Source organism: Diabrotica undecimpunctata, chromosome 7, assembly GCF_040954645.1.
Source record: "Diabrotica undecimpunctata isolate CICGRU chromosome 7, icDiaUnde3, whole genome shotgun sequence".
In the NCBI taxonomy this organism is placed as follows: Eukaryota; Metazoa; Arthropoda; class Insecta; order Coleoptera; family Chrysomelidae; genus Diabrotica; species Diabrotica undecimpunctata.
This window is the reverse complement of record NC_092809.1, coordinates 110,452,637-110,524,725: the sequence shown is the minus strand read 5'-3', so window position 1 is coordinate 110,524,725 and position 72,089 is coordinate 110,452,637. Positions and strand designations below refer to the sequence as shown.

General features: G+C 31.8%; 2 protein-coding genes across 2 annotated transcripts in view; both read right to left on the bottom strand.

Annotated features, from left to right (window-relative positions):
- Positions 1-984, bottom strand: part of CAP (Cbl-associated protein) — a 573,660-nt gene extending 572,676 nt beyond the window's left edge. The window contains exon 1 of the mRNA XM_072537967.1: positions 879-984. The gene's annotated coding sequence lies outside the window, so the exon portion shown is untranslated. The remainder of the gene's footprint in view (positions 1-878) is intronic.
- Positions 985-47,967: 46,983 nt separating this feature from the next.
- LOC140445702 (perlucin-like) lies at positions 47,968-70,082 on the bottom strand. The gene is made up of 5 exons (XM_072537965.1): positions 69,933-70,082; positions 66,007-66,095; positions 62,294-62,402; positions 52,472-52,784; positions 47,968-48,133 (listed from the first exon to the last, which is right to left on the bottom strand). The coding sequence occupies exons 1-5, from the start codon at positions 70,021-70,023 to the stop codon at positions 48,082-48,084; spliced, it is 654 nt and encodes a 217-aa protein (XP_072394066.1). The 5' UTR covers positions 70,024-70,082; the 3' UTR covers positions 47,968-48,081.
- Between the last annotated feature and the right edge of the window lie 2,007 nt (positions 70,083-72,089).

Genomic DNA, 72,089 nt, shown 5'->3' with positions numbered 1-72,089 from the left:
TTGTTGTTGCTCTGGAAACCTCAGAGTCTTCTAATGTTATTGCCATAAATTGGTCGCATTGCTCCTGTAGTGATCCTTTCTTAAGTTAACATGCTCATTTTCAAACTTTGCTGCACCGTAATGAAGACGACCAATAGTCAGAAATACGTATATAAGGTTGCCTTCCATCTTATACACATATTTTATTATATTTTTTTCCTTTGTTGTGAGCTATGCCGATACCTACTAACTTTATTTTGCTATTAGCTATTGCTATGTCTTAGCTTCCTCCGTGGAGGTTGTTGTTGCTCTGGAAACCTCAGAGTCTTTCAATATTATTGCCATAAATTGGTTGCATTGCTCCAGTAGTGATCCTTTCTTAAGTTAACATGCTCATTTTCTAACTTGGCTGCACCGTAATGAAGACGACCAATAGTCAGAAATACGTATATACGGTTGCCTTCCATCTTATACAAATATTTTATTATTTTTTTTTTCTTTTGTTGCGAGCAATGCCTATACCTACTCACTTCATGTTGAAATTAACTCGAATTAACCTTTTCTTCCCGAGTACTTAGTAATTTTCATTTACCCGACCGCGGAAATTTATCCGAATATTTTTCGTAATAATAATTATTATTTAAGTATATTTTTAACAATTAAAAATGTGGACATTAATTGTTTTGAAACTGATTTTTTATTTATTTATTTGTTTTTAAATATGTGAATATTAATTTTATACTAGGTACCTAATACTAAAAAACAAAAATTTTGATCCTAATTATACAAATCTTTATAAGAATAATTAACCTATTTACAAATGATTTTAAATACTTCGGTATGTACTTAATAATTTATAACGTAAACGCTTTATTACGAAATTTAAATAAATAACTTACATATTTAAAAAATATCCATAATAAAATTCGTAGAATATTGTCAACACTTGAAAATGATTCACTGTTTTTTGTTTGAACTTACATTATAAATAATTTAATTTAAACGTTAAATAAATGTTTATTTCGATACGTTTTTCGTTGTATTTAATATTTACATTCAACACAACCGTACCCGTGCTCATATGGAATGCGCCATTTTCACTAGTATCCCAAAAAATCAATAAAATAACCTACATTCTTAAATAATATCTTGTTTTAAAAAAAATAAATATCCAGTTAAAACAAGCATGTTTGGGAAATTATATTAATCAGTATCATTCAGAATAAAAACGACATAAAAATAAAAAAATAAACAATAAAATCTTTCAATTGTGAAAACAGAATTCTCTTTGTACACTCAAGTAAACTTTCAAGTATTTAGTATAGATGGCGCCACCAAGGAAAAGTTTAATATTTTTATATTGTAGCTATGTACATGTACATGCTGAATTTAATTTGCTATATTATAGCACTTGCAAATCTTATTTTTCATAGTTTTTAATACTAAATTAACCTGAAGTGGTCATTTATATACAATACAACTTTATTCAATCTGTACCTAGTTTAATACTTATCGATTGTTATTTCTTATGATTTTATTACTTTTCTTATACGTATCTTAAATAAACTGAATGACAGACATCTATAGCAGCCAATAATTGCAGCTCTTTTTTATATACATATATAAAACACATAAGCGGTGCTTTCACAACAATTAGAATAAACATTTTTTTCTATTTAATCTTAATACTAATGTTTACTGTGTTTTTCTCAATGGTTTTCCTGAATTCTTTTTAACTGGCTTAACTTGGCACTTAGCACGCACATTACTCTTATGGGCACTCTGTTTTCATGCTTCTTTGTAAATACTTTAGCATAACAATATATAGCAATGTCATTTTTTAATATAATTGCGGTTTTATTTATTTTTTGTTGGCAAAGTCTACGTGCTACGTGTATTGATTTGGTATCATTAAATTTTGATACGCCATTTTTTTGTACATGTAATAATCTCGTTGGACATGCCTTGCAATTTTTCTTTTGCTTTAATTTCATTATAATTAACAGCTAATATACTTATGTCATCAACAAATGTAGCTGGAACGCATAATATCAAAGATAATTTTTTGTAAACTAAAAAGTTTACACAAACTTAACCAAAACCCGACTTAATTTTCAATATACATTCATTTAACAAGTTTTTGTACTGAAAATCCGCCAATTGCTCGCTGTAATTTTATTCAGAACCATCAGTATTCTTATATAATCTATTTTAGGTATGTAATAAGTGTTGCCTGCTACTTTGGCAACGTACGCGCCTGCCATCTATACGATAAAAGTGTAATTTCGGAGACGTCAAATAATTTCCTTCACTTTTATCCATATTGATTATAGTCTACGCTCAACAGAGGGCAAAACAACAATGTTTTATTAATTTATTCCAGGCTTACATTTTAGGCAAGTATAATTTACATGTATATAAAAAGATTTTTATGGCGAAAAATGTATAAAGTTTATACTTTTTCTTAATTTTATGATTGTATATATCGAGATAAAAATTTAATTAAGTTTTTATATAAAAAAAGACATCAAATATTTATTTTTAAAAACATAAATTAAAACAAAGCCATTAGCCCAGTCTGGTTAAAAAAAAGTTCGAAGAATGTTTCGCAGATATCTGAAGTTTTTAAGACACAGGTGGGGGTTACTAGATGACGAATATAAAAGGTACTCGTATTTTTACCTTGCATTTATTTTAAACAATAGTTTATGGGAAAATTGTCAAAAAACTGTCAAAGTGTTTAGACGCATTTCAAAGTTTCTCTTAAAAATTTAAATATTTAAACTATTATTTCTTTAGTTCTGAACGTGTAATTAGTGAATAATATTAAAATCAAAATCCTGTTCAAAGTTAAATGTGACAGTGTACTGAAAATCGTAGAATTCTGTGAGTACAAAACTGCATTATTAATAACCTTAAAATCAGAAGTTTAAAAGGCAAAATATTTTATCGATTTCAATTCAACTTATCGATTATTGACAACAACTTTTTGCTGGTTCTTGCTACTAACAAGTAATTAGGCTAGGCTGCTGTTTAATTTTATTAAGTGGCCAAGTCCGGCTTTAGATCCTCTGTGCCAATGTACGTAAATTCTCAGCGGGAAGATGGATGAACCGGAATCAGCTACTACCTCACGAAATATACCCACTACGTCACATATATCTTACTCCAATGCATTAAATAGTTTCAAATATCCTTCAAAAGACCAAGGTATTATACTTTCAACCATACAAGGAATAAAAGTTTTCGAATATATAAAAGCTGTTGGATCAATAGTACAGCCCAAAAATGTTGTTTGGGCATCCAAAATATCAAACAACCGCATCTGCATCTACCTCTCCTCTAAATATGTAGTTGATCAATTTCTTAGCTCCCACAAATATATAAATATTGATGGTAACCAGATTGAAGTAAGAAGACTTATAACCCCCGCCCAGAGACTCATCATATCTAATGTATGTCCACTATACCTAATAGCTTAATTGAAGAGCACTTAAAAACTATGGGTATAAAATCCGCCTCCAACATGACGTTTCTACGAGTAGGCATGCAAGACTCAGAATACAGCCACGTACTCAGCTTTAGGAGGCAAATGTTCATAAGTCCTTCAGAAAATGCATCAATTCCTGACTCATTTCTAATCTCATTCGACAATACATCATATCGACTATACATTTCCATAGATGGTTTAAACTGCTCCAGATGCAAGATTGTCGGACATCAAGACTCTGACTGTCCTTCTTTATCATCATCAAGCAACTTAATTAATCAAATGGAAACTGACCACCACGTGAATATACATAACTCTACCAATGAAAAATATAATCAGCTACAAGATCAACCACGAAACCAATACCAAGAAGATACCGAAACATTAATGGAACCAGAACCCAATACCATACAAAATCACGCATCAGCTACAAAAGACCAAACCACTTCCTCACAAACAAACAATGAATTACAAATCTTGAATCAACCAAAAATATTCCAAGATAATTCCTTAGTAATTGAAAGCGATAGAAAAAGCACTAAAATTACTCCTGCAACTAAAAGACAAATATCCTCTCCTGAAATTCTTGAAAATGACCTACCTCCTCCCGATACTCAAAAACCTAAGAAAAAGCCTAAAACCCAAGAAGATATATCAATTATTCTAAATCAAATTAAAGAAAAAATTGAAAATAGAAACCCTTCCTTTATTTACACTTACTTTTCATGAAATATGTGATTTTCTGGCAAATTCCCTTCACTCAAAACATCCTGAAGTCATTGTTAAAAATTATTCAAATGAAAGCCAAGAAATAAAAGAAATTTTAAACTTTATATATTCCCAAATACAAAATAAAACTTTAAAAAACAATATCACCAGATTGAAGAAGAAACTGCTTTTCAACAGTCCTTCTTCTACTGACGAAACTGACCAAGAATCAAGTTCTCAACAATAAATAGTTAACACATAAAGAGTTAATGGCTAGCACATTCATATTACAGTGGAACCCCAACGGTTATTTTACACATATAGAATCCATTAAGCTTCTTATACACGAATATCTTCCTTTAGTCATATGCCTAGAAGAGACCCATTTCAAGCACCAAAGTGTGACATTAAAAAATTATGTTCCTTTTCTAAGAAACAGAGTTGCAGATCACTCAAGCGGCGGAACAGCAATTTTTGTAAGGGATGACATAGACTCAACTGAAATACAACTACAAACAAATCTCGAAATAGTTGCAGTGTCAGTCACCCACAAAATGAAAATCAATATTTGCAATGTATACTTACCTCATCCTACTGATTTAGACATAACTGAACTAAGCAATGTTTTAAACCAAATTCCACACCCAAAAATAATATTAGGCGATTTTAACTGTCACAACAGTACTTGGGGAAGTAACAAAACCGACAAATGTGGCAATCTCCTAAATAATCTCATTGATAATTTAAATTTAGTCTTACTAAACACTGGCAAATCTACTAGGTTCAATTCATACAATGGTACATTTTCTGCCATAGATCTCTCTTTATGCAGTCCGTCGCTAGCTCCTTTATTATATTGGGACACATTGGGGTATTTATATGATAGTGATCACTTCCCTATCACGATAACCATAAACACTAATGATAAATCAACTTTTCCAATTCACCAGACATGGAAAATAAAGTCAGCTGACTGGAATTTATATCGAACACTGATAGAAGAACAAACAAACAAATATAATTCTTTGGGCCCCATCTTATGTGGGGATCAGTGGGAATGAGTCTGCAGATATCGCAGCAAGAAAAGCAAGTTGTTCTGACCTACGCCTAGAAAAAATTCAACTTCATCAAGACCTAGCAGCAACCATAAAACAAAACTCGTAAATCATGGCAAAATCATTGGAATGGACAAAACACAAAACTGCACATAATCAATCACACTATCACACTGTATACTCGCTTCACTCACGGATACCTGATGACTTCACCCACCTGCTTGTGAACATTATGATTTTCACCGCTTTACAGTAGAACACTTACTCGTTAAGTATGGTTATTATAGACTTTAGAGACTAGCGCATAATATAAACGGTAACCTGAAACGAAAAGCTACGTGCGAAAAAGTTTTATGAACTCCTAGAAAAAAAAAAGAGACCAGTGAAGTGGTTAAAGTTTGTTTTGATATGCAACAAAACCAACCTTTACCAAAACTAAGCATTTCTGATGTTTGTTATATGCGACGGTTGTGGTTATATAATCATTCCTGCTTTTGTAATAGTAGAAAGAAATCAGAACAAGGAAAATTGTTTTGCTTACACTTGGACTGAAAACGTAAGTGGCAACGAGTCAAATGAAGTAAGTTCCGCACTAATGCATTTTCTTCATTCATTAGAAGCGATGTACCTTTCTTTACACCCAGATGAAAGACCTCAAACCTTAAAACTGTATTTGGATTCTTGTCCTGGTCAAAATAAAAATTCTGCAGTTATATTTACGCTATTATGTTATGTACAAAATAGAATATTTAAAGAAATTCGGCACATATTTCCAATAAGAGGCTATAGTTTTATGCCGGCTGATCGTATTTTTGGACGAACTGAAAAAATAATAAGAAAACAAGACCAAATTTCGAGTCCTCAAGGCTATAACAATATTTTTGCTAAACATTGCAAAGTACTGCAACATGGTCAACAATGATTTATTATAGACTACAAAGCTTTAGCATGCAAAATGTTTACATGTCAAAATACAAAAAAGTTTGCGTTTAAGTTAACTAAGCAACGGATCTTTACTTATTACAAAGGAAAAAACAAGTTTTTGTGCAAAACACATTAGCAATGGATGTTCTCACAGTGTATTGAAAAGTAAGAGTCTTAATATTTCACATTCTTTAGATAGAGCTACATTTTTACCATCTGTTAACAAAATTAGTGCTTCAAAAAGGTAAACATCTTTTAACCGACGAAGAAAAGATGTTCTACGAACATGCACTGCAGAATGTTGGCAATGTCAATAAAGACGTTGCGGAAGAAGCCGTTCACCATGAGGAAGCATTTCTTTAGTTTATTTCATAATGTATTCGATTTTTTGTTGTTTTAGTTTATTGAATCTATAATATTTCAAATGTACCTTAAGTACATGGACTTAGTTTAACTTTGGAATTTTATATAATCTTTTTTATTTTATTGTAAAGACAAAACCAAAATAAAACCTAAATTTGATTAAAAGTGGTTAATTAAAATATTATGATTAATAAACCTGCAAAAAAGCTTTTCTCTACCAAATGCGGATCAATGGCAGCAGAAATTCAATCGTACTGAAAAATCACAACTTTGGACTTAGTAAGTTTTGGAATAAAGTTCTTCATATACAGTCTAAACGGGATTTTACCTACAGACCAAATGACGCGGACGGAGAAGTCCCGGAAGTATATAAATAAAGGTGCATAAATATGAGCAAAAATATTGACAAATAAAGACTAGCAAAAATGTCGATATAATTATTATAATTTGACGGGCTTTTGAAAACTGTCTCAAAGAATAGAATCATATAAAAATTATGTCAAATGTGAAAATATAAAAGCATATAAAAGTGGAGTTAAATGACTTATTTTTGCATATTTTGTTCATATTTAAAAACAATATTCCTGCTTTTATTATTTACCATAAGCATTATGCTTAGGGTAAAGCTTAAAAATTGGGACTCTCCATAGTAGTTATTAATGAATATCACTTCTATATAGATATCAGGAAACAGCTAGTCGCAAAACAGTGTGAAATGCAAAATGACAATTATAAAATATTGGTGTAAGGTTGATCTGCACCTCCCAAAAGACAAACACCAAATTCAAATAATTTGAAAAAATTTGAGAAGATATATATGATGATTAGAAATATTTTGACAACTTTTAAGCAAACTTCATATAAGTATAAGTATAAAGCGGGAAAACCAAACAGGATTTTGTTAATTTTTTTACAGCATCAAGATATAATTATAAGAAATACTTATGAATTATTTGAAAATTTTTGAATTTATGGTTTTGTCCCAATAGGCAAAAATAATATGTTTCGGCTTATAATAAAGCTGTCGGTAAGAAACCGAAAAATTTTTTAATAACAGCTTATAGAAAACTGTAAAAGTGGAAAATATTTGCAATAAAACGTTAAATATTTTTTCATAAACATATGAAAAATCTCGTTAAACAAGAATTATGTGTTGAACTGCCGCCTTCAAATTGTAATGTAGGGAGATGGCTCCATATGAAGCAATGGTAGTATTTATCATCGATAGATAGCATTACGTTCGGCTTCGAAACGCTTCAAACGAAACGTCATACTAACAGGGTTGCCATATCAATTACTTTGTACAACACTTTGGCAGATTCTAACAAAATTTAATAGGAATGTTATCTGTATTATTAAACTCTTTGTATATATCTTTTTACCATTTTATATGGTTTTCAATTACGGTTCTAATGATATGTAGGTTTTTAGTTTGTTTTTAAATAATATTAGGATAGGATTTAAATAGGAGATCGAATCTGGTCGATGTTTATATTGCCTTTTAAAATTCACATAAAAAGAGTGGTTTCTTCATTTAAAATTAATTTTAAAAATGGTAATTGATAACAAACGCATATTACAGTTAAAGGGTGAGTTCATCCTATGTATTTTTATTGTGATTTTTCAATTATTTACTACTTACTATATAAATAACTTTTTAAAAAAATCAATAATTATTGTGTGCGGTTAGCCGTACTTTTACCTGTAGCTTATAGAACCCGAATGTGAAAAGTCATTAGCAGCAATAAAATATTGGGTCAGTCAAATTTTAGCAACTCAATAACAGATGAACAAATGTCCAAATTGTAAGTTGTCGTTTGTTAACAATAAGAATACCCTTAATTGTATGTCGTGCAATTTACCGATTCATATTCAATGTCTAGATATAGCACAAGAAGAAGTTATAAGAATAACTAGGACAAAATCGAAGTCACTAAGAATCGTCTGTAATAGTTGCTGTACATTCGAAGATAAGTTCAATAAATTAACTGATTTAATTTCTAAGTTATCAGATAGATTCGCATCGATTAAGGATCGTCTCGAGGCCTTGAAACAACCTTTTCAAACTAACTTAATGAAGTTCGAGGATTGTATACAAAAAGCAAATATTCGTTATCAGTTTCCACAGTTTTCGTATTGGCAATGTTAACAACAGTAATAAACCTAGGCACGAAGATCCAATTGCACGATCTTTGTGGGGCAAAAACTCAGGAGGTATTTCTGATTTATTTTTTCGCAGAGTACCAATGGTTGTAATTTTTTGTTTCAAAAGTGAACATACCAAAGGATAGCTGGTGTACCAATTATCGGTGGTCAGATTTCTATTAGTATTTTTTATATGCGCAACTAGTCTGTTTACTATATCAGATGGAGAGTTAGATTTACAGTAGGGCCCCTCATCGCAAAGATTTTTAAACCGTATTTGGCCGGTTTATTGGGGATATATTGGATAAAGCTGCATCGTCCTCTAAAAGGCTCCAGTTTTTCATCTATGGTTACATAGTAACTGTGATTATAATATTTCTTACAGTTGTCTTGAAACTTGTCTAAAAATACTCTAATTGCCGTCAGTTTATCCAATTTTTTACGTTGTTCTCGCGTTTCTTCATCGTCAAACCTTATACATCGCAGCAATAATTGAAACTGCCTATAGCTCATGCAGGCCCTCAAAATTGGTAAACCTGTTTCGTCATTTGTCCACAGTTCCTGGACATTAGTCCGACTTCCTTTTTTAGTACCAATTAGAAACAATAATCCAAACAAAGCCATCATTTCAGATTTACTTGTAACTTTAACTGCTCTTTCTCTGCTATAATTAACCCCCTTTCTCTTTTTTTTCAATATACAGATTTGTAAAATGCACGATATCATTTATAATGATATTATCAATTAATTTCAAAAAAGCCTCAATCTCGGTGGGAACGTATTTTGCAGTCCCTTTCGGACCAGGATTCGTTTTTAAAAGATTTTTTGAACTGGTCTTGGAAGTTTGTGAATGGTAACTAGTTTTTCTCCATTTGGTTTTCTTGTTTCTACCGGTATAAAAATCAGAACCGGAGTCACTAGCATAAACAGCCTCATTTTCCTCAATGTCTTCCAACTCTATCTCTGAACCTGAATTGTGGTCTTCTTTGGTTACAATCTCTCCGTCTTCTTCGGTCCATTCTCCGTCATCTGAGTCATTAATTTCTTCTATATCAGACATATCTTCTAAAATTTTCTAAAAGTCCTGTTGACCTAAAATAGAGTAAAATGTAAGTTTTTGGCAACGCTGTAATACAAAGAAACTGATAAACGACATTTTTTAGCAATCTAAAATTAGTAGTAGCAGAAAAAATATTATTATAAAGAAAAAAATAAAAATTAATTCACTTAGATGACTGGACACGTGGTAGCAAAAATGATCCAATTAAATTTAAGTTGCCGTAGACAAAGACGTTAACGAAATTAAATCGCACAAATTCAACTAACACTTCCTTGTCAATTTCTAGGAAGATACTGAGAGGTATAAAAACAAATAACTGAAGTCACGCGCCACCCACTCATAAAGTAATATTGGTAGCAGTATTGCACCAGCGCCTCCACTCAGGGGTTAATATAAGTGGAAAATATTAGAATTTAATCTAATAAATAAGCAATGATTTACTTTTATATTCCAGTCGTCAGAGACGAAAATTTCACTGAACCTCTAAAAACCGTACGAACAAGCTGAATTTTGCTCAGAATGTCAATTTTGGCTGCAAAAAAATATGCAAAAAGTTTACCACTTCTACGATCTTCCCCTTAAACCCCCAACGTAGGGGGAAAACGAAAAAAATCGATTTACCAAGAATCTGTACGCCGTAGAAAAAATTGTTCAAATAAAAAATTAAGAGCCGGCGATTTTACTCGGTGGTAAAATATTCGATATCTTTTAATCAGAGTGTTCTATCGACAAAAATCAATATGCGTTGTAAAGGTGAAAAGAGCGGATTTCGTATGTAATTTTTGTGTTTTGCCGTAAATGAAGTCAGTTTTTGTAATTCTCATGAGAGCAATTGAATTAATCAATATAATTGACAAGTCACGATGGAATTTCCATTCTTAGAGTCTCTTAAAAGAGCTGTTTACCACAATAAAAATAGCTAAAATCGAATAACTCGGTCACGTCCTAATTTTACAGGAAAAAGTAGTAGGAAAACGTGGATCAGCAAGGTGAAGGATTATCTGGCTGGAAAATCTACGTACGTGGTTTAACACAAAAACCAAAAATCTTCTCAGAGTAGGAGTGGGCAAAATACAGATTGTAATGATAATCACCAACATCCGAAATGAAAAGGCACTACAAAAAGAAGACGAATCGAACCTTCAAAATCTATAGCATGAAATTTTGGTTTCGAGTTTTAGCAACAAATGTGATGTATTTGAAATTGAATTTAAACTTTCACATTTCAAATGCCTCATGTTTGTTGCCAAATCTCAAAATCGAAATTTCATGTTTTGAAGATTAGGCTCTAACAATGGAAATGACAAAATCGCGCAACGTTTGTTTATTTAACACTTTTATAAAAACCGGCTTTATTTGCGGCAAAATACAAAAATTGCATACGAAAGCTGAAATTCGAATAAAGCCCTCTTCAGCTTTAAAACGCATTTTGATTTTTGTCGATAGGATACTCTGACCAAAAGATATTTAATTTTTACCAGCGAGTTGATTCAATTTTTTTGCTTCAGGCGTTGTTTCTAAGAGAATATCATTCATTCATTGTACATAAAAAGTGCTAATAAACTATAATATTTTTGTTACAGTTAATTTTTTCTGGCGTAGAGATTCTTCTTGGTAAATCGATTTCCTCCCCACCCTGCCCATTCGAAGTGGTGCTTTAGAGGGAAGCCTTACTGATTTTTTTGCATTTACTTTTGCAATTTTTATGGCAAATACAATACAAGCTCTTATCAAATTTTTATTTCTGGTGATTTTCCGAACATTGAATAATGTTTTGAATAAGTATAGCTACATGAATTAGTATATGAATTATGTTCGAAATACCTCAGCTTGAAAGATCATTTAGAAGTAATATAAGATTTTGTGTGGAGATCTCAAATAATTATTAATTATAGTTTTTATTCATTTTGTGCATTTTTGAAATTTCCTTAAATTACACGAATGTTAAGAAATATTTTTTGACATTTGTAACCAGAATCCAAGAATCTTAGTTTGTCACGTTGCGGCTAAAAGTCTTTCATCAAAAATTTGTGAAATATTACCAGTAAATTAACAATTAATTCATAGTGGTTTACTCATGATTTTCTCATTGGTTACTTTTGCTCTAGGGAATGATGGGGTAGTTTTTGGGGATTGGTCAATGTACCAATCAACAGCAATTAATTAGTAATAAAATATGCAGCCAAAATGTTTCCTGTAGCCCTTTTTATTGCCGAGATATAGGAGATATAGCTATTGCTATGTATGGAATTTGCGGTTTAAGTCGAATACCATAAACAAATTATACTCTGCATGTTTTTATAAGTTCCCATATTATTTAATATTGCATTTCTATTAATATTTATTAAAAACATTGCCCTTATGGTTTTTTATTTATTTTCAACAATAAAAAAAATTTCACTAAACCCTGGCTATGCATTCACTTATGTCAACATACGTTGATCTTTTTATAATTACGTTTAATCCAGAGGTAGTTATGGAAAAATGACATCAAAACAATAATGTCAGTTAATGTCAATGTATTTTGTAGTATTGCAAAGCTTTTTGCCGTTTGTGGATTGTACAATGGGTCGAGGTAAAGTTATCGATGAGAACATTTATTCAATTATTATCAAATTTTTTTATTCTGAAAATTCCAATTCGGAAATCGCGAATATGTTGCAATTGTCACGCTATAGTGTAAGAAATATAATCAGAAAATACAAAACTACAGGTTCGGTCGTCACAAAACCTAAAAATGTACGAGTAAAATAACCGAAGCAGATCGAAGGGCATTAAGACGCATTATAGTGAAAAATCGATTAGAAAATTATATGGAGTTAAGCCTTTTATGGAGTGACTTTATTGGAAGACTCGTTTCTAGATCAACATGTCACCGAGAGGTCAACAAATTAGGATTTGGTACTTACAAAGTAAGTTTTATAATTGAAAAAATTTTAGTACAAATTGTTTTTAATATATTTTATTTTATTTTAGGCTAAGGAAAAGCCACTTTTAATATTAACAACAAAAATAAACTAAGATGGTCAAAAAAACATAAAGATTGGACTCAGTCGCAATGGGATTCAATACAATGGAGTGATGAGTTCTGATTTGAAGTGTGTGTTGAAAACAGTAGAAGTCGCGTCATTCGCAGGAAAAATGAATCTTTCCATGATGACTGTCTGAAGAGAAAAGTCAAATTTCCTGCATCTGTCATGATCTGGTGCAGCATATCGTCTAAAGGTGTGGGAAAGTTACACTTTATTGATGGGATTGTAAACACGGACAAATATTTTAATATACTGGAAGAATCTCTTTTACCGATTATGGAAGACCGTTTAACATGATCGAAAGATTTTGTATTCCAACAGGACGGCGCAGGTTGTCATACCTCAAAAAAGAGTTTAAAATGAATTGAAGACCATGGCAGCACCCTTCTGGAATGAGTTTCTAACAGTCCCGAATTGTCGCCGATAAAGACTTTGTGGCGCGAAATGAAAAAAGCTTTGAGAAAACATCGTGCCAGATCCGTCAATTGCAATAAATTGACAATGAAAATGAAAATTGCAATAAATGTGGGATCCGTTTACATTAGATTTTGGTTAGAACTTGGTAAACACTATGCTTCAAAGAATTGTGGATGTCATTAAAAATAAAGGGGATGTAACTCAGTGGTAAACATTCACATTTTTTTTTGTTAATACTACATATTTTATACGGTTTTTTAAATTTATTATTATTCTGTTTAATCAATAGTTTTCATTACGTTATAAAATATTTTCTATAATTAGGAAATTCAAAAATGTTGTTCGATGCATTAAAACTTCTAAAATTTACGCTGCGCTTTTATTTTTGTTCTCTAAAATTTAATTTTCTTATCAATCTAACATTGGGAAAACTGATATGGGAAGGGGCTCGTAATTGTACCATAAAGTTAGCATAAACATTGTTCCTCGGAAACGGTTGCAACAATAACTTGTTTCTTGACGTAAAACTGACAGCAATAAATTAGCAATTAATTTAGTAATTAATTTGTCCTTATATCTCGATTTTTCCGTGCGTTGAGTTTTGCGCTAGGGGATGATCGGTTAGCTTCTGGGGATGGGTGAATGTATCAATCAACAGCAATTAATTAGCAATAAAATATTTTGCCAAGATGGGCACTGTAGCCCTTTTCCTTGTCGAGATATGGCTATGCTAGCTTTACCGTAAAGTTAGCATTACCATTGTTTCCCGAAAACGGCTACAGCAATAAATGTTTTCTTCCCGTACTAAATTAGCAACAATTTAGCAATAAATTATAGTCTTGATCTAAATTCGGCCTCATAAAATGGATCTGCTAACTTTACTGACATGTATATTCTATATCGAGCTAGATATTTTTAATTAATATTTATTATGTAACGTTTTTATATGTCCCTTTATAAAAAGTTTTATATAATTACTATTTAAATGGGAATAAGCCACAATTAAAGGTTAAAGTAAGTTTATTGACGTTTAAATTTTATTCCCATTTAAATAGTACCTAACAACTTTTAGTAATGATGTTTTAGTGACACTCTTGAACCAAATTTATAGTTCGGGCGTATTACCCAAAGAGTGGTTAACGTCGATTTTTATTTGTCTCCCCAAAAAGAAAAACGCAAGAGAATGCAGCGAATACCGCACCATTAGCTTGATGTCTCATGTGCCAAAGCTACTACTAAAAGTCATCCATAACCGAATATATCACAAACTGGACATAGACGTTAATGATACACAATTTGGTTTTCCTAAAGGCCTAGGAACGCGTGTAGCTCTTTTTTCACTTAATGTACTGATACAAAGATGCCTGGACGTCAATCAAGATATATAAGTATGTTTTATTGACTATAATAAAGCATTCGATAAAGTACGACATAAACAATTAATGAATGTCCTGAAATCAAAGAAGATTGACTACAACGACCTCAGGATCAAATCAAATTTATACTATAAACAGCGAAAAAAAGTACGTGTTAACGAACAGCTGTCAGAAGAAATTGAAATAAGATGTGGTGTGAGACAGGGATGCGTATTGTCGCCAATTCTTTTTAATGCCTACTCCGAAGAGATCCTGAAAAACGCTCTTGAGGGTGAAACAGCTGGAATAAAGGTAAATGGAGTTCCCATTGACAACATTAGATATGTGGACGACACTGTGATCTTAGCAGAAAATATTGAAGATCTTTATAAACTGGTGACCAGAATAGCGGAGTATGGAAAAGAGTATGGTCTAACAATGAATGTCAAGAAGACGAAATTTATGAGAATATCGAAAACTCAAAGAAATAACGAGAATCTTCTAATAAACGGAACCAACGTCGAACAAGTGGACAAATATGCATATCTGGGAACAATGATTATCTCCACAAATGATTACATTCAGGAGATCAAAATCAGAATAGAAAAGGCTAGAGCAAATTTCAACAAAATGAGAAGAGTGCTATGTACAAGGGATTTAAAATTGGAACTAAGGTTTAGGTTGGCGAGGTGCTATGTTTTTTCGACTTTATTTTATGAAATGAAATATTGGACCTTGAATGCGACATCAATGAAAAAACTGGAATCATTCGAGCTGTGGGTGTATAGAAGAATTCTGAAAATATCGTTGACAGAACACGTCACAAACAAAGAGGTTCTGAGAAGGATTAATAAAGAAATAGAAATTTTAAACATAATTAAAACAAGAAAATTGGAATATCTCGGACATATTACACGTGGAGAGAAATACACCTTACTCCAACTGATTATGCAGGGAAAGATCCAAGGAAAGAGAAGCATAGGGAGGCGTAGAATGTCATGGCTGCGCAACCTAAGAGAGTGGTACGGATGTACATCAAATGAACTTTTCAGAGCAGCCGTCTCAAAAGTCCGAATAGCTATGATGATTGCCGACCTCCGCCGCGGAGATGGCACTTGAAGAAGAAGAATTACTTTAAAATGCCATAAGAAAATAGCTTCAGAACAATATTAAGTTTTATATATTCATCACTAATTCACATCATGGAAAAACTCAGAAAACGTTGCAAAAAAGTGTCGGTTGTTTTGTTACAAAAGAGTTAAATGTATTTTTCATTACAACCAATTGAAAACTTATTTACAAAAACAACAAATATCTGTATTTTTAATGTTTTACAGAAAGTCGAAAAAACCTAATTTCTTTGAAAGAATTGGAAATTTTAATGACAATATTTATAAATATTCTAGAATAATGTGCATTTGTTTGAATGTGTAGGTTAATTTCCATCGAAGGTCGTTTTTTAGACAAATTAACAGAAATTTTGCATTGACATTTATGCAGTTTTTGTAAAATTTTGTTACATTCGTAGTTTTTGTGCTAAACTAATAGGGTATGTAAGGGGATATAGTATGTTGTTTTGACGTGACAACGTCTTAAATTAGGTTGTGGCTCGGAGTCACTCATGAAAAAGTGTAACGCCCGCTCACGTCTGTTACGATGAGTCACCGAACGAGAGAGAGGCCCGCCGGACCGGCGAATGCCTTGCGTCTCTCTCCCACTCAAACATAATCGGTCCGCTGCGCGCGCAGCACTAGAGAATTAGGCGCGTTGAATCGGTGAAAATCACTCAAATAGAAATTAGTTAAGTTTAAGTATACATGTACAATGTTTTAGTAAACAAAATATATTTCTATAGTTAAAATTTGTGCAATTCTTATTTTCATTCAATTCCTTGTTCCTATTGTGCAATTTAATAATATTCATATCAATAAATATTCTACCGAGAAAAAGACGTTGTCACGTAAAATCTTCGCCCGTAAAACCGACTTTACAGGCAACCGATTTTTTTCTTCTTTTTGTGAAAAATCTCAAACAAAACGTTAATAATAAATATAAAATATATTAATTCATTAAATGTACAGTGAATTAAAGTAAATAAAGTAAAGTTGTTAAAGATTAATCTTCTGTGCCACCACTGTTGTCATTAACAACTATTATTTCTTGGACAGCTGAATTTGAATTCAAAGAATCGTAAAATTCCTGACTAACTGGATTTGATATACATACTTCTTTAACTTCTGCAAATTCTTAGCTTTAGAAGGATTTAATGCTAATGAGAACTCATATAGTTGTTTCAGTTCCAATTCTTTGGGCAACTTTCGTTTGTTTCGTATTTATTCTTTTAATTTTATTGCTGGCTTACTTCGGCGTTAAAAATACTTCTCAACGGCTTCCTTTATATTTAAGAAGTTTGTATGGAGATGGGTGTACCCAAACATTTTTCATTATATTGTTCCAATATTCTGGAATCTCTGCAAAACACTTTCTTTTCTTGGTACCAATTAGACTAAAATCTTGGTCATCGGGTAAATATGTATGACCCCCATTAGGAAACACATGTTAAAAATTTCTGGAATATATTTCATTGTGATTTATAAATCTGAGTAATAATGTTGTGGCATCATTTTGGCCTTTCTTGTCCTCTGCTTCTCAATAACTGTTTAAAACGACAATTTTTTTCCCAACATCATGAATAATTAATTGGACATTAGCTAATGGGTGATAGCTGACAAAAGCTGATAAAAAAAAGCGTTTGAGCTCAAATTGCTTAGGCAAAATGTTGCTAGTTTTCGTTCTACAGGGTGATTCATTAATATTTTTTTATATTATTTTTAGGGATATATTGAAAACTATTCAACCGATTTAAGTGAAATTTGGTATATTATTTAGTATACTTAATATGAAAATGATATAAGTTTTACCATTGACAATATGTGGCGCTACCTACTATAACATTGGTCATTAATGTCGCCATAATTTTTTTGTCCGCCCTGTATAAACATTCTAGGAAAAAAACATGAAATAACATTAAACTCTACACAAAAAAGGTATTCTTGTTTAAAATCAAAAAAATCCTCAAACAAGCAGGTACCTAGGTATGCTGTGAACTTAATGGCAAAGTCAAGGCGTAAGTACGAATTTGTTTACTATTTGTTGTCAAAGTGCAGTGCGAATCTATTATTATAAAAAAAACGGGTGTGGCAGTCCAGTGGGACTGCCGATAGAAGTTATACTTCTATACACGCGTTCGCCGTTAGAAATTTATATGGAAGTCAATCTGCACAATGCTTATATATCTAATGCTATAAGTAAAAGAGAGCAGAAAGAGAAACAGAATTAGGTATATAGGTATATGGTGCATCGTTTGCTGTATATAAACAACATTTGACCTGTAATAGGAGTATAGTAAATGAAGGATTGAATCAATATTTTAATGAAAATGTATATTTTTATTTTCATATATGTATGAAAGGAGTTGAATGCAAACAATTTTTTTTACACATACTCTGCAGTAAAATTCATTGTTTATTTTGTTATTAATATAAAAATACAATACCATATACCAATACTGACTCAAGATAATTCAATATAATAATACAATACAAATTAAAATGCAATATTCATAAGTATTTAAAAATGGCAATATACATAACTTACTTACGCATATGTTTAATTTACCATGATAATAATATTAATAAAATAAAAATATTGTTTCGTGATACAAAATTTAATTGTTGTTTGTTGTGTATATAAGTACACATTTGAACTTTCTTGACATATTTACAAGTTTTAATTTATAATTTAACATGCCTAACAAGGCTCAAGACAAATCTGAACAGAATGGAAAAATAATAATAATAAATAATATTAACAAATATTAAATACATTTACAAAAGGAAAATTTTTATTCTCGAGAGAGAAAGAGAGAGAAAATATATCGTCAATCTCTCTTTCACCTATAGCTTACATATGTAATGATTTTGCCGATTCACTTCCGTACAAATTTCCAACGTCGAACGCGCGTATAGAAGTATAACTTCAAAAAATATGTGTGTACTTTGTACGCAGGTAAGAAGTTATACTTCTATTATATGATTTCAACGAAATAAATATATTTTAAACAGTTTATTTGTTTTTTATTTAAATATTAAAGTAATTTTAATACTTACCCAAAAGTTTCCCAAAAATTTTCTTAAATAATACCGAAAATAAAAGTAAGCAAGGCATGTTCCTAAGCGGTCACCCATTCAAACCTTGACCCCTGTCGACACTCCGTGACTCCTGTTTTCTAGCGTCAACTGGTGTAAGCCAGTGTGCTATGGCCGTAAAATTCATACTAAAATGAATTATTTTGACAGAGTATATCTACAAATAATATTAAGATTGCCTTTTAATCGTCTTTTCATCATATTTTAATATCTGTTATCCAATTTCCGACGAAGACAAATTCAAAGACACAAAAATTATAAAATATATTTTTTTCACACTTTATTTGCACTGATACATACGTAACTTCAAAGATTTAGCAACTAACTTTATACTGCCGGTGAGCGCGTAGGTACTTCATACTGTCATTTTTATAAAAATTCACTCTCAACATTTTTTCCAATTGCACCTAAAGATGTATAACTTCAAAAACATGAAGTAACATTCAATTCTACACAAAAAAGGTACCTAGTCTTCTTTCACGTCAAAAAAGTACACCGTTTTCGAAATAAACGTATTTTATTAATAATGCATGTCTCTATTTAATTTTCTGCAAAACAAGTATACTTTGAACTTAATGGCAACGTCAAGACATAACTACGAATTTATTTATTATTAGTTGTCAAAGTGCAGAGCGAGTCATTATTTATTTGTCAAAGTGCTATTAAGTTTTTTATAAACCACTTAAGATAAAGGTAAAATGCCACGTCATAATGAATTTTCTAATGTAGAAATGCGCGATATGATCTGTTTGTATGCCCAGTAAAATTTTTATTTTCGTAAAGCAGCTCAACGCTATTTCGAACTTTATCCCAATAGAAGGCAACCAAATCATAAAACTATTAGATCATTGTTCGACAGATTAGGTGAAACAGGGTCACTTCATCCCAAAAACAGGAATGCTGGAAGACCGAGAGTAATTGATGCGAATATGGAGGATGAATTTATGATTATGGGCGGCAGTTTATGATTATGGGCGGCAGTTTATGATTATGGGCGGCAGTTTATGATTATGGGTGGCATTTAGACGATCCTATGTTTTATAATAAAATTTTATTTACCGATGAAGCCACATTTACTAGAAGAGGTGTGTTTAACTGGCGCAATAGCCATACCTATGAGACAGAAAATCCTCATGCATTTCAAGAACATCATTTTCAACATGACTTTTCCTTAAATATCTGGTGTGGCATATTTGGGGATTGTATTGTAGGACCATTCGAATTACCAACTAGGCTTGACGGAGTAACGTATCTAAATTTTTTTAAAAGAAGATTTACAAACTCTTTTAGAAGACATACCTCTAAATTTGTGACGTAACTCTTGGTACATGCATGATGGTGCACCATCACATTATAGCCTAGAAGTAAGAGATTATCTATATGAAATTTATCCTCAAAGGTGGATTGCTAGAGGTAGTGTATACCCATGGGCAGCACGCAGTCCCGAACTAAATCCTTTAGACTTTCTCTTGTGGAGCTACCTAAAGTCACTTGTTTATATAAAAAAAAAATAAATAACGGTCAAGAGTTATGGCAAAATATTGTAGAGGGAGTTAATATAATTAGGGCCCAAAGAAACTCTTTATTTAAAATAAGACAAAACTTACACAAAACATTTAGATTATGTAGTTTATCTAATGGTGAACATTTTGAACACTTATTGTAATTTTTTTCCGTTTCGTTTTGAATTATTCACTTTGTCAATTGTTTTATATTCACTTCATTTTTTAATTTAATTTAATTTCAGATTTTTTTTTAAATTTGTTACTGTGTAAAAGGTTTAATAAAAATAATTGTTTTAATCATATGCAAAAATTGTCTACTACCAATACATTTAATATCCACTGGTATTTAAGACCTTTTGAATAATGTTTGAATTTACATAAGTTTTTGTAAAATTTTTTCATTTTATGCACGTCTCTAAAAAATACGTTTATTTCGAAAACGGTGTACTTTTTTGATTTGAAACAAGAATACCGTTTTTGTGTAGAATTGAATTTTATTTCATGTTTTTTTTTCTAGAATGTTTATGCCGAGCGAACAAAAAAATTATGGCCACATTAATGAACCAATGTTATAGTAGGTGACGCCACCTAGTGTCAATGGTAAAGCTAATATCATTTTCATAGTAAGCATGCTAAATAATAGCAAGATACCAAATTTCACTTAAATCGGTTAAATAGTTTTCAATATATCCCTAACAATAATATAAAAAAATATTAATGAATCACCCTGTAGATAATAAACTAGCAACATGTTGCCACAGCAATTTGAGCTCAAACGCTTTACTTTGATGTCAGCTATCACCCATTAGCTAATGTCCAATTAATTATGGGTCACCCTGTATAATCAAAGGTGAGCAACATTATCTTATTTTGTTGAGCATCTTGCGTTAGTTTTCTTTTAATTTCAGTAAACTTCTCAACCTTCTTCAAATGTAGTTTGTGCTCAGTTTTAATTACGTTTGCTTCTTCTAAATTTGCCAACTGGATTTTTAGTTTCTAACTATCACATGGGGCACATGTATCAGTTCGTGGGAGACCAAACTTGAGATTGTACTCATTCTTGAAAGCTGAACAATACACTACATATGAAACCTGTATTTGATATATTTGTAAAAATAACCAACCAGTTATAGTCAATAATAAAATACATTTTATTTACTGACAAATCCTCAGACAAATATCTAAAGTTGGGGTTTTTTTGTGATTGTTTCTGATGTTTTCTTGTACCGGTTTGTCTTGTGGCTGCCTCTCTTGTCTTTAGGGGTCAATATATTACAAGAAATGAGATCTTGAAGCCTTCTAACGCGACCTTTTGTAACACCATGTATATTACAAAAGGCAATAAGGCATACAGGCTGTTCATTTACATCTATACGAATCTTATAGGAATAAGTGACCATTCTCAATTTTTTAGGTGTTTTTGTTGAATGTCTGTTTGGGTAGGATGACGAAATAAAGCTCGTTAAATAGGCAGCCTGGTCATTTTTTACTCCCAAACCATTGTAATGTGTCAATGTATTTTGACGTTGTTCCAAGGAAACTTTTTCATAACATTTATATAGCTTGCATCTGAAACAATATAATACTGTATGTAGTTGAAGGAGAGAAGGTATTTTAAAAAACCAACACTAGTATTAGTAACAGATACCTATAGGTACTTATCTACAATCTGATCCTAGTTTGCGAACGAAGTTTGCAGGATGTTCTGATCGTTTAACAGTTCGAACCGTGGAAGTGTCAATATTTGCGCATCCACTTCTACAACGAGACGACGAAGTGGGATTCGGAACGGCTATTTAATGCGTGTGAGTAGCGGAATTAGACAGTCTTTTAGCTAGTGCTTTAGGCTCCCTGACTCGACGGTGTAGTGAACCTGCGAGCCAACCCGGACAGAGAGATTTCCGTATTGAGGATCGTACTCTGTCCTTAACCAAGCGGAACCCATCGGTACTGTGTATTGAACATTACCGTCGGTCTGCACAGCCGAATATTTTATTTGCGAGTGCGTTCGGAGCTCCCGCTGAATTGAAGCGGAAGCGAGCATAAGTCTGCGTGTGATCGACTTCACCTATTTCATTTCTTTATTAGTAATAATTAATTTCGTTTCTTTTATAGACGTTCGCCGGGGAGTTCATTCATCGCGGGACCCAGACGGGGACGTAGAATTCACTTCATTTTTATTTATTGTATGTACGGCGTAGAATTCATTTTATTTTATTTATTGTATAATATGCTAAATATTGTCTGTCGCCCCGAAAGAGCTACCCATCACAGCTGAGTTTAACGTTTTTTATGATTAATATGTTCAACACCTTAAGCTTTCTTCATTTTTATTACGTTTTCCCTTTTCATTTTATATTTTCATTTTTTTTTAGTCCGGAGTCACTTGTTTAATCATTCATTTTGATAAAAACCGTATAAATAAACGTATAAAGTTCGTACTGAATTTTGGGGTTAGGTTATATTACTTGACAGCTTGACACCGACTATAGATACATTTTTCACAAAAAGTACAAACTGTACAAACATATACAGTTTTACTAAAAAGTATTGATAGTTGCGTAGTTTTTGTAAAACATCGATATTTTCGCCGTTTATTTACAGCGGCCTGTGTCGTTTTTGTAAAATATCTTTTAAGTCTGTTTTAGACTATAACATAAAATGATATAAGAAAATGGTATAACAAAAACTTACATGAAATGATTGTGTACAATATTAATACAAGAAGTTTTGTGTATTACATTGTCACATTTTGGTATCAAAATATTTTATGTGATTCTGCGCATTACATGCTAAAAATGTCCTTTTTTAAAAATTATTTGGTGTACATGTACTGTTAACCTCAATGTTCTTATTCTTCTTTTCGTTATTGTAACATAACATCATCTTCTCCAACATTTAACCTAGTTTTTTACCCACGTAAATACCTAGTTAGTTTTACCTACGTTTTACCTTTGCTTTAACAAAGACATATATATTTATGGTGGATAAGAAAATTCTCCTATTATCTGTTTCTGGTTCAAAAAAGGCGAAAAAAGAGGAAGAACCTAATTGCGCATGCGTGTGTACTAATAATTGGTATCTATCAAAATAGGACATGTTCTAATTTCTATAACATTTTTTGTTAACAGATTTTGTTTTCTATTTTGCATTATGACAAAACTTAGTATACCATTTTCTTATATCATTTTATGTTATAGTCTAAAACAGACTTTACACTACCCGATGTACCTTAAAACAAAGAGTTGCTTAGCACATTAGCTCAAATTTAGTAAAAATGTAGGTTATGTTGTTTTTGTAAATAATTCTTCAATTGTAATTAAATCCAATATAAATACAATATTAATTTTGTATTAATATTTTGATAAGCCTAGATTTTAACATATCGCAAACAATTAAGCTTTTTATTCTTTTTTATATTTATACTTATATGTAAAACTAAGTTTTCTCGAGTGTCTGTGGATCTAGTAGATACTTGCAATAGTTCTATTTCATTCAAAATAATACTTTAACACGTTAATGTATTTTAAACTTAACGTTTTAAACAAATTCTGTTAATATCTGAAACACCCAATTTGTCAAAGCTGTTCTCGAAATATGTAAACCAGAGAAAGTGATTTGAAAAGGAAAAGTAGCCGGAGGTAAATTGTCTGACGCTTCGACGACATCGACAGATGACGAAGGGGGTGAGAATTGCGAATACGAAATGTGAAACAGAAAAGTGGTGTAAGTGTGAGCCAATGCGGGTACTCTAACCGTCAGGAGCCCCTTGAAGCTCAACTTTTGCGGTGGGTGGGCCCTCTCTTATTTGTTGTCTTTAAATTGATATATTCGATGGTTGGTTGATTTACTTATTTATTACATTGGCGTACACAGGGTAGCAAAGTCAGAACACTTTTTCAGTACGGTTTTCTTTATGAAGGTCATCCAAAAATTTTTTTTTTTTTTCGGGCAAATATATATTTAAATATTTAAGTACTGAAATAAAAGTAGTAAAAATACTGGAACAGTGAAGATAAACTCTTGACGACACGGTTTTAGAAAAGGCTAGGCCTAGTAGTAGTGATGCCACGAATATTCAGCTATTATTCGGTATTCGACCTATTCGGTTACTTTTTCAAATATTTGGTATTTGGCCGAATTCTGAGTGCTATTCGGCCGAATACCGAATACGAAATCAGAGAGAAAAAGCATAGGTATTATTCAAAAATATGTAATTTTAATAACCATTATTATTACTTTTATACCCAAAATCTATTAATGGTTAGTTCTAATGAATAAAATCAATTTTTTCATCATTTGTTGACAGCAAACGATTGCACTTTTCTTAATAAATAATATCCGCTTCTGAGAACAGCCGCCCACTGTATAGGATAAACATAGCAGTTAGTGGACACTGAGAGTTAATGGATATCCCAATTAATTTAACTGATAATTTTTCGACTGTTCTAACAACCATTCAAATTTCGTCATTTTGTGTCATGTGGAACAATTTCACCCAATCATGTCAACATTAGACTGATAATTGCATTCAGTGCAATTTTCAATCCCTATGACAACACGATCGAGTTTGACAACTTCATCCAAATAAATTTCAAAATGTCGGGTTTCGGCAATGAGAATGTTCAAAGTATAAATGCGCTAATCAAAAAAAAAATGTACTTTTAATAAATAAATGTTTCGTTATGTTGAGTTATGATTTTTTTTTTTCGAAAAATTATCCGCCGAATATTCCTCGGACATTAATGAATGCCTCATAAATTCATGACAAATTTCTCAAGCTCGTTGCTTGGTAACAGCACTCAACCTTCGGCTTCGTGCTGTTACCAAGGAACGAGCTTTCGATTGTCATGAAATTATCTCGTCTGTTATCAATGTCTTAGGGATATTACTACTGAAAACAAGTTTTGTTGAGATGTCCCTATTGTACTATTAGTATTAATACTGACATAAATGACATGTGATTGACGTTTCTGTTCTGCCGCCAAATGTGAGATTCTTTGGTTATGTGCCAAAAAGACGCTTTTCTTAATCCTATTTTAAGAAATCTTAGGTAAATTTTAGTGCTATAATTAGTGGTGAAATTTTACCACAATGCCCAGCATAAATATACAGTTAGTGGTATAGTAAAAGTAAGCACTTTTAAGGTTTAAATCACTATATTTAAGTCTAGGTTATATGTTAGATGAGTGTCCAATAACTATAACTAACATGAGTATTTTCAGTTGTTGGACATCTGTCCAATAACTGCAGTTTATACAGTTTTTGTGTGAAATATTCGTGCGTCTCCTCTGTTTCCGGCACTTCCATTTTGGTGTCAATATTCACGGTGGACGCCTGTCCAATAACTGGTTAACAATCTGTCCTATAAATGAAAAATTTATTTACACAGTTTTTTTTTATGTGTCTAGTTTGCTATCATGCCCAAGAAAAATGAATATAATGCGGAATCTATGGAAACTGCGGTAAATAAAGTCAAAAATAACAATATGTCATATAAAAATGCGACAAAAAAATACGGTGTACCCAAATCGACGCTGGAATTTAAAATCAAAAATCCTAGTCATAAAGACACATGCGGTCCAAATCTAATTCTTTCGGCAAGAGAGAGTCTGATCTTGAAAGGTAAAGTTAATTTAGTTAGGTAAGATGTTGAACTGTGTTTAATGACTGTTTTTATTTTTGCAGGTGAATAAAAGAGCTGACAAAAAAGGATTCCCTAGAAAACGAGAGGACATTTTAAATAGTGTTCAAACATTTTTGACTGAAAATCCACGGACTACTCCCTTTAAAAACAGCAGACCTGGTGATGGTTGGTTTAAGGTAATCAGGTAATAAAGGATATTTGTAAAATAAATATGACTAAAATAGTACTTTATATTTTAGGCTTTCCTAAAAAGACATCCAACAATTATGCAGCAAACAAGTGAAGCAGTAAGTTTTGCGGTGGTGTAAAAGCAGACATTCGAAAACGGTTCAAAGACATAAACAGTTATCTTGTTTCCAAAAATTTATGGCGACGAATCTGGTTTTCAGATTTGCCCAGAAATTGGCAAAGGTTATGCTAGAAATGGCGAGAAAAATGTTTATTCTATGGAAGAGGGATCATCTAAGGAAAGCATTACTGTCATGTTTTCGTTTTCTGCTTCCGGAATAATTTGTCCACCTATGATCGTTTATTCTTACAAGCGAATTCCAGAAAAATAAGCTAGACCGTCAAATATCCTGATTGCATTGTAAGATCCGATAATGGATAGATGACGGCAGAGACGTTCTATGCTTATGTGAAAAATGTATTTCATCCATTCTTGCTAAAAAATAGTATACAGTTTCCTATGTTATGTAGACTTTGCAATGAATTGACCATTGAAGATATAGCTTTATATCCAAATGCAACCCGAATTCTTCAACCTTGTGATGTTGCAGTATTCAGGCCCGTAAAAGTGGGACGGTAAAAGCTTTTTTACTTTTGCTTCATTTGCTCTACTATTGGCTCACTGCAGTGGCGAATAATATTAAGAGGGACACTTTAATTCATGGATTCCGTGTGTGCGGTTTATTCCCTTTGAACCCAGATTTATAGTTAAATATAAGCTTTTTTATTTACCTATAAGTTAATATCACCTTATCGCATTTTTAGGTAAAAGAGCTACCCCAAAATATGGACCATACAACATTCGTTAGTTTGGCTGGAGAAGATTTTATCAAAAGATTTTAATCTTTCGATGATCTTTTGGTTAAGGAAGGCATTACCGAAGAATTTTTGACTTTATACAAAATATGGAATTATTTTAAAAAACCAGATTTGTGGCCAGATAATAAAAAAGTCGACTTGGACATCTCGACAACTCGATTGTTTCCGAATTTGGATTAGATCCATCTAAGAAGCAACCTTCAGGTGCACCAGAAATTAAAATAAATTTGGATGCTGAATTAAATCCATCTGAAAATCAACTTTTAAAAGACCAAAAAATTATAACACAAAATATTGTCATAAAACCTGGTAAAGACATTATCTATAGTTTGCCATCTACTAATAAAAGTATAGGTGACTACTTAATAGTTCCATAAAAATCAACAACAAAGAATACATGTAATACCGAAAGAGTTTCCTTTGCTATAACATTAAGAGAGTATTAAGAGAGTTTTGAAAAGAAACATGCCTTAAAGTTAGAATTAGAAAATGAAAAATTGGAGAGAAAACGAAAAAGAGAAGGGTGCAGCAGCAAAAGCTTTAAAAATACTCTCCGATATACTGACAAAAATAATTCATATTTTCTGCGCAACGTTCGGACAATAAAGAATTATTATCTAACATGTAATAGTTTCAAGAAAAGAATTCGTCGACGATGTGTTCCGAAAAAATATAACGTGCATGTTCCTGAAGAAGGTAATGAGGATTTATTCATGTGTCACATGTGTTATACTGAGGAAAGCGATGATGACGTTATTTCAGAAATAGAAAGTGAAGAAGAAGGCCAAGTGTATAATGAAAAAGAACTTGATCACAAAATGTGAAAAACTTAAAAAAATAGAAAGTGAAGAGGATATCGAAACAGATTATCAAACAAAATTCAACCTTAAAATATGTAAGGAGCCGAAAAAAATAGAAAGCATTAAAGATTACTCCTATCAAGAACCAAAAGAAATTGGCAATAAGAAAGATAATGAAATAAACGCTCAAAAAAAAATGACCGCAATTTGTGCGACGAACCGAAACAAGTAGAAAATAGTGAATGTAATGAAACCAACAACAAAGTTTGTAAAAACATGGGAGAAATATAAAATGAAGAAGGGATCGAAACTAACCATCAAATAAAAACTAAGAGCAAAATATGTGAGGAACCAAAAATAGTAAGTGAAGAAGATCTTGAAGAACTATTTAATCTGTGCCAAAATGAAATAAAAAACTTATTATATAAAAAACTTAGTATATAGGTAGATCAAAATTAGAAGTTTTTGAATACTGATCTGAACTTTTTATTGGTTTTTAATCATTACTTTGATAGTATCGAACAACTGAAAATTTTGAGTCCAATAGTTGAATTTTTTGCCCAATAACTAACTTTTTTGGAACTGTTCAGGTTATTACAAATTTTCTAATTAAAACTAAATTATTAATTATTAGGAATATTTAAAACCCGTTAACTTAAAATATCATATATATATATATATATATATATATATATATATATATATATATACTATGATCTTCCATAGCAGAATAATCCATTGAAAATTGCACTAGCAGCAGCAACTTGAAACTAAAAAAAAGCTTAACTATGCAATAACTATAATATGTTATAGTATGTTTACCCTACCCTACTGCCAGAAGACGATAGGTAAATCTTTGCTAATTTTGTCAGGATTGAATACGCTTTTGCGTTTGCTGATCACCACTTGTAAGTGTCTGCTGTCCGATTTAGGCGACCAATTTTCAAATAAAAATCAATCTCATTTGCAGACTTTTCTCTGCATCCTCATCATTTTGCAAGGTCTCTTTCTGAACAGTTCCAGAAACTGTCGTTCGTTTTCATTATTTTACTTTTATCAGTTTCATTGCTGTTTTTTTTCTTACGAAGTGAGGAAGAATCATCACCGGTACTTCTTAACTCATCACAACTCATTTTCGGAGCTTCTAAAATAATCGTCGGTCTCTTTTTGTTTGAACTTACCCTAGGAAAATAGTTTAAAAACGCGGATCAAGAAAAGTGGCAACTAGATATTGCAATTGGAACAAAATTACCCAGCTAGGAAATGCTCCTTCATTGGTCATAGAAGAGGAGAAAGACCCAGAACCAGGTTCCCTATCCCACAGAGGGTCGTAGAGCCAAAATAATGATGATAATAATAAATTTTCAACAATATTTGTAGTATTATGTTTTGTTTGAAAACGGTTTGTTGTTAAAAAAATGATTTGTTTTTTGTTAAATATCATTTTTGGTTATAATATTTTTATTATCATCATCAATATATCGAGTGATGAGAGTTTAATAGAAGACCATATTATAGAAAATATTGAGGATATAGACTCGGAAGAAAAGTTTGAAAATGAACAAAATTTATTGTCACCCATTTTCCAATCCAGTTTAAATATGCTTATATTATAATAATTGGAAAGTCAGGTAAATTGCCTACAGAACCTTCATATCTTTCGATAAGCCTGTTACCCTTGATGTCCAAGATATTTAAAAGACTTCTGCTGAATAGAATTAGCGAAACTATACCACTCGAGAACATAATACCCGAACATCAGTTTGGTTTTCGTCAAAAATTTTCAACAATCCAACAGTGTCATAGAATAGTAAATAAAATCAAGAATAGTTTGGAAGAAAAGACTATGTCTGCCTTAGTATTTCTCGATATTCAGCAAGCTTTTGATAAAATCTGGCACAACGGTTTGCTATATAAATTAAAATCTTTACTGCTCAGCGATATGTACCTTATTCTGAATTCTAAAAATTAATAATGATTTCTCAACCTATCACTCAATTCAATCCGGAGTTCCTTAGGGAAGTGTCCTCGGCCCCGTCCTGTACCTAATCTTTACTGCTGACATACCTATTACAGATGACGTCGCAGTGGCGACTTTTGCCGATGACACAGCCGTTTTAGTTTCAAACAAAGACCCAGCCATAGCATCTGAAAAGCTGCAAAATTACTTGCATACATTAGAGACTTGGTTGACAAAATGAAAAATTAAAGTCAATAACGAAAGCCCAAATCATATTTACAACAAGAAGACGCACTTGTCAACAAGTTCGTCTAAACAATGCTCCTATTCCTGCTATAGACGTAGTGAAATATCTTGGGTTGAATTTGGACCGAAAGCTCACCTGGAAGCAACACATTAACGCCAAAAAACTTAGCTCAATATAAAATTAAAACAAATGAATTGGTCACTTGGCAGAAAGTCATACCTGTCGTTGGAAAACAAAATACTGCTTTCCAAAGTCATACAAAAACCAATATGGTCGGCGTAGAACTCTGGGGCTTTGGCAAGCCTTCAAACACAAAAGTCTTGCAGATCTTCCAATCAAAAACATTGCGTATGATAGCTACGGCCCTTGTTATGTGAGCAATGCAACTATCCACAATGACCTAGGAGCACCAACCGTAAAAGATGTCATATCACTTCACGCCAACATGACCAAAATTCTTAGTTCAACGCACATCACAGCATAATTATCCGTGAATTATATCAGCTACCTGGTTACATAGGTGTCTCTCTCTCTCTCTCTCTCTCTGTGTGTGTGTGTGTGTGTGTGTGTGTGTGTGTGTGTGTGTGTGTGTGTGTGTGTGTGTGTGCGCGCGTGTGTGCGTGTGTTCGTGTTTGCGTGTGTGCCTGTGTGCTTGTGTGCGTGTGTGTGCGTGTGAGTGCATGCGTGTGTGTGAGTGTGTGAGCTTATGCGCATGTGCGAGTGTGTGCGCGAGTGTGTGTGGGTTTGTATCTGTTGGTGTGTATTGGTGTGTCTGTGCGCGTGTGTGTGTTAGTGTGTGTGTACGCGTGTGTGCGCGAGTGTGAGCGTGTGAGCTGTTGTGAGCGCGTATGTGCGCGTGTGTGCTCGTGTGGGCGTATGTGTGCGCGAGTGTGCGAGTGTTTGCGCATGTGTGGGAGTGTGTGCGTGTGAGTCTGCGAGCGTGTGCTCCTGTGTGCGTATGCGCCTGCGCCCGAGTGCGCGTGTGTGCGCCTGCGCGCGTATTCTCGTGTGTGCCTGTGCGCCTTCGTGCGTGTGCGCCTTCGTGCGTGTGTGCGTGTGTTTGCGTCTGTGTGCCGTGTGTGTGTGTGAAAAATATGGCACGAAAACAAGTCCATCAGCTACACAATATTTTACTTATGTTTAAAGATATTTTTTTGTCCTTGTTTGTTACCTTTTTCTAGATATATGTATAAATCACTGAAGTTATACTAATTTATATTTCTACTTTAACATCGTTAATAAAATTTATTAGCAATTCTAAGGTTTCTCTATTAGCAGTTGCTAAACTGTGTGATGAATTCATTAAAACTTCGGCTTCCTTAAAAGATAGATTTTGTTCAGACATAATCCTTAATTGTTCCTGATATTTTTGACATTCTTTTGATATAGATTTATGGTCAGGTTTTTCACAATATATACAATAATCGTTATAAGTGCATTCGGCATCTTCTTTATCATAATGAATTTGTCTACATTTAATTATTGTGCTTTTGAAATACTTAGCTGTATGACCATACCGGAGACACTTAAAACACTGTACGACCGGGTAAATGTAAAATTCAACAATAAATCTTACTAAATTAATCTTAACAAATTGTGGCAAGTTATTTCCTATAAATGTTAAAACGACCATTTGTCTTGGTATAAACTGTACCTTATTATCAGAATCAATAATTTTACGTTTCATTATTTTAACGTCAACAACTTTTTTGTCGCTTTGAATATTTTCTAATATGTATTTTTCGTCCAAAAATGTGTTCACTTCGCTAATAATAGCTTTTTTATGATTAAAGAAGTTAGGAATATAAGACACTAAATTATTATCTTTATTTAATTGATGTCCTATAATGGAATTTGCAATATTATAAGTTTTAAATATAATTTTTACTTTGTTTCTACCAACTAACTTACATAATGGCCAACTTTCACTGCTGATAATCCATGATATTCTCTATGACATCTTTATTTGGGGGATCCTTCACAAACGGGGAATTGTCCCCGTCCGAAGTATTATTCATAATTTTTCAATGTACTTTACCGTATTTAATGAATACTTTATACAGTATCTAAAAACCTGACTAATTTGTTAATTAGATTAACACACTACACGACAGACAACTGCTCTAAAATACGTTTCGTGTAGAACTGAATAGAATTTGTATGTTTAGTACTATTTAAATCGTAAAAATTCGTGAGAAACTTTGCAAATTGTGTTTAAACTTGACAGTTTTTTTACAATTCTGGTTACATAGGTGAAAATGGAGAACTGTCGCTGAACAGTATCCAAATCAAGTCAATATTATCTTCGCATTTACTAATTACTTAATGTACTGTTTATTAGTAGATTGTAAATATGCATTTAAAAAAATAAATAAAATGTTTTCGCCATTATTTTTAATCAAAACTTGTCGGACTACACCCTGTATAATTTAACTATTTACCACTTTATTATTCAGCAAAAAATTTCAGTATAAAGGTTCGTATATGATTAATTCATTATCAAAATATTCAGTTTTATTACTTTTGATGTAAAAGTTTACTTAATAGATAATATACTTAAAACACATCCCTAATATAAATTAAACTAAAAATAAGAGAATTTATGTAATGTTCAGTATGGGTTAAAATACCTACGCCACTGTTGTTGGCTTACATGGCGTTTGCCGATCTCAGACGCACATACCAACCACCTCACCTTCGGCTTTTCCTGTTACGATTTTAACGCGATTCAATATCGCACCCCACAAGTGACGAATTTCAACGCCAAAGGGCGTCACCAAACCACGGCCGCCGTCAACGCTTTCGCGATGCCCCAAAATATTCGTTGCTTGATTATTTTCGGAAATGGGAGGCGAAATCATATTTGTAGCAATTTTCCTTTTTGATAATGCAATTGCGTTATTTTTTACTTTCTATGGGTCGTAAAGGGGTGGTACGGGGGGTTGTGGAAGATGACAGACGGTGAAAAAGTTAATTGGACACAAATATGCCGAAAAATGAAACGCAAATATAATTATTGTACGTTCGAAAAGAAATTTTATTTGCCAACAGCCATCAGAGGGTTGTCCTCCATTTATCGGCAATAAAAACAACACCGCTCGTTTTAAAAATAAAATATTACAACCTAAAAAATATATCAAAATTATGTCAAAATTATATTAAAATGCTTTCCATTGAATACTAATATTGCTTTTTTAATGTATTTTTTAAAAAGTTAAAACAAAAAATATATTTTGTAAACATTTAATATTACTTTTAATTTATACGTTACCTCCACACATTTTTTTATAATTATTTGGACTATATATTTAGAGGAAAAATTATTATTAATTCACATCATTCATATTCACATCATTCATATATCAGGAGTAAGACCTGATTGATACATATATGAAAAATATGAAAGCATATTTTTATACTCAACGTTTAAAATACCCTGTAATAGATATAGCTATACCTATTACAGGGTATATATATATATATATATATATATATATATATATATATATACAGGGTGGTCCTTAAGTAATTGTACAAAAAGAAACAGTAGATTCTACACTTTAAAATATTACGATTTAAGCTAAATTGCTTTAATAAAATGTTGATATTAAGAAAGATACAGGGTGTTAAAGTGCAAATTAAAAATTTAATTTTTGGCTATAACTTTCATGTTTGTAAACATTTATGCATAAAAATTTACAAGTGGGTACTTTTAAATATGAGAAATTATAATTTGATGCACACTTTGATGTAGCGGATAGAGGGCGCCACATATGCCACATATGTGGCATAAATTTGCACTTAACTTTTTTGCTCTTTGAGTGAACTGTATTTGTGATACAAAATATTAAAGATACATTATTTCAACAAAAAAAAGGTATACCTGTTAATAACTTTTAAACTCAATAGTTTTCGAGATAATCGCATTTCGCATTTCGAGACAATGGATTGTTTTGTTCGCACTGGATCAGCTGTATATTATTATGAAAAAAATAAAAGAACCAAAACTGTTCTAAATGAAGAAAAGGAATATGGTGTAGCTACTACTGAAGATCCCCACACCAGCACTCGTGAAATTTCACGTCAAAATGGCATAAGTTAAGCTTCGGCGGCAAAAATCCTTTGTAAACATTAACTACATCCTTATGGCATGATTATCAAAGCAGATTAGATTTTTGTGCTTTTTGGAGATGAGGCTACATTTCACAAAAATGGAACGGTGAATCGGCATAATTTTCATTACTATGCATTAAGCGATCCCTATGTTGTTAACACTCATAGTCAAACTAGGTGGTCTATAAATGATTGGGGTGGTATTGTTGGCGATTATGTGATTGGCCCACATTTTTATGACTGTCGTGTGAATGGTGCCATATATCTGGATTTTCTAAATAATCATTTGCCAATACTACTGCAAAATGTGCCGCTTATTATTCCACAACGAATGTGGTTTTTACACGACGGTGCTCCAGTTCACCACACTGCTCCTATTCACAATCATCTAAATAATACGTTTTTTGAGAGGTGGATAGGCAGAGGAGGACCAACTGTTTGGCCATCACGATCACCGAATTTCTCCAAAATTGATTTTTTCCTGTGGGGCTATATAAAAAACTTTGTATACCAGAGGCCTCCAACAACTCCAGATGATATGAAAAATAGAATAAGAAAAGCTTTTAACAAAATTGACTTACAAGTGTTAAGAAATGTGGCTCGGTCATTTGAATATCGGTTACAAACTTGTACAGACGTTGAAGATCGATATTTTGAACATTTACTTTAGACTTATTTTCTTAATATTACATTAATTGTTACATTAATTACATATTATTATGGTTTATATTTTTTGTTAGTTACTTATTGAATAAAAATAATTTTGTTATATTATCATTCAATACTCAACACTTATTTCTACTTACAAAAATCGAATGTATTCCCGAAATTTGAAGAAAACAAATAACATCTCGGAAAATAATTAGTTTTTATTTATAGTGAATGCTATATTAAATTAAAAGAGTAGGATAAATATTTACTATATTTCTAAAAAATTAAATACAGGGTGATCCATTTAAAAATATTTAGAAAATCGTAATTTCATTTTGTAGTTCACCCTGTGAACAAGTTTTAGTCAATGATTTTAATTAAACTTAATTTAAAAACAAAAATATATTGTTTACCCTATTATATAATATTAATAATTGTTTATGCATTACTTCTTTATATACATGGTGTTGATTTCATCAACAAGGATACAGGGATTTCGAAATAAAAATGGTCATAACTTGTTAAATACTCTGTATAGTAATGCAAAGGCTAATATTATAACATCAAGAATTACGTAAGGAATATAAATATGAAAAAATATATAGGGTGTCCCATTAAACAAATTGTATGTTTGTTATACCACGTAGTTATTAATCACCCTGTAGAATTTTACATATTTTTCAAGTATGGGGAATACAATGGCCTACATTTTTTCTAAATAAGTTTTTTGGATATCTTGTACCACAATGGAATTATCGACCGATGTCGCACTAAAAACTTACCATGTTTACAGGGTGAGTCATAACTATTGGGACATAGACTAAAGACAGGTTATTTTAACCAATATATAGCTATTGGGCTAAATATGCCTTAATAAAATGTTGCTGAGAAAAAAGATACAGGGTGTTAAAGTTAATTTTTGTTTTTCGTTTTTTGCTAATAGTTTCCCTGTATATGTGTATATTTATAAATTGCTATCAAAATTGGCACAGAGGCATAATCTTAGACAAGAAATAGTATTTTATTTACAATTCCACTATCAAATACCAAACTAATAAACAAAGTTGCAACTAACGTAAGGTTTCCGTTTTGACGATAAATCAAAACTAAACACACTTTAACTTAAAAGAACTCACAAAAACTCAAACCAAATGTTTTACATGGTCTCCTCCGATTTCTATACCTTTTCTAATTCTTTTTATAAAGGATTTTCGGACGTTAAAAAAATATTATTCTGTCCCCTTATAAGATTAGCTGCATTTTGAATGTATCTCCAAAGTTCGTCTCGTGTATTAATTTCATTGGCATAAACTAAGGATTTCATATGTCACCAAAAATAAAAATCTAGCGGGTTGTACTCAGGACTTCTTGGTGGCCATTGAAAATCACTGCCTCTGCCAATCCATCGTTGAGGAAATACGTCATTAAGATGATTTCTAACAGCTAATGAAAAATGAGGTGGCGCTTCATCCTGCATAAACCACATTTTTCTTCTTACATCCAGTGACAGATCATCTAAAATATCACTAAGAGTATTTTCCAAAAAGAATAAATAAGAATCTCCATTTAAATTCGGAGGAAGAACATAAGGCCCTAGTAGTTGGTCGCCTATAATGCCACACCAAATATTCAATTTAAACTCATGCTGAAAATGTCTAGCTTTAATAGCATGCGGGTTTTCTTCTTCCCAATAATGACTATTTCGCCAATTAAAAACCCCTCGTCTGGTAAAAGTTGCTTTGTCGGTGAACATAATATTCTTAATAAAGTGTCTGTCATTGCGATGTTTATTCAGAATACGTTAGCAAAACTGTAACCGTCCTGGAAGATCTGTTGGAAGTAAATTTTGAACAGGAGTGAAGTGATAAGGATGGAGGTTCTCTTTTTTTAGAATTCTAACAATAGACGACTGACTTACTCATGTTGCTGCTGAATGATTCGTGAATTTATTTCAGGATTTTCATCTACTCGAACCAAAAGTTCATCTTCTTGATTAGGTGTGATTTGTTTCGGTCGACCACCCCGATTTTTAGTGTGAAATGACCCAGTTTCACCTAAACTACAACTTTGCAAGATCTTGCAAAAGTTTTGTGATTTGGTTGCCTTGTGTTTGCGTATAACATTACATACCTTCTGGCTGCCGAGCGACCACAAAAATTTTCTTGTGCGTATACGCAAATCATATCTCGCATTTCTTCATTAGTAAAATGATTGTGAGGCATTTCAATCAAAAAAAGTAATGATTACTTTTAAAAAATGCAACATTACACTACACTGTCACATCAAAAATAATTTACTCTGAACAAATGACATTTACCAACAACAATATTATCTGACAGTCCAAAGCATACTTTTCATAAATGAAATAATATTTGAAAACCTTTTTTAAGACTCTAAGCAGTTCGACTGCGTTTTTATCGAAAACGGTTGAAATTATCATGTTTAAACAAGAGTACCAATTTTACGTAAAAATGATGTTTACGTCATATTTTCTAATAAAAATTACTAAAAAGTTTCATCGGAAAAATTTAGATTCAATTTGATCATTAGGAATGATTCACGTGGCGCCCTCTATGACAAAACGTAAAATTGTAAATAAAATACTATTTCTTGTCTAAGATTATGCCTCTGTGCCAATTTTGATAGGAATTTATAAATATACAGGGAAACTATTAGCAAAAAACGAAAAACAAAAATTAACTTTAACACTCTGTATCTTTTTTCTCAGCAACATTTTATTAAGGCATATTTGGCCCAATAGCCATATTATGGTACAAATAACCTGTCCTTAGTTTATGCCCCAATAGTTATGACTCACCCTGTATTATGTATCATTCCTAGTTTTTTACTTTAAGACCTATAGAACTTGCTGTAAAATAGAATTGCAGAAGAAATAACAAATCTGTTTCCGTTGCTGAATGATTTTAGAAATTTTATTTAAAAAGTTTACAGAAAGTCTCCTTTGGGGTTGCAGATTTATTGTCTAAATAATCTAGAGGCTGTATTTATTTATTTAACACACAATAGAAGTAATAGCTTTCTTATAAAGAGACCGGTACTGTTTTGGACTTCAAGGATAAAATCTAGAAATTGAATATAAACAAAGGGAATTACCTTAGATGGAAGTTTTATTTCAGATATTCAGTAAATAAAATTACTAGTAGTAAGTAACAAAACTATTATTTCCATAAATTTCCGGAGCTAAACAACAAAAATTCATGAAGTCAATCACGATATAATCGCCCATCAAAATTATCAAAAATAACATGCCTCAATTGTAGAAAAGGCCACGCGGCATTCCGATCGAAAATAATTTCTCGAATTGTGCACAACATGTAATTTGCCATCATGGCGGAACGCAAATCTTTTCATTTGGAATAACGACTAATGCGTCGATAAATGCTTATAAAAAAATTAATAAGTTCGGCGTCAACAGCGGCGGGTTCAAAAATAATTACGCTACAGATAAATATAATGTATAATATATATATATATATATATATATATATATATATATATATATATGATATATATATATATATAATATATATATATATATATATATATAATATATATATATATATATATATATATATATATATATATATATATATATAATATATATATATATTTATATATATATATATATATATATATATATATATATATATATATATATATATATATATATATATACCAACTCTCATCATCCCAAATTAATTCAGTCATTAATACACTTATCTCCAGATCAATACGCCTTATCTATGATGCAAGTAGATCCTCTCAGCTCTCTAGTTTAAAACAACCCCTCATCCAAAACGGTAACCGCGAAAATCTTCGTATACTCAGACCCTCATCATACGAAAGCTTTTCTTCCTTACATCAAAGGTGTCACTGACAAAATCGATAAAATTCTAAAATCAAGAGGAATAAAGACAATATTTACCCCCCAACAAAAACTTTCATCTCTTGTCCGATCAAACAAATATATATAGGCCAAACAAATCGTAGAATCCAAAATAGGATTTATGATTTATTCCATTTCTGTTCGCAATTCCGACTCAATATCAGCTTTAAGTCAACACCATCTTCATACAGGTCACAAAATTGATTTTGAAAACTCCAGAACCATAGCCCCCATCCGCTTTCATAAACCAAGAATTATCCGAGAAGCCATAGAAATTAAAAAAAGGCCGAATTGTCTCAATAAAAAAGATGACGGCATACGAACAAATTCGACTTGGAAACCTCTCATAAAGAAAATACCGTCCGCTCTACCCGTCATTCAAAATCCTACTGTCAAAAATGTTCGCGCCAACCACTTACGCCAATCTCCGCGCTAATACCCACGCTAATCTCAACGCTAATCCCCACGCCAACCTGCACCCAAACCATGTCACCATCGACGGTATAAATGACCCGTCCTATATTACCAGCACCAGTAATGCATTGATTAATGATCAGTGTAGAAGTGTTGGAGACTGAGACCTCGGAAGCCCTGAAGAAGACATCTAAGAGGATGTCGAAAGCTCGGCGCAATGATAATCGACGCAGTTCGACCAGGAAGACTGTTTAGTTTAATGTTAATTTCTGTAATAGTATTAATCTTAGCTCTAGGTTTAATACATATATATATATATATATATATATATATATATATATATATATATATATATATATATATATATATATATATATATATATATATATGCAAAAGTATCAAAATAGAGTCTTATATAACGTTATTTCTGCATAATCCTGCGTCGTCAGGGACTCGCTTTGGTACCTGTCTCGGGTTAAACTCAGGTTAAACTCAGGTTTAACTAATATATACATTATTGGCGAATTCTCCTTCAAAGGAAGCTTATAAAATTATAAGCAACGTGAATCAGTTATTTTTGCACTGCACGAATCTGTATCCGCTATTTAATAAGTTTAGTTGTGATGATTTGTAATTTGTCTGTTTGTAGTAGTACCTGAATATTGAATCTACGTATTTTATATGGGATTTTGTCAAAGCTAACACGCTCTTTCGTACAGGTGCAGGTCCCCCAGAATCTGAATGCCTGGTTGCCGTGCTTGAACGGGTTTATTGCCCACCAGGGTAATTTTGTAAATACTTATACGATTTATTGTTACTTGTTATTTGTGTTCGGTTGCCTGGTTGTTATAGAACCAAGGATTTTTAGGTCCTGTAACGTAAAAATAGCCGCACCAACTAGGTGAACAGACGCTGACTAGTTGCCACAGCCAATTAATGAAAAGACGCAGCTAGGTTCATTTTAGTTTTTAGGACATCATATTGTCATTAAAAATCTTTTAGCCCTACCTTGCCCAATATATTCCTTGAGAAAATGTAAAATTAATTTGGCTTAAGTGGATCGATTTTGAAGAACATGTAGACAAAGCTTTGAAAAATCTCGTAATGATTGATTATATAAACCAATCTTTAGGTGCTTTCAATGGTATCATCTTGTAGGGTCCGAAACTTTTCATCGCCAAAAGAAAGTCCATCTATAATCATGCCATCGTGCCTTGGTGGATGTTGTGCTACGAAACCATTATGTATTAGCAAAACGGCTTTTTTAATAAGTATATATAAAAAGCCTATAATGCTAAAAAAACAATAAACATAACAAAGCTTTTAAAATTTTTTAAATCAAATGTTTTAAGAATTTTAAATTATAAGAATCAAAATTATCGAATATAATTAAAATTAAAATAATTAAGATATCAGATTTGAATGAGCTGTTTACAAACTATTATTATTTTAAGTAAAAAAGTATGCAGAATAAAATATTTCAATTAAGTATTATTAAAAATTTGAAGCTTAAGTTTCTTAATAATCTTTTTAATTTATAAAAAAAATGCACTGCTCTAAATGATAATAAATATACAAAAACTTACAGTTTTATCTCGAGGTTCATTTGTATGTTCCTGCTTCCTTCTTAGAACTGCAACTGGAACTGGGGAGCTAGATCTCTGGATGCTGCTAGATTTTTCTGCTGGAAACTGGACCTCCAAACTGCTGGAACAGTAGACTCTAGGACTGCTATTCAGGTTATCTGGTGATCAAAGGCTCTCGTAAGGCTCCTACCCCTAATTTCGGTGCTTTCTGGTCTTTTTATTTCTTTTTTCTTTTCTCCACACTTCGAATTCGATCATCGATCTTGTACGGAACTGGAAACAGCTATTTAGGTTGCTAAGTGTCGTCTCCTTCGAAGCTTCAGTTCAATTAACGCCCTTTTGATGTTGTTTTGTCAAAGGATTAATGGATAGTTTCGAATCGTTTTATAATGCCCCATTGTCCGCTTCTTGTCGATCGACGATGATAAATATAATAAAAAGTTGAAGTTGTGGAGAAAAAATGTTGATTTTATTGACAGCTACTACAAATTACACTATATGATGATGTTAGGGTAACTCTCTATAATAGACTGTGCTCACATGAGCTCAAATCCCCAATTTATAATCTCACAAATAATTCATACCTCAGCGCAGAGGTTATTGCTTCTATAATACTAACAAACTTTGAACTATTAGCTTACATTACGATTTAATCTAAGAGAAAAAATATACTATTCGACAATTCATTAACTGGTGAATGTACTTTAATTATTAAAATATTACTCGATATAGTTTTACACTGTCTTAATTATACACAGTGAAACTATAAAAGATTAAGAAGTTAAGAATAATGTGAGATTACAAATTAAGGGATTAATTTGTGATTGAACATTAACCACAAAAAAATGCTTAATAAATCAAACAAAAAATCCGCCTATGCCAAATATGGTCTAGCATTAACAACTCTGCTCCTATTATAAGAAAAATATGGAAAAAGAATATCCGGCATAAAAGAGCCATTCTCTATATCTAGTCTCAAAAGAGGTAATCAAATAGTAACATATCTGCTTGAAATTGCTAAGACAGACTATAAAAACTACAGATTTCCAACGATGACTTAAACACTATTTTCTGGGAAAATTAACTAACGATGAAAAGCTTTATTTTCTCTCCTGAAAACATTAACATTTTACCTTACAAAATCTACAAAATGAATTAACGATTTAAAAGAAACACGTTTTGTGCCATATAATAACCCAACAATTTTCCTAAATTTTCTTCCCAAGTCATCCCCCCTTTCCCCCAGGATATCAGTCCCCATTTGTTTGGTAAGAAATCACCATTTTGCATTTCTTTAAAGTCAAAAATCTTCAAGGATATGTTTCCCATAGAAAAATAAGCCTGACGTATTAGGAACCTAACAGAAAAAATTATCAATTCAAGGTTGAATTATTGGCATCTAGAATATTTTAAACTTATTTAAAACTGAACAAAATAGCTAACGATGAATCTGATTCAATATAGACAATATATGAGATCTGGAAAGTGACATTCATGAATACTTTCATCAAGAACTTTTTAGAAAACAGATCGTTTTATGTCAGAGGTATCAATCATTATTCTGCAGAAAATCATAAAATCAGACGACAAATTCATAAACCTTATAAGACCACCAAAAACACGTTTATAAGCAGATGACTTGGTTGTTTACATTAAAGGGAAAAATATCAGTTTAAGTTCAACAGGTTTTCAAAAATATTAATTCTTATTAAATTCTTAAATATATTAAATATATCTTAAGGATAAATTATTTAATTCTTTTCTATCATTCAAATAATCATATGGGACATTTTTAGGTATGTGATTTAAGAAACAACTTTTTTGGAAAGAAAAATTACGCACTTGATATTATTTTGCAATAAAAACTTAATCAAATGAGAATATTGTCAAATAGATACTAGGACTCTGATTATTCTACCCTATTGACATAACACATAAATTAAATAATATCAATAATCAGTTTCTTCTGCATCTGCATCATCCATAGTGTTAAAACAGGTAGACACTAAACACAATACTGCACTTAGAATATCTCTGGCCACATTTCGAACACAACCTGTAGAAAGTTTACATAGTGAAAGCGGGAGTCATCGCTACATCATTGCTTAATTTCCTTTACACTATCACATGCAAAGTCAATACCGTCAAACATAAACAAATCTCTATTTAATAACACATTCAATAACAGATGTATATAAATGTCTTTACCAATAGAAATAAACTCAAACCCTGCTATGGATGAATATAATCTTGCCTGAGTAGTCTCCATATTGAACTCCCAGATATCTTCCCAATGATTAATAAAAATTCCCACCTTAGGTAACATATTAATTATGCATATATTAAGTGGAATCTAAGTTTAATTCAGCAGCAATATCAGCATTCCTACAAAGTCTTCACAGAAGCATCAAAGGATATAATAATAGATAGATCAATATAAATACTTTATTAAATCCAATTTTGTATACTGTCGCCGCCGATGTGTGTTATCAAAACAGCAATTAAAATAGCATCCCTCTCTCTTGTCGTTTCCTCATTACTGAGGATCGTGATTTCTTCCAATATTTCTAACAATTTTTCTCCATTGGTCTGTAACGGGATATAATTAAGCATCCAGAAATCAGATCTAAGTAACCAATTCAGTTTAAAATTTAAAATCCTTTCAATAATATTATTCATTGCTTATTTCTAAATGCGATTGTTTGTTTATGACATTGAAAATATCGGTGTAACTAGAACACGCCCTGACCTAGGGAAATTTGCAATGTAATCAAAAGCTTATTAAATAATGTGTACAAATTATATTAAAAAAAAATGAATGCATAAACAAACCCACGTGAGTTAAATAACCGAAAAATAACGGGAGTAGATTATTAGGAATTAAGAATTACGAGTGAACAGTCGAAGCTAGTGTTGTCATCCGTCAACTGGGTACTCTCTCTATTATTGTACTTAGAGAACCAATAAAGTAATTATGAGTATCCAGTAAGTTCGAGTTAATCAACCACATGCAGGGGGTAAACTACTCATAGGGTTCCACTATATGGAGCTCTTGATGAAAGCAATTTTATAAACATTATAAGAATATACAACATTATTATAGGTCTCTATCTTTAGCTGCTCTGAGAGCTTCACATAATGAGTTTCCAGCTGAATTCTTAATTTTTCAGAAAAAATTAATCTCTCCAAACTATCGTCACATCTGTGAACCACGTGACCAAAAAATTGCAGAATATGTTGCAGACATATTGTGGACGTCCTTTTTTTAATCTCGAGTTGGTTTAGAATTGAAACGTTTCTCCTATGAGCTGTCCAAGGTATGCGCAACAATCTTCTCTAGCACTACATCACAAAGGTATCAATTTTTTGAGGCTCGCGTCCGCGAAGAGTCCAAGTCTCTGCCCCGTATAGAAATATTGGGAATACAAGGGCATTCACCAGTCTCATCTTAATATTTTGAGAGATAGATCTGTCTTTCCAAACTTTAGTTAGGCGACTCATCGCATTTTTTGCCATACCAATACGTCTCCGAACTTCTGCTTCACAGTTACCATTCATTAGTTATACTAGACCCGAGATAGACAAAACTGTCCACTATCTGGTTTTCCTGTAACATGTTAGTCAGTTGAATAGTGTGGAATCTGTCGACCATAATTATTTTTGTGTTAGCTTTATTGATTTTTAGACCAACTTTATTGCTTTCGTACTCAACTCTTCGTAGGAGATTAAACATTACTTGCTTATTTGCTGCTATAAGTCAAGTGTCATCAGCAAATCTTAAATTGTAGATTTTTTTACCAACCTCTGTTACTCTACCGGCCCATCCATCTAAAGCCATCCTCATGACGTGTCTAACACCTCTCTTGGTCTTGAATTGGTTTGAGAACTTCTGATCTGAATATCGTACACTATACAAAACTACTCTAAGAGCTTTATAAGAATAAAGACAAGAGTGATCTCTGATGTTTTCACTGGATACTGCTCACTCAGATATCATGTATGTGAAATCGTCAAAGTGATCAGAGCGACATGCAAATTTTACGAAAAGACTGAGGAGACCGCCAAACATGTTTTATGTAACTGCAGAGCAATTATTGTTTGCCAACGTCGTAAGTACATATATTATAGAATAGGTGATTTTAGATACACAAAAAAAATTATGAGGCCGAACTACAAATTTGAAATCTACAACATGCTGCTTCATCTTTCTTTAAAACAAGCTTATTCAATTCATTTATGCATCACACTTTTAAAAGCTTAAATATAATTAGGGTAATATAGCAGACTTGTTTTATCTAACTCTGATCTATATTAAACCTTTTTTCTACGCCTCTGTGTATAACAAACGATCGTGAGTTGTTATATACTGTAAATCTTAATACATAATTAGACAAATGTACAGTAGCTTGAGCCCCAAGCTCGCAGTGAGGCCTAAGAAAAATGCATAATTGCTCCGGTATAAGCTGGCAATCAAACAGTGGTATTTTATGCAGATATCAATCCAACAGCAATGGTCTATCTCAACGCATGATCTTTCTGATGTATTCGAATTGCATCTTAGCCTAGAGCCATCACGGTGCATTTACCTGATTGCCATTGCCTTTCTTTGGGAAAATATCATTTCAAATATTATTCCATATTGCGTTCGTTGCCAATAATTGTTGCCTGGTCTTCTGATCACGAATGGAGCAAATACTGTCTGCAGTTTGTTGTTTTTCTTAAGTTCATAAATTGTTAATGATCAATATTGGTTGGTACATTGCTACAATTATATAACATTTTATACAATTAATAAATTTAATAAACAAACATTTTTTTAAATATTTTTATATAAGAATAAATTGATAAAAAAGGCGATTTCCACCAGGAAAAGTCCTTAAATTAAATATAAAATATCAAAATGATCAATATTGATATTGTAATTATATTATAATATTGACAATATTGATACAATATATTGATTAGATACATAAATGAATTTACCAATTAGATCACTGATGGTATGGGTCGGAATATCAATGATAGTTCGTAGTGCTGGTTATTGTTGAAGATGAAGCTATGATATATATATATATATATATATATATATATATATATATATATATATATATATATATATATATATATATATATATATATATATATTTATATATATATATATATATATATATATATATATATATATATATATATATAAATATATAACTGTTTTGGATGGGTTGGAGTCAATAATAGGGCTATTGGTTAACTATTTTTTTATTCTCGAGCTTTCAATTGTGTTTACAATTATTATCAAGAGCTAAAAAAGACAAAATACTTACAAGGTTGAACTAAAAAGAAAAAACAATTTTTGTTAACTTACCAAATGAAAATTAGTTTGGTAAGTAAAAATCACTGCTTACATGTTCAAAATATTTAATACAAAAATGCTTTTATCTAAATATTAGATAGGTATATAGTACGTCCACTCCTTCTTTTCCCCTGCGTCATGATTTATTTTCAAAGTTAAATTAAAATATTAAATGACACGTACGTCGATGTGTAGATAATTATCATTGATACCTACTACTGTCAATGCAATAATTTTGAAATGGCTACTATCCTGATGGATGTATTTTATAAAGTTAAATTTAGTAAATATATTATTTATTATAATTTTTGTGTATTTGAATTAGTATTCGTAGTTAATAGGATTAATAAAAATATGACGAAAAGAAGATTAAAAAGTAATCTTACTATTATTTGTACAATCTGCCAAAATAATTAATTTTGTATTAATTTTATTCTATTGTCACATAGTAGCAGTGTCAAACGCGGTTATGATTTTGATAGATGACCCCTACGGAACCTCGTAAACTACGTAGCAGTGGAAGACCTCGTGTTGATGCCTTACTTTTTTTTTAATTCTTGGTATCATTTTAAGGACTTTTTTGGAAAATAGTAAGCAATAAAATTAGTTTAATATTAAAAAAAATACAAATAAAGTGTTTAAAATATATTTATTTTCCTCTAAATGAGCTATAATGGACTACCATGAAGAAGTGAATCAAGCAAATTTTTTATCGTGGTTTGAAAATCAACTATTAAAAAATTTGTCTGAACCATCCCTAATAAATTATAATAGATAACGCTCCATACCATAGCATATCCTTAGAGAAAGTACCAAACATGTCTTCAAACAAGACCGAAATAAAAGATTGGGTAACTAAATAACAATAAACTGCCAACCGAATGCCAACCGAAATAGAAACTCATGTATTTTAATTCTCGTCACTGCCTGAATCTAAGCTATCACCAGCATATTATAGTTGGTTAAATGTCAATATTCACCATACTCTTGTCTTGGATATACCATTTTTTTATAATTTTATTAGTATGTCTGACACATTTCTCCCAAATATATCTCCCTTATTCCACATATTTAAAACAGCAGTATCCGAATGCTCATGCCCATCTATACCAATATACTTATTGTAATACGACTTGCAATTTACCCAAATTAATTCTATTGCGTTAAATTCAGAGTGATAAGGAGGCAGTATCAACACCTCATGACCATATTCTCAGAGCAACTCGTCAATTACATATTATTATATATTTTCTTTTCTGTTATTTTTGGCTATTTGTAGCAATTCAGCTTTAGAAAAATGTAGGTCATATTTAATATTATTTGTTATCAACCAACTAATAATTTCATCTTTCCTTGAAGTAGTTTAAGGTTGTTTATTTAAAAGAACACTGTGGTAAGAAACATTATCCATTACAACCAATGATGGCTCTTCTAAATTAGGTATTATTTGTGTTCTTATCCACTTAGTAAAAAGTTCGTTGTTCATTTCTCCATGATAATTAGCTACGTTAAATTTTGAACAAAATAATAAATTTGCTCCCGAAACAAATCCTTTGCGTGAACCAGCGTGAACAATTAAAAAACGTTTATCATCATAATCTAAAAAGAACTTCTCTTGTAAATACACTTTCAAGATTTTCCATATATTTACGAAGGAATCTGGCTCTTAAGAGCAGCAATACTAGTTTACTCAGGGTGTAATGACAGTTTACCTTCACGTGCTGAACCCTAGGTAACGCTAAGTAAATTAGCAATATTTGACGGCAGAGCAGCGAAAAAATTTTCTGCCAGATCACAGAGCACAGATCACAAACATGTTTTACTAATAATCTTTGTGATGTCAAAAGTTAAATAAATTTGTTAAAATCATCACAATTTGTATTATGACCCTTAGTACTTGTTAGTAAATATTATGGTGCATTTCTTTTAGATTTAATAAATGTAGGAGCTATTTTCATTAATAGTAACAAGGTAATAAAGTAACTAATAAAATTAAAAGCTTAATAAAATATCGAGGTGTTTATTTAGTCTTCTAGAACTCAAATACTGTACATAATAATATTAATGTCTTTTTCAGTTGGCTTTCGTCACCATCTCAAATTTTTACATTCCATTCATTTATTGTGCTTTAACAGAAGTATTGTCCGTCTGATATTGGTTATTATTCAACCTAAAAAATATGTATTACTATATTACAAAAACTATAAAAAAAAACATGACATGAGAAAACTAAAATGTAGTGAAGTAAAAGAAACATTCAGCAAAACAATAAACAGAAAATTCAAAGAAATTGATAATACAACGGAAAGCACAGAAGAGAAGATAGAATCTCTTAATAAAACGATATAAGACATTAAAGACAATTTTATGAAGAACGAAGAAGATAAGAATAAGACATTGGTGACGACAGAGATTCTGCAGCTGTTGGAAGAAAGAAGGAAAAACAAGAGCAATAACTTTATGTATAAAACATTACAACGAGAAATACAGAGAATGATCAGAGACGCCAAACAGAATGAACTGAAGAAAATATGCCAAGAAATCGAAATTCTACAAAGTAAATATGATGACTTCAACGTGCATAAAAAGGTAAGAGAAATTACAGGCAAATGTAAAAACAGAAGAATAAGTAAACTTGTTAATGACAACGGAGAAGTAATCGTGGAAAGAAAGAGTATTGATAATACCTGGAAAAATTACATACGAAATTTATTTTTTGATAAGAGAGAGAACTAGTCCCCAATACCTACGGAAACAGGACCACCTATACTACTGGCAGAAATAAGAGCAGCTGTGGTATTATCCCTAAAAGATTACAATTCATAAAAAGAATAAGTCAAAAGGAACGTGTAACACACTTCGTATATGTTTAATAATTCGAATCGAGGACATTCATAAAAAATAGCCTCGATTAGATTGTGTAAGTCAGCAGAATTGTGAATCGCGACCGTATTGTTGTCGTGGGTTGATAAAACAAACTTGACCCATTAATGAATGACTGCTGATATAGCAAGGAGTATTATAAAAGAGACAACGATTATTATCTCGGGGATCAGAACTAAATTAACGTCAAGATGGCAAGTCGATATACCACGTATTAGCAACGTCAACTAAGTACTATTACATTTAAGATAAGTAACTTTATAAGAGTGTACAGTAGTGTTTTAAATAAATGTACCATACGATACCATAAGTGAAGCTTAATTTATTACACAGCCATAATATCACTAAAAAAAGGCAAAGCTCCAGTACCAGACGGAGTACAGTCTAAATTTCTTAAACTTCTTGATGATGAATCTTTTACTATGTAAAATAGTATTCAGAATTAGAAATAGTTTCAGAATTTATTACGTTACCAAAGAAACAGGGAACGAGAAGTCTAATGAGCCATAAAAGACACACAGTTTGGATTTATAAAAGGCGTGGGTACAAGAGATGCACTGTTTAGTCTACAGGTATTATTCCAAAGATGCAAAGATATGACTTGCGATATCTCCACCTGCTTTGTGGTCTACCAAAAAGCATTTGACACAGTTCAACACCAAAATGATGAAAGTTCTAACAAAAGCCTAAATAAATGATAAAGACCGGCGTATCATACAAAATTTATACTCAGCCACAATAAGAACAAACCTTGGAGATAAACCGACGAAAGCGATCCAGATTTTGCGAGGCGTTAGATAAGGATGTATACTTTCACCTATATTATTTAACCTATATTCAGAGGAAATATTTAGTGAAGCCTTGGAAAATTGTGAACATTTAATCCTTTTAAATGGAGAACGCCTAAACAACATGAACGGTTATGCAGATGACACCATAATTTTTGCAGACAGTTTAAACAGTTTACAACAATCAATAAACAAAGTAAATGAAGTAAGTGAAAGATTTGTACTAAAATTAAACATATCAAAAACTAAATTTATGGCCATCAGCAAAAATAAAATTAGAGACGTCCAACTGCTTATCAAGAATACACCAGTGGACCGAGTAAAACAATTTACCTATCTTGGAAAAATAGTAAACGAACAATGGGATCACTCACAAGAAGTAAAATGTAGAATAGAATGCTAGAATTGCATTCACCAACATGGCCAAACTCTTTAAAAGCTACAACCTTAATCTGGAGATAAAAGTAAGGCTCGTACGATGTTATATCTTCTCGATATTATATTATGGAGTTGAATCCTGGACACTCACTGAAGCGATGGAAAAAAAAACTTGAAGCCTTCGAAATGTGGCTATACAGAAGAATCCTAATAATATCATGAACGGACAAGATAAAAACGAGACTGTACTACGAAGAATGGGGAAAGAAAGAGAAGTGATGTATACGATTAAAAAGAGAAAGTTAGAATATCTCGGACACATAATGAGAAACGACACTAAATAGAGATTAGTGAAAATAATTCTTCAAGGCAAAGTATTCGGAAAGCGGAAGAGGAATTGGGAGAAAGAGAATATCATGGTTAAAAAACTTGGAAATGGTTCTCCACAACAACAACTAACCTATTTAAAACATCAGTTAATAAAATAATTATAGCCAGAATGATCACCAATAATCGAAACGAATAGGCACCAAAAGAAGAAGAAGACTATATGCACAGATAAACTTAAAAAATAATAAAACTACAGGAGAAATACAGAAGACGGAATAAGACTAAAGGGAAGAGAATATTGACTTAAAAATATGACCAAATAAGAAAATAAGACAAAATATAGTAACACTTTAATAGTGCTCTAATATGCTGACTTTTAAAAGCAGGTGATACAGCAATGTAGAAAAACTAAAGAGAAATCGCGTTACTAGAAATAGTATGTAAAGTCCTAGCAAAATTATTAGGAAAAGTCTAAAGTATAATATGAAGGGATGGTAATAGGGATAAGAGGGAAGCAGAGTATTACAAATTAATAGTTATCAAAAATTAGGAAAACAAAGGTTATTTATTAATTTTACACATGCTTATGATTTCAGAAAATTATTAGGATTCTAGTATTTTGGTGACTTACTGTACGGTGTAGAAGCATGGATACAAGCACAATCATTAAAAGATTTTCGAGATGTGCTATCATCCAATATTGAAAATATATTGAATCATCCGAATCATACGAAAGACAAAATTGTAATATTTGAAAAGAAAAAAATATATAGTCTAAATGCATCTACCAAGGAAAAACTCTTTCTCAATGGGACAATGCAGTCATTATTTTATTACACAATCAAGAAGACATAATAGATCTAAAAAACTGCCGTCCTCTCATTTTGCTTTCACACATATATAAAATTTTCCCAAAAATTATCAAAAAAAGACTGGACGCTAAATTAGACTTCTATCAGCCTAGAGAACAAGTTGGATTTAGATCGGGATACAGCACTAAAGACCACTTACTAGTGATAAAGAACCTAATAGAGAAGTCTGCAAAATACAACAAACCATTGGCACTGTTCAAATATATCAAAATGTCACAGCTAGCGTAAGACTATCTGAACGAAAAACAAATAAATTCTGTATACAGCGGGGAGTATGGCAAGGAGACACCGTCTCTCCAAAGCTATTCATGACGCTTTTAGAACATACTTGTAAGAAGGCAATCTGAACCAGCATGGTATCAACATAAATGAGGAGAACCTCAGTCATTTGAGATTTGCAGATGACATCGTCCTTATAGCCGATCGTATGGATGATGCAATAATAATGTTTGAAAAATTATATCACGCTTCCTTGGAGGTCGGACTACAAATTAATATGAACAAGACGCAAAGAATGACGAATCTAATGCTAAATTAAAATATTGCTGTTGATGGAAGGGATATTGTGCAGACTACATCGTATAAGTACTTAGGACATGAAATTCGGTTGGGAAGAGATAACCACACATGTGAGCTCCCACGTCGCTAAGGATTAGCCTTGGCAGCGTTTGGTAAATTAAACTATGTATTTAAATCGCATCTATCCATATGCCTTAAAAGGAAAATCTTTGACCAATGTGTGTTATCTGTACTCACTTGTGAAGCGGAAACATTCACACTCACAAAAAAGTTAGTGAATAAGATTTGCGTGATTCAGAGGACTATGGAGCGCCAGATGTTGGGTGTCTCTCTGAGAGACTGAATCCCAAGCGAAGAAATACGTCGTAGAACAAAAACAACAGACTCCATCGAAAAAATCGCGTCGCTTAAATGGAATTGGGCAGGACACGTCGCCAGATTATCAGACAACCGACGAACAAAACGTATTTTAGAGTGAAGATCTAGATAACAAGCAATACGGAGCAGAGGACGCCCACCAACCAGATGGACTGACGACCTGAAGCATATTAGCAATAACTGGATGCAAGCCGCACAAGAAAAAAACATATGGAAAGAGCTGAAGGAGACCTATATCCAGCAGTGGACGCATACAGATCAGTGTATTCACTGATTTGAGTTTCATCATTACGGGAATTGAATATAAACATTAATTTTTATTTTTTTTGTAAACTAATAATATTGAGTTAAAACAATTACTTTGTGTCTATGATATCGGTAATATTCTTAAGATCCATGTCATGCTTTATCAAATAATCATAGAGTTTTTGACAATCGTGGGTCCACGTCGCTTCGCAAATAAAGTTAAATTCATTAGTACACCCTACATCATTCCATTTTAACTCTTTGTCCACAAATCTCATTTCAATACAGTATTCATTCTTAAAGGCGTTGTTGGGTTCACCAGGACTCCAGTTAAAATAAGACATGCCTCTAGCGCTGGTAAATGATATCCACCGTTCTTGGTCAGGCAGACGAGTACCAGACATCCAATAATGTAAAGCAGAGTCACCTAAAACAAATTATTTCGGTAAAATCTTTGGGTTTTTGTACAATAAGTTAATACTGTATTATTTTATATTATCTAATATAAAATATTGAAAATTTGACATTTTTTATCGCCTTTCAAGATTACATAAAAATAATATGATGGGAACGTACGAAACTGTTTTCGTCTTTAAAAATTTTTAATACTTTAGAACATGACTTGTATGACAATAGATGACACTCTATTTTGACTGTATATGTCTAACGGAAACTTGGATTATTCCTGATATATCTTTATTTAAAATAGATAATTATAACATTTTATATAACGAAGGAGATATAAATCAAAATGTTGGTGAAGATTGCAAATATTACTGTATGTAAGGTATCAGAGATAACTATATAAGGTAAATATAATCAAAATACAATAACATTAATTTACAGACCACCATCGACAGATGACGAACATTTTTGTATTGGTCTAGATAAATATTTAGAGATCACAAAAAAATATGTTTGTAAATATCATGTTTTATTGGATGATATTAATATTAATATCAAAAATATGGCACCAGAGTCTTCTGAGTATTTAAGTATATTGAGTGCACATAATTTTTTATCAATAATAAATAAAAATACTAGAGTTTAGGGTAATTCTCATAGTTGTATTGACCACATTTTTGTAAAAAGTAAGTTTTGTATCAATCACAATGCTTTATCAGATGTTCTGTATCTCTCCGTGACTGATCATAAAGCAACATTTGTAACTGTTTCTTTTGAAAAAAAGAATTGAATGCAATTGAGTTTAGGAAAATAGTTAATTACGACGATTTAAAAAGACATCTTGGTTTTCAAAATTGGGATCACTGTTCTGATATGAATAGCCCTAATGATTTCTTAAATAATTTTACCGACACTCTCATTTCATTTATTAATAAAAATACAAAAGAAATAAAGAAAAAAAGATGTGAGGTTAAGCGAAATATCTGGATGACAGACGGCTTAGTAAAATTTATTAATAAAAAAAATGAACTTTACAGAAAATTTATGAACAACTCAGATGACCTAACATTAAAAAAAGAATACACAATTTACAACAATAAACTAAATAAGCTAATTATTGAGGTAAAAAACATTATTTTAAAACGGAAATTACAAAATATAAAAACATTTCTAAAGGTATGTGGAATACTATTAAAAAAATGGATAATAATAGCACAAAAAGTGAAATTATTTCCATTTTAAATCAAAATAATGAGGTAATCACTAATATTTTTAATGATTATTTTTCTAATGTAGGGTGTACGCTTGTTAAAAATATTGATCTATCCTCGTCTCCTGATCCTCCAAAAACTACATGTCATTGTACGTTTTTTCTCAAACCCGTAACGAAATCAGAAGTTCAGAGTATTATTCATTCCCTAAAACCAAAAAAATCTCCAGGCATAGACAACATTTCCGCCGATCTATTGTCTAACCAAGATACTTTCTAATTATGTTGTTGATCCGATCATTGGATAGAAAAACGAAGATAGTTTGCGTTAGTTGCAAAGAGCCAATATGCCACATGTGTAAAACACACATTTGCAAAGATTGCCTATAAGAATGGATTATAGTTTTTATGATGTTTTTGGTTATTTTTTTTTGTGTTGGTAGGTTAGATTGAATGTTTAAGTTTATGTTTTAAGAAAAAAAAATTTTTGTTTGCCATTTTTTTTTGTTACAGGATAATGTTTAGTCTAGTTACAAAATAACTCAGTTTTTGGGACTGTTTCTTAGTTTAATTTTTTATGCGTGATTAGTATTTCAAATATTTATTAAATTTATGTTATAACAAAATAAACGTCTAAGTTATTAAAGTCATTTTTTTTTAAATATAAACAAATATCAGTGTCTAATTTTGCAAAACAAATTGGGCTCAGTGTGACCCCAACTCACCATACACTTAACAAAAAATGGTCCTCACCAGTTACGGGTATAGTAGGATTGATAGATGTAGTCGCCCAGTTTTGAATGTTAATATTGATACATAAAAAAATATGAATTTTTAAAGTTGAAAAAGCTATCTCGGCAAAAAATGGTCCTAGAAAACCATTTTTTTTTTCAGATGTGTCAAAAATTGTCAGGAACACGAATACCGCGGCGACGTCATTAAAACACAAGTTATAAACAAATAAGAATAATTTTCAAACGCCATTTTGGCAATGAGTTTAATTTTGATTTCTTTATGCATTTGTCGAAAAATACATCATAAAAACAAACAAAATTGAGACCTTATAAAAGCGTATGCTCTATCGGCAACAACTGAGCTTATGCAATTGAAAAAGTAGTATCGTTTAAGAAACAAAATAAATGTCACAATACTTGTTGAACATTTTTCAACCATTTTTTTTTGCTTTATATTGGTAATATAACGCAACTTTTTCTGCAAAATAAAATATTTATAGAGCTTACTTATAATGTAAATAATCATTTTTTGCAAATTTGTTTTTCAAGATTTATTTTTAATTATTTAAATCAAATAAGGGTTAAATTTAATGAAGCAAGTCTTCAACGAAAGCTTTTTCCTTCAACTTTACAAAAAAAAACCTAAAAAGCTTCATAAAACATGAAATAATGCAGCGATTAAAATAGTAAATTGTGTGCAAAAATTACCAAATTTTTATTATTTAATCAATGATCCCGTTACATAAATCATATACTTTCTTGACTATTTCACTAGACTATTTTTAACTGATAAAACGTCATAGCAACGCCACGTTTACTGCTGACAAAACTCCTCCCTGCTCGTGATTTCTCAGCGACAAAATTATAGCAGATCCGTCACGAAGGTGTCTGGTAATTTTGTTGTTGTCAGTTTGACAGTAGTCATTGGGGCGTAATCAATTTTGGACAGATATATTGAATCCAGACTAAAAATCAAGATTTGAATGCCAGTCAGGTGAAGAAATCAAAAAGTTGGTTTCGAAAAATGTTCCATTGAACACGCAGAGGTATAAAAGCTCTATTTTGACCAAATTTTCTGAGTGAGAAATTTCCGGGTGAGAAATTTTACGCTTGAAAGATGTACTATCATAACGGAACTAGCAAAAATTCTCGGGGATTATGCCTTTAAAATGAAAAAAGGCAATGGCGAAGACTATAAAGAGTCTTCTGTAAATTCAATGTGGAATACTAGAGCAAAAATTGTACAAAAAAAATATTTTACGGAGTACGGCATAAAAATCGACCCTTTTACAGATATATCTTTTAAATGTGCAAGATTGGCTAGAAATACCAAGCGGAGACAGCTTCAAAGTGTTCAAGAAAAAAGAAAACTCAGTTTAAAAGCATTATCCACCGAAGAACTATTAAAAAATCATTCAGAGCTACGACGAGGAAACCCCCGATGGAGCACAAAAAATTTTTTCACCTTTGCTCATTTGGACTTGTTTGGAGAGGCAATGAGGCCGTAAACTGCAAGGATCACTTTTTCCAGAAGGAATTTGATGTTATGGGAGAATTTGAATATTGAATTCCTAATTGAATACAACCGCATTTTTTTCAAAACAACTCAAGGCGGTTCGAAAAGTTTGGCGAGCAGCAAATAGCTGCTAAGTAAATCATCAAATGCATTGCATTGCAAATGCAAATTGAATATGCAATGAAACAAGCTAAACAAGCTAAAGGTGTCACAATATCTCTCCCAGGCCTGATGAAGTTCCTATCGAATTACTCAAAATTGTGAATACTGAATATATTGATCTTCTCTTGAATCTATTCAATACCATATATAGAAGAGGTATAATACCTAAAGAATGGCTCCAATCAACATTCATACTGCTACCCAAAAAAGCCAATGCAAAGGAGTGCAATGAACATCGCACCATAGCCCTAATGAGTCATGTCTTGAAATTGTTTTTAAAAGTAATTCACAATAGAATACATAAGAAATTAGATGAAGGCATAAGTAATACACAAATGGGATTTAGGAAAGGACTGGAAACACGAGATGCACTGTTTGCAGTAAGTGTTCTTTCGCAGAGATGCTTAGATATAAATCAGGAAGTATATGCCTGTTTCATTGATTTTGAGAAGGCATTTGACAGAGTGCAGCATAACCGGCTTAAAGAAAGTTTATTAAATAAAAACATAGACAGGAGAGACATTAAAATCATATGTAACCTCTATTGGAACCAAACAGTAAAAGTGAAAGTTGAAAATGAACTAACCGAGGATATCCAGATTCGTTGTGGAGTCCGCCAAGGGTGTATTTTGTCACCCTTGTTATTCAATTTATACAGTGAAGCCATCTCAGAATTAGCGCTTGCCGAAGTCAGTGAGGGCCTTATAATAAACGGTGAACCACTTAATAACATAAGATATGCTGACGACACCGACCTTCTGACAGGAACACTAGAAGAACTGCAACACCTTGCTGAACAACTAAATATATATTGCAACGATTATGGACTAAAAATAAATTTGAAGAAAACCAAGTTCATGGTATTTACAAAAGCACAAAACATCAAAGTTAAGCTAGTACTAGATAATACAGAAATTGAACAAATATCTTCGTACAAATACCTTGGAGCGTGGATCATAGAAGATACTGAGCAGACAAAAGAAATAAGATGCAGCATTGAAATTGCACGGGCAACTTTTAATAGAATGAGAAAACTTTTTTGTAATCGCGATATCAATATATCGCTCCGAATAAGAATGCTTCGATGTTATATTTTCTCTACCCTTTTGTATGGGGTTAAAGCTTGGACATTTAAAAAATCCAACATTAAAAACCTAGAAGCGTTCGAAATGTGGTGTTACCGACGTATTTTGAAAATATCATGGATGTATCGCAAAACAAACGAACAAGTTCTCGAACAACTAGGAAAACAATGCGAAGTTTTAAATTCCATAAAAATCAGGAAATTGAAATACTTGGGGCACATCATGTGTCGAGGTGAAAAATACGAACTACTAAGGAATATAATGCAAGGTAAAATCAAAGGCAGAAGAAGCGTAGGAAGACGTAAAATCTCGTGGCTACGCAATCTCCGTAAATGGTTTGGATGCAGTTCAACTGAACTATTCAGGCGCGTAACCAACAAAATTATAATTGCCAGAATGATTTCCAATCTCCGATAGGACCTGAACTTAAAGAAGAAGAAGAATTCATCAAACGAAAATTTATGCCCAGTTGGATATATAAATATAAATACATATATATATATATATATATATATATATATATATATATATATATATATATATATATATTATACAGTATGGGGCAAATGAAAGGAATACATAAATTCGTTATTTCGTAAACCGGAGACTTTAAGGAAAAATCCTAAAACCCGTCGATTTTTATTTTTAAATAAGCTATTCGTAAGAATACATTTTTATTTTTGACGTCATCTATGTGAGCGTGATGACGTCATTGCTAAAATTTTTGAATAGAAAGGGGGGTATTGTAATATATCATTTGAAAGGTCTTTTAAATACCTATTCAGCTATATCAATATGTCTAAGTAATTAAAGTTTGTAATTGTTTAAAAAAATAATTAAATTTTTATTATTACAATAAATATTTATTAAGTATTGTTCAATAAATACAACGAAACCTAAATTAAGTGCTCAAATTGTTTACCTTCAGCTAAAATACAATGAGAAAGGCGTGCCGCGAACTCTTCTCTAACATTCTCTAAAACTTTCGTTTATTTCGAGTTATTTGAACAACCTCATTACGTATTCTTTATATTTTGTGGTCTATTTTGATACACCTTACTTTTTAAATATCCCCATAAAAAGAAATCAAGAGGAGTCAAATCAGGTGACCTAGGCGGCCATTCTATTGTTCCTCTTCGACCTATCCACCGATTCGGAAAGACGTTGTTTAAGTAGTTGCGTACCAAGGCAGCATAGTGTGGAGGCGCACCATCTTGCTGTAGCCATAAATCATTTCTGTTTGGAAACAACCGGTTCAATTCTGGAAGCAAGAAATTTTGAAGAAATTCTAAATATCGAGGACCTGTTAAGTTTTCTTCGAAAAAGTATGGTCCAATACACCTATTATCTATTATTCCCACCCAAACATTAATTTTCTCTGGGTATTGAGTAAGGAACTCTTGCATCCAGTGTGGATTTTCCGTAGCCCAGTACCGATAAGTTTGACGATTGACATGACCGTTTAGTAGCAATGTAGCTTCATCAGAGAAAATAATCTTTTTTAAAAACATCGGATCTCTGTTATTTCGTTCCATTATAATGTCACAAAATTCAATTCGTCTATCAAAATCATCTTCCATAAGTTCTTGTACTAAACTTACTTTGTAGGGATGCCACTTTTCCTTCTTTAGCTGTTTAAGAACTGTTGAATGGTCTATGTCATTATCTAATGCTACTTGCCGTGAACTGTTATGAGGATTATCTTAAAAAGCTAACAGAACGTCTACTTGTTGGTTTTCAGATATTGGTTTTCTACTACCTTTAGGAAGGTCTTTAACATGACCCATTTCTCTAAATTTTTTCTCAATTTTGCTTACAGTGGATTGTGAAATTGGTTCTCGACGGGGGTATTTATTATTAAATAACGCACATACTTCTTTCTGCGTAAGTGTTTTATCTCCATAACCAATCATTATGAGAATTTCAATTCTTTGCGTTTTAGTTAGCTTCATGTTCAAAGATACAAAGACTTTTTGAATACGTTTACTACAATAATACTATTAATCACTTGACAGAAAGATAATTAAGTTTGAAGTCCAACTATCAATGTTCATATTGATAAGGTAACTAGTTTTTTTAAAAAGGTAAAAAGTAGATAAAAAAGACATTTCATTACCAGTGATGGCCTTTATAAAATTTATTTTTGGGTGTCAATAATACATCATATCAATACTTAATAAATATTTATTGTAATAATAAATATTTAATAATTTTTTTAAACAATTACAAACATCAAATACTCAGACATATTGATATGGCTGAATAGGTATTTAAAAGACCTTTCAAATAATGTATTACCCCCTTCAAATAATGTATTACCCCCTTTCTATTTAAAAATTTTAGCAATGACGTCATCACGCTCACATAGATGACGTCAAAAATAAAAATGTATTCTTACGAATAGCTTATTTAAAAATAAAAATCGACGGGTTTCAGGATTTTTCCTTAAAGTCTCCGGTTTACGAAATAACGAATTTATTCCTTTCATTTCCACCATACTGTATATATATATATATATATATATATATATATATATATATATATATATATATATATATATAGTAAACTCTTAAATATTGGGGAAATCTGCAAGAAAGACTCTAATGAGTATCAATTGTTTCGCCGAACGTTTTCGCCAAAGAGAATTAATTTGGCTTCTTCAGGGCTGAAAGAGAATAAATTATAATTAGCTACCATATATTATTTATTAAAACATTGTTGATCTTACCGTAACTTAGAATTGTAGAGTTAGAATATTAAAAAACTTTGCTAGTAACATAGTGGTGTTTTTTGTTACTATGTGCAAAAAAAGTTTTTTTTTAAGGTTTGAAATGTATGGTAGCTTTGAAGCTACACGTAAAGGTATACCCAAGGTTAATATACCGTTGATCGTTTTTTAATATTCTAACTCTACAATTCTAAGTTAAGGTAAGATCAATAATGTTTTAATAGATAATATATGGTGGCTAATTATAATTTATTCTCTTCCTATTCTAAATTAATTCTCTTTGGCGAAAACGTTCGGCGAAACAATTGATACTCATTAGAGTCTTTCTTGCAGATTTCCCCAATATTTAAGAGTTTACTATTTAACTTATCTGCAAAGATTAAATTTCTTTTCTATATATATATATATATATATATATATATATATATATATATATATATATATATATATATATATATATACACCGGTATTTAGGCGCCTCATCCTCCTGGTAGGGATCTATGGAGGAGTATCACTGAGCCGCAAGCCCTTATCTCTTGCTGTACTGCTACACCATAGGCCGATCAGACACCAGCATATTCTAGTCTAAGCCGCAGATTCATTATAGAATTTTAAACTGCTGCGTTAGCCTTTTTGTTTTCTGTACACCGACCTGGGGATCGAACTCCCACCCACTGAACCACCCGCAGTGAAGCGAATGAGAACCGGCCGCCCAGCCCCTGCCCAGTTGGACTATTTTTGAAATTAATGGAAAAATGGGAACCAAATATTTTATCAGACATACCGTTGATCGTATTACCGTTTATCCCAACTGGAAGGATGGATCTTGGTTCAAAAATTGTCCACTTGAAATCAACACCGTATCTAAGTGGACAAAAATGTCAGCTGAAAAAATTGGAATAGACACAAAAAACGTAAAATAACAAACCATTCTCATCGATCTTCAGCTGTATTAGCCTTGTTCAAGCAAGGTGTTTCTGAACAAGAGTTAATTAAATAAACGGATCACTTAAATGCAAGCTCTCTAAAACCATAACTGCAGCTGGATTCCAGTCACCACCAGAAGTTGATCAAAAATTTCAGAACAACAAATGAAGCTTGACCTTTGAGCTACAGGTCAATAATACACAAAATCATGCTTTGCTAGAAAATAATGGGCAAACTACTATCTTCTTCTTCAAGTGCTATCTCCGCGGCGGAGGTCGGCAATCATCATAGCTATTCGGACTGTTGAGACGGCTGCTCTGACAAGTTCATTTGATCTACATCCGTAGCACTCTCTCAGGTTGCGCAGCCATGACACTCTACGCCTCCCTATGCTTCTCTTTCCTTGGATCTTTACCTGCATAATCAGTTGGAGCAAGGTGTATTTCTCTTCACGTGTAATATGTTCTAGATATTCAAATTTTCTTGTTTTTATTGTATTTAAAATTTTCATTTCTTTGTTCATCCTTCCCAGACCCTCTTTGTTTGTGACGTGTTCTGTCCATGATATTTTCAGAATTCTTCTGTACTATAATAGATTATAACAATTGTGCATTTACTATTGTTAACAAATAAATAAAAACGTTTCGTTGATATGGTGCATTAATTGTCTAGTGAAATAGTTCTCTGAAATAGTCAAATATCATTCGAGAGAAAATTATTTACCGGCAAAAGTTTCTTCTGGTTTTATTCAAGTTTGTTGCCTTTTGGCAATTTTCGCTTATGAAGTTTTGACAAAATCACTCGACTGACGTCTCGTGATTTAACTGTTAAAATTTAATTCGCGAAAATTTTGGCAACGAACTTTCATACCAGTCGAAAATATTACTAGCAAATTTTTTTTCCTTATGATATTATATAGGAGAATATTTGTACCGAATTGCATTTTGATTTACGTGTATTGTAATTTTATTTGATCAGACTCTTAATACTACGAGTACATTTGTTTAATACATTTTTCCTTTTTTATTTGCAGTTGTGTTTTGGCTGGTCAATAGCAATAAAACTAAATATTTAGTAAGTACACAACCACTTATATTTACTTTAAAAACATTCTTTAAAACTATTTAAAAACACAAACCAAACGTTATTAAGATTTAAAAAATTGTTACCTTTCTCTAAAATCGCGTCCTCAAGAAAATGCATCTCCGTCTTTGATTCTATATTCACCAAGTTCATTCCATGATATCTACAAAATTGCTCAGCATGATAGAAATTTCCCTAAAAGTTAAAAAAGACACAATTAATGACTTCTATATTACTGGTTGATTGTACTTGTGGTCAATGTACAGCTGGCTCCTAAAAAAATTGATACGACTCTTAGTAAGATTTGATCATTTTGAGCAGTGTATTTGATTGATCTGACATTATATTATATTTATAACGATAGAAAAATAATAAAATAAACAAACAACAAACAATTGATTACATACGTTAATTCACAAATTATAATAACTGTTAAGGTCTAAATTTTGGTATTATTTTGAATTCCTGCATTTTATAAAGAGTATATAAATGATAGTTTTTACATAAAATAGGGTTGTTATTATTTTATTATATATATATACAAGGTGGTCCAGAATTATGTACATTAATGTCTAGAGCTCATAGTACGTCCAAAAATAAGGGTACTTCTTTATGTACACTTTTTTATAAAACTGAATAATAAGGGAGATATAACCCTTTAAAGGGGTGAATGGAAATTCTTATTTTTTCAAATATCTTCCAAACGGTTTTGAATACGGAGTTCCTATTTTCGGAGTGATTATAAGACATTAGGATAATTAATTTAATGTCACCACCTACCACGTCCTATATTAATAAAGGGTAGTTTTGGAGGGTAAGTGGGGGTTATTGCGTCACATGTTTTTAATTTTTACATATTTTAAAAAAATATTTTAAAAATTGTTTCCTTAGACTTTTCTACGCAAAAAAGGTGCTTTTGTAATATTTCGATAGATATCACCGTTTTCGATTTATTTAAACTCGAAGGTATACATGTATTTTATTGTAATCGTTACATTTCTTATTCTTAATATTCATCAAGTATGCTTTGGAATTGACACTTGTGTTAGCAACAACACTTTAATCTCAAGTAGTCTATGAATTGTCAGTGACGTTTAATAACAATTAAATTATTTTATCTACACTTTTATTGTACTCGACAGTGAAATTTGTTTAACACGTCTCTTTTGCTATATTTTTAAATTTGTTTGCCCGCAATATGGCACACTATTCAAATTCTGAGATGACAGACATACTTTTAGTATTAGGGGAATGTTCGGGAAATGTTGCTGCCGCTGTAAGACGCTACAGATAAAAGTATCCGAACAGAAATATTTCCAATGCCAGGAGTTTTGTAAGTACTGAACGACGACTGAGAGAAACCGGTTGTCTTCAAAGAAGAAATACAGATGCTGGTCGTCGTAGAGAAGCAAGAAATGTTCGCGTTGAACAGCAAATATTGGATGCTGTAATAAATGATCCCACAATAAGTACACGCAGGTTAGGATTAAGAACGAATATTTCCCATCAAAGTGTTTTAAGAGTTCTGCATGAAGAGCAATTACATCCTTACCACTATCGACAAGTGCAGGAATTGTTACCTGACGATATGCCACTTGATTGATTTTTGTGAAGTATTGCAAAATAAAGTTCAAACTGCACCAAATTTTTTAAGCAACATTCTGTTTACAGACGAGGCCACATTTACAAGACAAGGTATGTTCAATTCTAGAAATATGCACTTCTGGGCTGAAGAAAATCCAAGGGCTACAATGGAAACTCACTTCCAACACACGTTCAAGATAAACGTTTAGGCAGCTACTTTAGGAAATAGTTTCATAGGATACCACATCTTTCACGGAAATTTAAATGGTAACATGTATTACAATTTTCTAAACAATATTTTACATGATATTTTGGAAGATATTCCATTACAAATACGAAGAAACATGTTTTTCATGCATCATGGTGCTACACCATATTACACAAGAATTTGTAGAAGGTGGTTACATGAACATTTCGCTGATAGGTGGATAGGCCGGGGAGCGGATGCACCGATTCATTGGCCTGCTCGTAGTTTTGATCTTAATCCAATAGACTTTACAGTATGGAGTTATTTGAAATCAAAAGTGTATAACACTCCAATTAATACAGTAAATGAGTTAACAGACAAAATTGAACAAGTATTTACCGATTTACAAAACGATCTAGTAATATTAAATGGATTAATTCGTTCGCTAAATAAAAGAATTAGATTATGTATTCAACAAAATGGAGGACATTTTGAACAGTTGTTGTGAAATATTATTTTCGCCATTAATTAAATGTTAAGTATTAATTAAGTTTTCCATTAATTTGTAATATTATTAACTGATATTTTCTTGATACCTTACAAACCCATTTTATTTAAAAAAATTGGTTGAATAGACGATAGAAGACCACATCCAAAACTATAAAAAAATGTACAGGGTGCTATTAAAAAATTAAAGTTAGGGGTTGTAACTAAGGGATGAACATTTAGGGGATGATTTTTTCTTCGCTATATTAAAGTGTATTACAAGTAGAATAGATCACTTTTTGTCCCATTCGAAAATCTCTATTCGTTTAAGAGATATAGCGTGGGTAAATTAGTCTGGGACACCCTGTATATATATATATATATATATATATATATATATATATATATATATGTTAAAGCAAGAATTGTAACCAAATTAAAAGATAATTAGGCACTATCAGAGGCAGCAAAACATTTTAACATAAGCATAACCACAGTTTTTCTATTAATAAAAAATGGAGGGAACAAGAAACTCTCGATAGAAAGCGAGGGTCTGGAAGATCAAAACTATACTAAATTTAGGTATGTAAAAATAAAATTAATATTTTGTAATATCTCCATCAGCATTTATAACAGCTTGTAGTCTTCGGTCCATCTCCCTGAAAGGAACTATGAAATTGTCTTCTTCAGAGAGCTCTTCCCAAACCTGTTGTATACCGTGCCACAGCTCTTCAGCATTTTGAGGTATAAAATTACGCCGATACAACCGTTTTATAATAACCCTTCACACATTCTCGAATGGGTTTAAATCTGGACTGTAGTTGGGCTATGGTAAGGTTTCGATGTTGTTATTCTGAAGTTACTGATTTATTATATTTGCAGTGTGAACAGGACAATTATCTTGTTGGAGGATAAAATCATTTTCTGGATACAACTCTTCTACACTGGGAAACATGATGTTTTCTAGAACATTCAGATAAGTCTGCCATGCTTTATTTCTGCGCCAAGTTGTTGTCTGTCTTCCCAGAAACTGTGACATAATTCTTGCAGGTTTCGCATCTTCAAAAGGATTCTCTTCTAATTTCTCCAAAAGCGTACGATCCTTATGAGCGATAGATATTTTTGGTCTTCCAAAATCTTGCTTCCTTTCGATAGTTTCTTGTTCTCTCCAATTTTTATTAATATTAAAAACTGTTGTTCTGCTTACGTTAAAATGATATTCTTGCTTTTAGTTCTTTGCTAGAATGTAAAGCCATTTTTTGAGGTTGAACAGAATAAGTTATTTGACAAATTTTGAGATTTGGTAGTGACAGTGACATTATTTAAACAATAAGTATTTATCCTTCAAAATACACTGCTCAATTTTCTACAAAATGCGCTTTAAGAGTCGTATCAGTTTTTTTAGGAACCAGCTGTACAAATATATGTGTATGTAGATTGTCACATTTCTTACCATTAAATTTATTCAAAATTGGTTTGCTAATAACTTTAAGTTAATTATAATTTTTATAATTATATATAAAATTAATAAAATTTAGGTACCTTAAAAATGTCTCCGATATAGTAGCTCTTTCTACCAAAATGGATTAGATTTAACGATGGAACTTTTTCTGTGATGTTTTCAAAAGCATCTGTAAATTGAATAATACTATATAATTAACTTTCAAACTTTAAAATTATATACAATATCACATATATCTACTCCTTTCAGGAGTAGAAGAACAGGAAAAAATTATATAATATAAAAAGTAATAATGTAAAAAGTCACCATTTTTATATTTCTAAGACTTACAGAGTCTTTGATATAAATCATTAAAGATAAAAGACCCGATATTTTGTGTTTCGTGGTGCTACCTAAGTAACGCTTATCATTTTACTATATAGAAAAAGTAATACAATGCCAATCAGATAACTACGAACACGTGTTCGTAGTTCTCTGATGCCAATATAGAAGCTTCACTTCAAAATAGTAGGGAGAAAAAGCATAGGCAACCTAAAAAACGCTGGTGTGTAGAATATCCCGAAAATCAAACAATCACTTTGCCTAAAAAGAAAAATAAAGAAAAAAAGCCATCCGCTCAAAAAATAGAAAGCGAAGAAAATTATCAAGAATAATATGATTTCGGTTACACAATGAAGGTATCTTTTATTCAATGCTTACTTTTGTACTACTTTTACAGAATTTCTATATTTTGATTATACATCACTAAAACAAACAATTTAAGTTAAATCTGAGTATCCCAGATTTTTCAAACTTCAGTGTTTTGAAAATGCAAAATTTTGTTTATTTTATAGAGTTGTAATATATTTTAGTATAAACCAAGTAATAGAAAAAGGCTTTTAAATGCTTAAGTTGCCTTTACTAATGGTGGATTTAACAAAAGCTTATAACAGTTCCAATTAATAACCTGTGGAAAATCTTAGAAACTGGCGACCTATTGCGAAAAACAAGGAAAGATGTATTGAATAGATGGGTGGAATACTTTAACCAGGCACTTAATATGAAAAAAGAAGAAAAAAACCTGGAAGACGAAAGAGGGGAGGTAAGGGGAACAGTCGAGAGGGAAGAGGAACCATCAACGATTCTTAAAGTTAAAGATGCAGTTAAAAACTAGCCAGAAACAAATCAAGCGACATAGATAATCTCCCAACTGAACTATATAAAGAAGGAGGCCATGATACCATAATGGCATTATAGCAGCTTATAAAAGAAATATGGGCACAGAAATCCCTCCCAATAATTGGAATACTTTGTACCATACACAAAAAAGGAGATATCTTTGAATGCGCTAACTACAGGGGAATTACGCATTTAAATGCAGCGTATACATTATTTTCCACAGTAATGTGTCACCGCATGGAACCATGTGCACAACGGATAGCGGGAAAATACCAAGCTGGTTTCAGAGGTGGTAAATCGACCATTCATCAGATTGCAACCCTGTAACAAATTCTAGAAAAAACACTGAAATATGGCATTGATATTCATCACATATTTATAGACTACAAACCAGCCTACGACTCTGTGTATAGAAGAGAAATGTTCAATGAAAGATCTAGCGAATACCAAATCAGTTGGTAAATTTATTAAAACTAACTCTTGAAAAAGTTTAATATAGAGTACGAATTTAACGAATTTAAGGGGAACTGTCTGAACCTTTTAAAACAAAAACCGGGCTGCGCCAGGAACACCTTTTCTCCTGTATACTGTTCAATCTAGCTCTGGAAAAAGTAATACGTATGTCACAAATCACAACTACTGGTTTAATTTATAATAAATCAGTGCAAATCCTTGCCTATGCTGATAATATTAATATTGTTGGAAGAACGAAAAACGCTGTACGAGACGCGTATGTTTAAAAGATTCAGCAACAAAAATGGGTTTAATAATAAACCCCAACAAAACGATGTTCATGAAAATAAGCACGCAACCACAACTCATACAACCACTTGTTATAGAAAACGACGACATCGAAGCAGTGAACGAATTTGTATACCTGGGAGCGCTCCTTAACACTGAAAATAATACTACCGCAGAGATAAACCACATAATTTGCACGGCCAACAGATGCTATTTTGAGCTTAATCTTCTCCTTAAATCCACAATTACATCGTAACATACAAAAATAAAACTCTACAAAACAATAATACGCCCAGTACTAACATATGTTTCAGAGACCTGGACTCCAACAAAAAAAGATAATGAAAACATGTTAGGATGTTTTGAAAGAAAAGTACTAAGGCAAATCTGTGGAGTAGTGAATGACAATGAAGTGTGGAGAAGACGATACAACTTCGAACTTTATAGAATATACCAAGAACCTGATATTGTAAAACATATTAAGATAGGACGTCTGAGGTGGATAGTGCATGTAATGCGCATGGAACAAAATGACCCGGCTAGAATAACACTCCTTGATAGACCGATTGGTCAGAGAAAAAGAGAAAGACCCAGAACAAGGTTCCTTAATAATATCGATAAAGACATGAGCAATATGGGAATACGTGCTTGGCGGAGGAAGGTAATGGATAGGGAAGACTGGAGAGAAATTCTTGAGGAGGTTAGGACACACACAAGTTTGTAAAGCCAGAATAATAATGAAACTGATATAAATATTACTCTCATTTATGCTCTGAAAGAACTGTATCGGAACATTTCCTGGTCACTAAAGTATTCCGACAGGGATGCGGTAAGCCTCCACTATTATCTAATAGATACACTGATGAAGCCCTGGCATATTAGTAACAGAAATGTAAGAGAACAGCCGATGGGCGATACAAATACATAATCTACAAATTAAATTACGCAGTTGATTAAATTGTTATTGCACAGAAAAAAAAATAAAGAATATATGTCAAGGAAACATGTGGAAGAATACAGAAAGTGGGGTCTGAAGTTAAATATGACCAAAATTCAGTACCTTTGTAAAAGAAGGAAAGAAGCTACGAAAAAACTAAACCTGGATCAAGAAAAAATTTAAAAGTTCATTCAAATTGGTAATAAATTCATAAACTTACTACTACAAGGCAAAATGAGAAAAATGCTTAATTTGTGAATTCGGTTTTATGCATAAATATATGAGAGAAGGTGCAAAGAATAAATTTGCAATAAAATATTAAAACTAGTGTTAACATATAGGGCAGAAGTATGGTAATTAACCAAAAAATATAACACCATACTATAAAGTACTTCAATGAACTTTTAAGGGAGGGCCGTATGAAACTTTCACTTAGAACACATAAGAAATGAGGATATTAGGGGACGAATAGGAGTAAAAAGGAATATAATAAATAGAAGACATAGAAAAACAGCAATTTGTATAGTACAGACATCTCAGATGAATGAAAGATAGCGGAATCCCCAAAATAATATTGAGTTGGACCCCCACAGAGTAACCAAATGAGAAAGAACGGCAAAAACATGAATGAAGGGCATCACCAAGGCAATTTATGGAAGAAATCTTATGGAACAGAGCTGCCAAGGAGGGATCGAAATGCGAGGAGGATACAAGGAGATCCAATTAGGTACAGAAAGACTTATTACGCAATGAAAACCATTTTATTATAGTTTAATATATATGTAAAATCGCTATATATAAAAAAAGAATTAGAAAGCTCTGGCGGAGTCACCAACCAAGTATAAAAAGTACACTTCTGAAACACTTTATACGCGAGGGCTTTATTGGCAAAGAAACAAATACCGTGAGTTAAGAATAAATGAAAAAATTTAGAAAGCATCCGGTTTTATTTTTGAAGAAGCCTGTTTTAACAAAACACAATTATATATCTTTTATATACATATAAAAATGTAAAGAAAATTTACATAATAAAAACCAGAAATCTGTACTTAACGGGAAAAACCAGTTTCAACTGTAGAATCTTTAGAGTATTTTATTCGGTTGGTTTAGTTAATTATTATTTATTTTAAATATTTCTTATTAATAATAGTTTTAATTGTATGTACTTACCAAAAACCAAAGTGGTATTTCCATTTTCCGCGGTGACTGAACTCGAAGAAAGAATCGCGAATAAAACACACACAATCACACACCCAGACATGTTTACAATTTTTCTAAATGTGAATATTCATGGTATTTATTTAATATATAACTGGTTTATATCAAAATTTCTTTGTGGAGAGGGAGATTATGAGTAATCTTGTCGAAGAGTATAATATTTGACGTAATACTACTTTTTTTGTACATATATCGCAAGTGCTCTGGATGTTTTGCATAAATTTATCTAAAATTAGCATTACTTAAAGTAGGATGTATAAATATGATTTTTTTGGTATTTACTTATAATGAAGTAAATTCGCTTATATAAATTTGGTTATGAGGTTAAAATCTGAATTCAACTTTTTTTTTTCGACTACAAAGTCATCTCTATTGCATTATATTTTTACGTACATTAAAATGTTATGAAGAGTATATTAATCTCGATATACAATAAAATATTCTGAGTGCATAGGGTCAACGATCGGTGGATCAATATCCCAATGTACTTTATAAAATTTGTGAAAGCAAGACTAAGATTAGGGTGCAGAAAATAATGTCAAGAGTCTTGAAAGTACACATGGAATTACGACAAGGAGAGATAATTAATTATGCGTCCTAATCAACACTGATTTTATTGTTTATAACAAAATTAATGAATATTTATAATAAAAAGGGTCATCTAGATGTTATTATGTGTACTTATATGCCACCCCAAATTAAAAAAAATATTGAAATTAGTCCATAATTAAAGGAGATATTGCAAATGTGTGAAAAATTGTCACACACGCTAATATCGCAACGGCATTTCAAAATTTTTAATCCCCGCGACGATATTCTTCCTCTTCTTCTTCCTCTTTATAAGCAATTTGGCTTGTTCATTTTTGAATTAATACCTCTATGGAAGGTTATCACTCCATGTTTTGTGCGGTCGTCCGATACTTCTTCTACCGATTGGTGACTTATCTCCTGCTATTTTGACACCACGGGTATCCTCCATTCTGCTTATGTGGTTATTGCCGTTTTTTTCCGGAAGTTCTCTATTATACAGAAAATGGATTACATCTTTAAGTATTCTCTGTCAAACGCTTTCTTTAGGTCAATCAGACACAGAAATGCTGGTCTATTATACTCTATTGATTTCTCAGTAATTTGCTTTATAACGAATATTGCATCTGTACACGATCTTCCACTATGAAAACCCTGTTGTTCATCTGCTAAACTTGTCCTCTGATTTATGAGCACTTGTATAATTTTAGTTGTATGTTTAGCGTAGTATTTAACTAGGGATGGCGGTTTTTGACAAAACACCGGTTTTCGGTTATACCGATTTTTTTTGCTTACGGCTTAACCTGGCGGTTATAACCGGCCAAAAAAACCGGTTTTTTTAATCCAATAGGTTACAAAGTTACATTTACAATGCACTTTAGTTTGCGATACTTCATTCTACTCGATATTAATATGATCAAATTTAGAAGGTACTATCGAAAGAACATCAATATCAATATAAATAAAACACAATTTTTAATAAGACCATTTTATTCTATTAATTATTATATTTATTTATTATTATTATATATTTATTGATTATTAATAAATATAATATAGCTTAAGATTATTATATACATATTGCAATAATATACAATAAAAGTATAATATAAGTAGAATGAAGTAATATTTAAATAAAAAAGTATAGGTTAGAAGTTTACAAATAGGTTATGTTATGTGAAATGGATTTAGTATTGTGTTGGCCAGTATTTTTCATGAAGCCTATTGAGAAAAACTCGTTCATATATATGTTGATCGGTTAAGCGGCTTCTCTCATCTGACATAATATCATTCAATGATGACACCAGTCTCTCTGATGCCACCGAACTTCCGACCAACACATGTATTGTTTAGCTATAAAAGCCAAGCCTGGCATACAGGTTCTGTTCTGCTCCCAGAATGAAAACGGATCACTTAATATCGGCAGCAAAGGCTGCTGCAGATATAGAGTCAGTTCATTTGGAAAAGAACTTTGAATCCGTGTGTCCTGAGAACAAGAACTGGATTCACTGTTCACCAACTCCAGATCGTATGAAGACCAAAGAGGGTTTGATTTTAAACTCACTTTGGCTTCTTCATTCT

Bases quoted from the DNA above. Each gene is read 5' to 3' on its own strand.
- LOC140445702 (XM_072537965.1), bottom strand. From the start codon at position 70,023: ATGTCTGGGTGTGTGATTGTGTGTGTTTTATTCGCGATTCTTTCTTCG. The intron at 66,096-69,932 runs GTAAGTACATAC...TTCAATTTACAG, and splicing joins AAATACCACTTTGGTTTTTG to ATGCTTTTGAAAACATCACA. The intron at 48,134-52,471 runs GTAATTGTTTTA...CATATTTTTTAG, and splicing joins ACCGATATCATAGACACAAA to GTTGAATAATAACCAATATC.